The sequence below is a fragment of the Haemorhous mexicanus genome, chromosome 15 (assembly GCF_027477595.1).
Source record: "Haemorhous mexicanus isolate bHaeMex1 chromosome 15, bHaeMex1.pri, whole genome shotgun sequence".
In the NCBI taxonomy this organism is placed as follows: domain Eukaryota; kingdom Metazoa; phylum Chordata; class Aves; order Passeriformes; family Fringillidae; genus Haemorhous; species Haemorhous mexicanus.
The window spans coordinates 1,576,464-1,633,638 of NC_082355.1; the positions used below are offsets into that span (position 1 = coordinate 1,576,464).

A 57,175-nucleotide genomic window follows, 5' to 3' on the forward strand; every position below is an offset into this window, starting at 1 on the left:
GTTCTTCCTGCATGACTTAAACTGGGAGAAGCCACACTTAAAATAGCAACAATATTCCCAGGCAGGAGCTGCATCCCTGGCAGCTGGCAGGCTCTGCCACCCCCTTGGCCCTGGCACAGCCCCACTGCCAGCCAGGCAGAGCAGAACACCTCACCCCGAGCAGACTTGCACTAAAAACTCAAGTACAGCAGCACAAACTGGTTCCTTTTTTTGTTCTTTCCACTTTATAGTATATATGTTATCGTTTATTTATAGGCAGATCACTTCACTATTTACAGTACATGAGCGTAGAGATTCTACAGTCTTTTTGATGTAAACAAGAAACTCCACGGCAGGGGAGTCTGGAAAAAGAAGCCAGTTCTGAAGTATTTACACAATTTAAAATAGAACTTTTATACCCACTGGATAGATATAGAGAATACATTGAGCGATTTGGTTAAATTATCTATGAAACTATAGAATCTGACAATGTAAAAATACAAGAAAACGTTCTCTCATTTTAGAAGGTAGACAGTTAAATCACACTAGAAATAAATCTCTTTTCTTTTTTAAAAATAATAACAATAATAATAAAGGAAAGGCATAAGAATCCATGCCATCTCTTAAGGTTAAAGTATATTACATAAATAAGGACACAACAGAACGGAACTGGGGGGAAAATTAAGTGAAATATAAAAAAAACCACTACCAATTAAAAAAAATACTAAAAACTTGATTCTTAATCATAGAGGGATCAATTCTGCTGCTTTTACTTACTCTGCAAGTAGAAAATTGCAGAGTTAAGTAGTGCTTACTCAGCATGAGCAACAGAGGCAGAATTGGCCCCTAATAATTATGAGCAGTGTCCTTTTACATTAAAAAAAGAAAAAAAAGAAGAAAACCACAGAATTTAGCTTTTTTTTATATAAATAACAAAGCAGATGTGCCCCTTTTTAGGTGAAATTCTTACACCTTTCTGAAGAAATGCATCAATTGAGCCGTTCTCTCTCTTTTTCACATGCACTCACACACTCCCTCCCCAGCTCCTGCTGCTGCCCCTGGCCCCGGGGAGGGCGAGGGAAGAGGAATGAAACCCCAAAATGAAACCCCAAGGCTGCATTTGGCTCTGTATTGCTTGAGATTGTCAGGGATGGACTTGGAACAGAACAGGCGTCGGGTTCAGCTCCAACAACGGCACCTCAGGACTCAGCAGACCTCCAGAAAGAAAAAAAAAAATCCCCCAAAAAAGGAGAAAACTGTGTAGATCTGCGATTGCAAAACTCATTCGCACGGTGCAGAGCTGAGACCAGACCCAGGACTGCAACCAGGTGACTGAGCTGCTGCTTCCTGAAAGATGTGCAGCCCTCAGCCGTGCTGAGGAAATGAGAGAAACCTTTGCTTTGGGGCAGCATCCAACCTAAAACCTGGGATTGTCCTCTGCATTCAGCCCACACACTCAGAAACGTTTGCTCCTCCCTGCGGAGCCTCAGGGACACGCTGGATTCCAGCCAGAAACCTGCTGTCCCCCCCCTGAACCACGAGTTTTTCTGGGGCAAACCTGTGCAAAACAAGCAAAGGGGCATTTTATCAGAAACTCTTCACACATTCAGCATTTGCCCACAGCACCTGCAGGAAACGGCTGGGGGGGCACGTTCTATACTCACACAGTTTTAAAAAAATAAATCTCCTCCTGACTTATTGCCTACCAGAATAAACCCTTTTGCTCCCAGTTTCTCCTGCCCATCCCCTTGCAGGGGGCTGGGGTGTGAGAGGTCCCACGGGCTGGGTGGGATGGAAAGGCAATCCTTGGGAAAGGGGGGATCCCCAGTCCCTGGCAGCTCCTGCAAAGCTCTGGGCACCTCTGGCTTCCCTGGCAGCAGGGCCTGGGCATTGCTTTGCTCCTGCCCCCTTTCCCTGTCAGCATCCAAACCTCAGGCAGATCAGGAGGGAGCTCTCACCTGCCCCTGTGCCCGACCCACCTTCCTGCAGACTCGAGCACTGTGAGCTAAAGACACCTTTAGAGTGAAAAAAAACCCCCACAAAATAAAAAAAAAAAAAAAAAAATCAAGTGGAAATTTATTTTTCACCCAGTGCTAAAAGGTGGGGGAAGCCCCAGGGCAGGCAGCACACAGCCCAAGGGGCTCTAATCATAGTGCATAATTCTGGAACAGAAACATTTTTTTTGGGGAGGAGGGAAAACAAACCATCCCAAGTGAATGGGAAAAAAGTAAAAACCCAAATAAAATAAAAAAAAAAGAAAACCCAACCCCACTTATAGGCTTCAGGCACCACAAAGACCACTTATTGCATCTCCTCCTACCCTAGGGCTGCAGTACTGATGAGCTCTGTGCAGAACCAGCCCTCCCCTTCCCCAGCACCGGCCTCGGGACCCAGCAGCTGGGCTGGGGCCGACCCAGGGCACCCAGCCACAGGAAAACACTGGGAAATTCTGGATCTGGGTCCGCCAAAACCAGTGCTTGGGAAGTGACTGAGTGATCCCCTGGCGTGGGCTGGAGCCCCCCCAGCTCTGCACTAACCCTTCCCCTCCACCACCCTTGATGCATCCCCAGCAGGGCCCAGCCATGGGTGCCCCCAGCTGAGTGGGAGATGGAAGAATTCCACTTATTTGCTTTTCTTTTTTTTTTTTTTTCCTTTTCTTTTCTTTTTCTTTTTTTTTTTTTTCTGTTGGTTTTTTTTTTCATTTGGATTGATCGTTTTCTGAAAAACATCAGCACAGCACAGGACAGTACTACCCACCCTAAATGTGTCGCTATATACATTCTACATAAGCTCTATAGCAATCACATGTAAACATCATCATCGTGAGGAAATACTAGGACAGAAAAAGGCAAAGCTACAATGAGGCAATTGCCAATAGCAGATGCTCAGTCTCGGCCAGAGCTGCTCGTGGTCGCTAAGGTGGGATGAGAACCGGGGGATTTGGGGCCGGGAGAGGTGCCAGATTTCACTGCTGAGGCTGGAATGGCACAAGGACTGTTCCCTGGCAGCGATGGTCACCGGCGGCGGGGCGGGGACCCCGCGGTGGCCTCCGGGCCCCGGCGCTGCCGGGCTGGGTGTTGTCAGAACCACGGCTCTCCCGAGGGAACAGCCAGGGAACTGTGCTGGTGTCGGCGCTGCCGGCGTTCCTGCTCCTGCCAGAGCCCAGCTGCACTCCAGGGGCCACCCTGGCGGGGCTCCGGCTCCTGGCCTCACGTCTTGTGCCATTTCCGAGGCTTTGGTCACTCTCCCTGCGGGACGGAACATACCCAGGGAACCGGGGATAAAGCCCCCAGGTCGTGGGGAGGGGAGACCCCAGGAGACTCTAATCTATCTATTGGCAGAGTTAAGGCTATAATATTCTATCTACAGAGGATGGCTGAATCCCTAGTGGTCTCTGGGGCTCAAAAATAAAAGGAGAAGGTGGCGATGGCTTGAGGAGCACAAGGTTCCCACTCCCTTGGGAAAACAGTGCCTCTGGCCGGCTGGTGGTGGGCTTTGCTCTGGCTGGTGGGGGGCTGTGTCCCCTTCCCACCACACCCACACATGGAGGGCAAGTCCACAAGTTCCTTTTAACTTAAATCCAGCGCCGAGGGCCCTTGGCCAGAGGCGGAGCTGCGTCCTGGGGCGCTGGACGGATCCGGGGTGCGGGTGGGTGCTGGGACGTGTATGGCTTATCAGCTACGGGGCAGGGTGCTGGGTGGGTGCTCAGTGGGAGTGCCGTGCCTGCCCCGCCTCTCTGCACTTGGGGCTGGACTTACTTTGGGCTGGGCTTTGGGCTGGATTTGGGGCTGGCTTTGGGCTGGATTTGGGGCTGGCTGCCCAGTGGGAAGCACAGACAGGTCTTCTCACCCCGCTTGCTTTGCAGGGTGTGGAAGCAAGTGTGGATCAAGCCACAAGGCCTGGCCAGTCTCCCAGCCATCCAAGGAGCTGGAGAGGAGCCAGCTCTGGGAGACATCCATCCCCCAGGCTGTGCCAGCAGGACCCACGTGCCCAGCTGGCTGCAGCCCCCCAGCCCCTCTCTCCTGGCTCCAAAGGTAGTGGAGGCTGGAGCAGCGCTGGCTGCAGGCAGTGCATCCCTCTCCCACCCTCTGCAGCCTGCAGAGCTGCATCCATCACCCACCAGGACCCAGCTCAGCATGGGGGTGATGCTGGGGGCTCGGGCCACGCCAGCACGAAGAATGGCTTTGACAGCAAAGTGGGTGACCCCGGGGCAAGCACCGAGCACCCCGGTTTGCCAGCAGGGGAGGCAGGGGAATGTCAGCTCTGTGACTGCTCTGACCCCCCATTTGCTGAGTGGCAAGTGCCTCATTACAGTGCATAGTTAAAAATCAAGGAAGCGGTACAATAAATCTGAATTACAGTACATCTGAGCCATAAATACATTTTTTTTTTAAGTATATACTTTTTTTTTTCTTCTCTTCTTCTATTAAAAATTAGTTTATAATCCTGATTCTATTCACAATGAACAATTTCATCATCACACACTACGGACAAAAAAATGTTACGGTGAACACAGCTGCAACTCCACGGCGGGAGCATGGGGAGGGCTGGGAGGGGGAAGAGGGGCCGGGGGGCTCCTAGGCTCACCCTAAAACAACCAGTCAGAAGCAGAGGGGGGACTAACGTGTGGCAGTGAGACATCAACACCATGGGGACTCACAGACAGAAGCAGCTTTGTTCAATGTAAACATCGATCAGGGGACAGCAGTCTCTCTCTCGCGGGCGTGCTCTCGCTCTCTCTCGCTCTCTCGCTTGCCATAGACTGAATAATTTCTTTGAAAACGTAAACATATTGGAAGTGCCTTGACTGAGGTATTGAGGTATTCCTCCAAGGTTAAGGCTGTTACCGATGCAGGCTGAGCTGGGCCTCCTGCAGCAAGCTGTCGAAATCCATGGTCTCGTACTTGCTTTTCACCGGAGCTGGGGAGGACTCGTCCGTGCCGCAATCTGGGGATGGCAGGGACAGAAGGGTCAGGGAGGGGGATCAGCGTCCTGTCTGCCTCGTGGGGAGGGAAACTGAGGCACAGCAGGGCACTGCTCACTGCCCCGCTGCTGCACAGGCAGGCTGGACACAGCGGTGATGGTGACACTGAAAAGAGCTGGGGCAGAGCAGCTGCAGCCAGGCTCAGCTGGGCAGAGCACACACCACTGGCATTCACTGCCAGGGGTGAAAAAATCTGCTGGGTGCAGCTGAGTTTGGAGGGGCTGACACAGGGCCATCCCACGGGAGCTGTGCTGGTGGCAGAGCCAGCCTGCTCCACTGCCAGCCCTGGGCCAGGAGCTGAACACAGAGTGCCCCTGGAAAGCCCAGGGAATTCAGCACGTGGCAGAACTAAGGCTGCCTGATTTCACAGCAGCTTAACATTTTGGGTGTACATTTTTGAATGGTGTGGTTGCATTTCCCCTCTGCCTGGGACTCCTCTTCTCATCCTGTATCAGGATGAGCAGGATTTTAGAAATGAGCTGGGCTGTGCAGGAAGGGAGTGACTGGTGGCTCTGCAGAAATCAGGTGAGGAGCACTCAGGGGGCTTCTCTTAGGCAGGGGGGCAGGACAGCACAGTCACCATCTTCCTCACAGGGTGCTATCTGGTTCCTAATTTCTCTGTGCCCAAAATGGGAGGCTCTGGGATTTATTTAGATGAACAATGGATATTTGTGCCCACAATCAAAGTCAAGGGATGGCTGCTCTAAGCAGAGCAGATACTACAAGGTGATAAAAAAATCAGGGAGTACTTGTGTCAGATGGGGCATCTGGAGGTAAGTCAAGACTTGGGGCTTTATTTTCTGGACCTCAGTCTTTCACTCATCAAGTACTATCCTCTGCAGAGGGTACAGAAATAAACATGCACTGTTGGTGAAACACCTGAAGCAAGGAGGGCTGGGCAAAGCCTGGGACACATTTCTCTTGCAGGACTAGCACAGGGTTTGGCTCCTGGCCCTCAGCTCAGGCTGCAGCCCTGGTGACACTGTCACTGAGACCTTGCTGAAGCACTGAAAGGATTAATGCCACCACAGCACATTTCAGTGCTGTCACTTTGGCTCCAGAGTGCATGTGCAGCCTGGTGAATCTGTCCTGCAGAGCAGCAAACCACCCACATCACCTCTTGGGCTAATGAAATGTTGCTGACTGCCTTCTCTAATGCCTGGGAAGGGAGTTTTCTGCTGGAAAGCCTCCAGCACTGTGCAGAAACTCAGCAGACACAGGATGGGCTGCGCTCAGCCGAGACCCAGCACCCCGGGCTGTGATGCTACATTTTGCAGCCAGCACACCCCAAGGCCTCACACCAGTTTCTTTCCTTCTCCCCAGTTGCCCAATCCACCTGTCTGAGCCACCAGCAGTCCCATGAGCCATAGGAAGGCAGTGGGCTTCTCCTGCAGGCTCTGCAGGCGTTGGGGATCCCTGCGTGACCAGGGCTCGGCGGTGCAGTGTGCTGTAACAGCTCTGTGCTGATAAAAGAGACAAAGCAGCTGCTGCTCCCTCACCCAGGTCAGCGTATCTGGTCCAGAAGAAGCGCCCCAGGCCACCAGAGCTGAGCTGGAAGGAGGGCTCGTTCCTCTTCCTCAGCGAGGGGCCGTTCTTCAGCGATAAGGCGGCGTGCTCGGAGTACCGGTACGTGATGAAGCCGTACTTCTCCCCCCTGAGCAACCAGAGAGAGAATTCAAGATGTGATGAGCCCCACAGCCCTTGTGAAGCAGCACCACACCCCTGGCCCATCATTCTTTCACTCCTCCATCCCACAGATGCCCTTGGAGCCCTGGATATGCTGAATCTCCTTGACAAAAGCACCAAGACCGAGGGCTCAGCTGACCCAGGGGATTGATGTGGCACTGCCTGGCAGTGCTAAGGGGTTTGAGGAGAGGACCTGCCTGTAGCTTCTGGAGCCCTGGGCCACAGCTCACTGCCCACCCACCTGTTAGTCCTGGTCAGGACCTGACACTCCACAATTTCACCAAACACCTCGAAGCGTTTCTTCAGCTCGCTGGAGCTCATGCTGCTGGAGAGGTTTCTGATGTACACCACCCGGCCTTCCCCCTGCCAAAGCAACCAAAAGCTTTCAGGCTTGGACCCTGCACCTCTGTGCTGCTGATGGGCTGTGGAGGAGCCCCTGCAGCCAGCACTGGGAAACACTGCCATGGACACAGCCTGACATCTCCAGGATCTGGAGCCAGGTCACAGTGTCACGCCCAGGACAGCCATAAGCAGGCTGGAGCAGCCACTGCCCCCTTTTCTCTTTCAAAATTCTTCTGCATTCTTGCAGCTACTCCTGGCAAATGTGGGAGATATTCCCAAGAACTGCCAGGGGCAAAATCCAATTGCATTGCAGAAGAAGTGCCAAAGCAGCCTGTGTGAGCATGTGTGTGTGTGCACAGCAGTAGGGAGCACCAATTTACTCTCCCACGTGCCCACTCCTCTCCCAGCTCCCACCATGTGCCCACAGGCTCCTGGTGCTCGAGGATGCAGCAGGGCCATATCTGTGACATCAGGGATTCCCCAGTTCACCCCACAAAGTGCCAGTGCCAAGTGCACCGAGGCACCAGCGTAGGAGGCTCTGGGCATCCCTGTGCCAAGGACTCCGTGTGTTGCCAATCGCTGGCGGCTTCCGCTGCACGTTGGGTTTTCCTCCCCCCACCACCCCCTGTCCTTGTTTAACACTGGCCTCGCACCAAGGGATGCTGAAGCCAGGGCTAATGGGCTCCACTGCTGCTTTTGGGAGCAGGGGATGAGCCAAGGGCTGGGCTTGCTGTGTCCCCGTGGGGTCCCCCCTCACTTACGATGGCCTTTTCCCGTCTCTTCTTCAGCTGGCCCCGCTGCCCGCTCCCGCCCTGACACTGCTCGCCGTTCTCACACCTGCAAGGAGGGACAGGAGGTCAGCCCGGGGCAGGGGGAGCTGCTGGGAAAGCTTCAACCATCAGTGAGAAGCTGAGACACCCACAGGAGTGGGTGGGCACTCGGGGGCACTGGGAGCCAAGGAGAGACTGGAGTCTGGAAAGGACACTGCAAAGCTTTTTCTCACAGATGCCAGGGTGTCCCCAGCCAGCACTTGCCCCTTCCCAGGCCTGGGTCCTGCCCATGCCCTGCCACCCATGGAACCCACGGGCTGCTTCACTCTGCCACTGCTTCCTCAGGCCACGACTGACACTTGCAGCAGTGGCTGATGCAGTACCAATTATTTTCATCATTTTTCTTTCATTAATTAGCATCTTTACCACTTGCAACACCAATTATTTTCACAGTTTTTCTTTCATTAATTAGCATATTTACTACTTGTGCCAGCAGAGCAGAGAGCCCTGGGGGTGCCCTGCACCACGCTGAAAATTCAGGGGACAAAACCAGTGCCAACGTCCCCGTGTCCCCGTACCTGAAGGTGCGTCTGCTGGCAGGTGACCGCGACCGGCAGCACGAGGAGCCCGAGCTGGACCTGCTCCGGGAGCAGTAGTGCAAACTGCTCCTGGGAAGGGCGCTTCTCCTCAGGCACAGCTTGGTGTCGCCGTGCTCCTCCTCTTCCTCCTCCTCTTCCTCCTCATCCTCCTCCACGGGGGAGCCGCTCTCACTGCAGCTGTCCTCAAAGACGGTGTCGTACTCGGGGGTCTTGCAGAAGACCATGTCCTCGTCGTCGAGGGCACTGTCCAGAAAGCCAAAGTGCTTTGTTAAGCTGGCTCTGATCTCCTGGTCTCTCAGCTGCTTGACGCTGTCCTTCCAGAGCATCTCAGTGCCCGTGTCCTTGCCGAGCTCCAGCCCCTGGTAGTGGGCGGCCGGGACCCTCCTCTTGTGCTCCGTCTCCACCTGGCTCGGGGGCTCCCAGGACTTGAGCACCTTCCTCTGCAGGGCAGGCTCGGGTTTCAGCACCTGGCAGTAGTCGTGGTCCCCGAAGGAGCGGGAGAAGGGCCGCTTGAGCAAGCCCTGCTGCTCGGGGAGCGGGCGCGCCCGGCTCAGGTGGGCGAACAGCTCCGTCCTCTCCGGGTGCTTCCTGGGGGCTTTCCGCGAGGCTGCCACGTCCCCGGGGCTGGGGGCCATCCCCTCCTCCTTCCCTGCCTCCTGGGGGATGTCTGGCTTGTACAGGTCCTCCTCGGCGGGTTTATATGGCGGAGTGGTGGGCGGTGTGAGACCTGGACCCCCAAACAAAGGGCAGGAGTCAGCTCTGCCCCCTCGGGCCTGCCCTGCCCCACCCCAGTCCTGGGCTGCCCCCACAGCCTCATCCGGTGGCACCTGGGGGAACAAGAAGGATGCCTTGATCCCAGTAGGGACCAGAGGACTCTCCCTTCCCTCCTGGCTCATGCAGGGCCCCCCTGAACATCTCCTCCCTGCCCAAACACATTCCCCTGAGCTGCTCCTGCTGCTCGGATGTGGCGGTGCACAGCAGGCTCCTGTGTGTGTTTGTGTGAAGGGGATGAAGGTGCCCCCTTGGCTGGGTAGGCTGGAACTGATGCCTCCAGGCTGAATTTAGGGTGAATGAGCCCCGTCCTAGAGTACATTTTTGCAAAACTAAAGAATTCAAAGCACGTCCTACCTGCTGTCCCACACAGCTCCACGGTCAGCATTGGCTCAAAGTTTCTCTTCCCAAAGGTTGGGTCACTGGAGAAGAGGAGAAAACCAGGAAAATGTTTAGGTGAACCACAGCCCCAAAACCCAAAAGCCAGCTGAGAAAAGACTTCCCACAAGTGAACCCTCCCACTTTGGCTGGTGCCTGACAGAGTAACCCCACAAGGGCAGTGGGGTGAGCAGTTGCAGGGCACGCACAAAATGCCCTGCCCTGGGCATGGGACTCTCCCAGCTCCTCGCACCCTGTGGCTCCCCACAGCAGCCAGTGCAGCTCCCTGTGCTCTGCAAACACAGCTCCCTGTGCTGGCTGCAGGGGCCCTGCCCAGCCACACAGCCCCAGGCAGTTTCCAGCCCCAGAATGGTTCATTCAGCCCCACCTGCACTTACGTTTGTGCCAAGGACAGCGTGAGACACCTGGGTGTTTCTGAAAGGCAGGAGAGAAGCAGGTTACCAGGGGAGCTGTACCCCTGCACTGCCCACTGAGGGCTTTGCCCACCCGAGAGGAACGGGTCACGCTGCCAGGGCTGAGTCACTCCTGCACTTGCAACTTGCAGCTGGGGTTTTGGGGCACCACTGCAGCTGAACTCCAGAGCCCAGACCCAGGGAGAACCCACATGGAAAAACATGGAGGGATGGGGCAACCTGGTCCTTGCTGGGTTGTGGCCACACCAACTCCTCCACCTCATTATAAGGATGGGCAAACTGAGGCAGAAGATGCCCATGGATTGAAAAAGCACCTCAAAAGAGAACAGACCCCCAGCTGCCCATGCATGGGACCCCACGGCCAGGCAGCACGGGGGGCTGCTCACAGCACTCCTGCCAGCTGAGTGCCCAGCACCCAGCCAGCATCACTCAGCCACAGCACGGGCACGCTGGGCATGGCGAGCAGAGTGACAGTGGCCAGGCCCCTCACCTGTTTGCTCCAGGAGGGCACAACGCCGGCCCTCCGTGGCCACCTCTCCATCCCCCAGGGAGCCCAGGCAGAGGGGCTGGGGCTCCGCCGACGGGGCTGTGCCCCCCACCTCCACTTCGGCCGCTGGCTCTTCGGCAGAGAAGCCCTCCAGCACCGGGCAGGGCGCGGCCTCCCTGCAGCCCAGGGGCACGGAGGGCTCGGGGTGGGGCTCCTCAAGGAAGGAGAGCCAGTGCCCGAGCTCGGGGTTGAGTCTCTTGGAGCGGCGCACGGCGTAAACAGCGCTGTCCTGCTTGCGGGCCACCTTCCCCTCCTGCCTCCCGGCATCGTCCTCAAGGGCCCCCGGCTCCCGCGGCGCCTCCGCCTCGGGGCTCTGCTGGGGCTCACCCCTCTCTGCTGCCGCTTCTCTCGCTCTGGACGTGCAAGTCCCGCTGGCATCCTCCCCGTCGGGCGGCACGGGGGAGCAGGAGCCGGGCGGCCGCGCCAGGGCGGCGTACACGGGCTTGCCCAGGCGGTATGGCTTGCTCACGTCGCACAGCAGGTCCCGCGCCAGCAGCTCCTTCAGGATGGAGAAGGATGCTCCAGGCTTCTTGCAGCTGCCGGCTGCCTGCCAGGCGCAGCCCGGCCGGCTCTGTCCGGGGGCACAGTCCGGTTTGGCTCTCTTGAAGGGGCTGCCGCAGGGCTGGGGCCTGCCCTCGGCGGGGTCGCGGGCGGGCAGCTTGCGAGGGGGCAGGCAGTAGGTGTGCATGTAGCGGATCAGCTCCAGCACCGAGTGCAGCTCCCCATCGCAGGAGAACTGGCCGCCCGGGCCATCCTCCGCCGAGGACAGGGCGGCCGCCGAGTCGCCGGAGCTCAGCGAGTCCTCGCTGGAGTCGCTGTCGTCCTCGTGGTGGGCGCAGTCGCCCGGGGACGGGTGGTGGCCGCTGCCGGGGCACTCCTCGGGTGCCTGGGGGGCTTTGGTCTGGGAGCAGGAGGTGCTGGAGGTGAGGTGCCGGTGCAGCTCCGTGCAGCTGCGGCTCTGTGCCTGCGGGACGCTTGCCCTCCTGTCCCGGGGACCCTCCACCTTCCGACAGGAGAGAGGAGAAAGGAGAATGTCAGCCCCGAGCCCCACGGCCCTCTGGGGAGGCTGACAGAGCCACCCCACACCCTCACACCTCCCAGCTGTGTCTCACCAGCACCCCGAGCTCCCTGGGGTCAGCCCCGTGCCCCGAGTGCTGCCCCTCCTGCAGGCAGGGATGCTCCTTCTCCCCAGGAGGGATCTGCTGCTCTTCCCACACAATCTAATTGGCCAGGCCTAATGCACTGCACAATTACCATTAGCAAAGCAGGAAAATCTCTGGTGGCACCTTCTGCCGGGTTTCAGATCAACTCAGGTGTTGGGGTGGGCTCTGCACTACGACAGGCAGTGATTCCTGGCCAAAGGCCTTGGCTTGGGCTGAGAGTCAGCAGGGAGGGGGGCAAGGGGGTGACCAGAGATGGAGCACATGGGACTTTAACAAATGGATGCTCAGGGAAGTTGGGAGAGGCCAAACCCCCCTGGGTTCAAGTGAGATCGAGGTGCTTAGCACAGCACAAAGTCTAAAGTTTTGCAGAGCCCAGACTGCATCAGACAGGGATGGGAGCACTGCGGGTGACAGTCCCTGCCTGTTCCCAACGCCTTGCCCAGCCCAGAGCCCGCTCACACTCCCCAACACCATCCTTTGGGCCAGCTCCCAGGAGCTGGGTGCTGCAGGAGCTCGACAGAGTACCTTAGTGCAGGGCCGTGGGGGCCGGGACTTTGGGGTCCCCGGGCGCCGGGCGCTCCCGTCCCGCTGGGCCTCGCAGCTCGGAGGTGATGGAGACAGGAGCAGCTTCTTCAGCTGCAAAGAGAAGGGGCAGAAAAGGAGTCGGCATCGCAGCAAGGGCAGGAGAAAACGGCCCTTGGCTCATGTGTGAGCTCATCCATCCCTGAGCATCCCACCCAAAAATGGGGCAAAAAAGTATCAGGCAGGGAGGGTCTGGGTTAGCAGTTCCCACCCCACGTGGCTGTGGGGCAGGTGTCTGGCTGTGTGCAGCCCTGTGGGGGTCAGGGTGTCCCCACAGCATTCAGCCCACGGACCCCCAGGCAGGCTGGGGCAGTGTGCAGGAGGGAATTTACTTCCCAGGGACGCCCCCACTCGGGTCAGACACACAGGAGCTGCCGTGGCATCCCAGCTTCTCACTCCATCAGTTCTGCCCTGAGGTGACAGAGGCTTTACACTGGTGTGAGTGATGGGTTTGGACAGCTCGCCGAGTCCCCGTGTGAGGCTCATTTAGCCAAAACATCCAGAGAGGGCCTCGACTCATTAACGAGCTTTCAAGGCTCTTTGGAGATGCAAATCCCTGTGGGATCTGGCAGGATCTCCCCCAGCACCGTGTCACACCTACGGGTGCTGGAGCGGGCTTTTCCCCAGCTCACCCGCAGTGCCACCCCTTCTGATGGCAGGGTCAGCACGTTATCCTTCTACTCAACCCCAGTTTTGGTCAGGGGGAGGGAAAAAAAAACCCCAGACCCCACACCCAGCAACGACATTTGAGATTGTGCCCATGTGGCGCTAACAACCGGAGGCGACAACAGCTCGACAGCAAGACGACTGCGTAGGCACCGGGGACTGCAGGAGAGACAGATCTGGGGGGTTAGGGACTGATAGAAAAGGGGTGCCCGGGTCAGGGTCAGCCAGGAAATGCCAGCCGGGGCACCCGCAGCTTTAGGAGAGAGGCTCCTGCGGGTGGAAGCGCCCAGCTCCCGTTCCCCCCCGCCCCTGCAACGTATACATCCTATATATACACATACAGGTCATGTGTGATATATACCCCTGCGCGGGGCGTGGGCGGTGGAAATGCACGCTGTCACCACTGGATGTCACTCCTCCCCTTTGCTGGGATTTTGGGGACACCCCGGGACCGGGCTGGGGGCTCTGGGGGGGACTGTGAGCGGCAGGAGGGAGCAGGCTGGGTGTCCTGTGCCAGGGAACCTCCCGGGCATGGCAGGAAACGCTCCCGGTTCATCCTGGCCGGGAAGGGGAGCGGGGCTGGAGCCCCGGTATTGCAGGGAACCAAGAGGGACGCTCCAGCCACCAAATCTGGAGGGACTGGAGGGCACACAGCCCCTGTGGGGCTTTGGTGGAAGGCACAGGGAGGGTCAAACCCTCCCACAAAAGCCGAGGGCAGGGGCTGACACTGAGGCAAGCCCCTCTTGTGACAGTAGGGAGCTCAGCCCAGGGCAGAGCCGGGGGGAAAAAGCCACCACTGCCCATGGGCACGGGGCTGGGATGGGCCAGGGAGAGCCCCGGGCAGCCCCACACCTGCAGGTGGGGTTAAAAGCAGGTGTGGGTGTGCCAAAGCAGCCCCCAGCCCTCTGCCACCCGCCCCCACCCCGTCCAGAGGTAGGTTTGTATACACACAGCTGGTTCCCGTGAGGATGGTGATGGAGGTGACAGCAATGATGCAGAACATGTATACGTATACAATACAAGTATATGCTTTGGTATTGACGGTTAAAGAGAGTTTTAAGCCTAGAATGAAAAAATTCAGACCTTGGCTTCCTATCATACCCATGCAGCCGGCTTATCTGGGGCTCATCCAAATCCACCTTAAACAGTAGGAAGTGGGTTCTTACTAGAGACAGCTCATCACCCTCGGGGGCCGGGGGCGGCCCCCCCGTGACCGGGGCGGTGGGTTTGGGGGAGGGGGCAGGTGAGGTGGTGGCAGGGTTGAGCGTGTCCCCCTCTTCCATAGTTCGGAAGGCAGCCAGGCCCATGTCATCTCCCTGTATATCATCCAAAGTCTCGGTGAGGGCTGCCAGCAGCGCTTCGTTCTCGCTGTCTATTATCTGAAAGGAGCAGGCAGAGAAGAAAGGGGGGGTTAGGCTGGGCAGAGGGTCCCCGGGATGCTGGAGAGGGGACAAGGACCAGCAGAGCCACACCAGCTCCCACACTTCCCAGTGACCCCACTGTGAAACCTGGGAGAGGAGTGTCAGTCTGTCCACCTGCACCCCAGCAAGAAAAGAATGAACCAGAGCATCTTCTCTCCCCACAGTCCCTCCACCCCACCACGAGGCAAACAGCAGCAGATAAAGGATCTGTCAGTAAAAGCTCCTGGCCCAAATCCTCCTGACTCTGCAAGTGCAAGAGCTGTGAGCTCAGCCAGGGCTGCCCAGTGGACAAGAGGGCACAGCCTCCCAGGAGGGCACAGGGGAAGCTCTGCCCGGGCTGCACCACTGGCCAGATGCCAGAGCTTGTGACAACAACCACTCTGAGTTTTGTGTTCACTGAGAGCCCCCAAACACAGGCACCTCCAGCTGCTCAGGGGCTCTCAGCTCTCCCACACTGGTGCACCCAGTGCTCTGTGAGAGATCCCGTCCAGAGCACAGCCCCAGTCACTCCCAGATCTCCCATCAGCACCCCCAGATCATGCTGTTCACCCACAAACTTGGTCAGGGGAGTTGTAGTGCAAGGCCCATCTCACCCTGGGCCAGGCAGGGCCAGGGGCTGCTCCTGCCTCCTCCCTGCCCACTGCTCCAGCTTGGCTTGGGTCCCTCCTTTCACCCGGGCTTTGGCTTTGCTGATGCACCTCCAGCCTTCCCAGTGCCCTCCCAGTCCCACCCAGCCCCACGAGTTCCCTTCCAGTCTGGCAAGACAGGGCTGAAGGCCAGAAGAGGATGCAGAAGCTGAGGAATGGCTGGAGTGAGCCAAGAGCTCCTTCTTTTTGGTCCTCCTCCATCACAATCTGAATGTAAACCATGTCCAAGGAAAGGCAGGCTACCATCAGTGATAAAATTAGCACGGGGGTAAAGTCAGGCTCACAGGCAGGACAGCTCCCTGCACACAGCCTCCTGTGTTTCTCTCCTCTTGTTTGAAAATTAAACATCTTTTGTTCCATGCCCTAACCTTGCTCGCAGTTACTAGAGCAGGCTCCAGGGAAAGGCAGCAGGATGCTCCATTTTTGGCTCCGTTTCTTTTCCTCCTGTTATTGGCACGAGATTGCTGTGCATACAAGTTCAGTGGGATACATTTCATCATACTCCACTGCTCCTCATCGGCCTGGCTTTTGCATTTCTTTTCTGTTTATCTTTTCCCCAGGAAGTTCACGGAAAATATGCATCTCGTGATGAAGGTCCCTCAGCTGGACTGGACCCTTTTCAAGCACAGCATCAGCCCAGCATAAAAGCCAGAGGGTTGTTATTATGGGCAGGTTAGAAAATATTGAGGCTTTTTTTTCATCTCCTTGTTTAAATAGAAATCTTCCTCCTCCCAAAATGTACACCAGGGTTGGTGATTAGCTGGTACCAGCGGGTCACAACCTCTTTGTGCAAGGGGGTAAAGGCCTGGGAGCTGCTCAGGAGGGCACAGAGATCCCAGCCCCAAGGACAGGGACATCCAGGGCATGGCACGAGCTTTGGGCAGGGCTGCCCAGCCTGCTCTGTGCCCAGTCCCCTCTGCATCATCTCCCTGCTTCCAACATGTCTGTGCTGTGCCCACAGCCCTGCCCTGTCCTCACAGCTCCAGGAGATGAGACAGGAGCAGAGGGACACGGAGCAGTCCTGCCTGTACCCAGGAGCATCCCCTGCCCCAGCTTTGCACCCAGAGCTAAGGAGAGGAACCAGCCCCTCTGCCCCAGGGACCCCAGGGACAGAGGGGCTGCCAGAGCTGGGAAAACAGAGGAAGGGGCTGCTTCCTGTGAAGGATCAGGGTGAAAGGGCTGCTTCCTGTGAAGGATCAGGGTAAGGGGCTGCTTCCAGCTCCTGGGAAGGGAACTTTCCAGTGCTGAGACCCCCGCACTGCCGCCCTGGCATTCCAGGAATGGAACAGGACACGCTGCACCCCGGCTGCAATTCCAGTGAATAATCCAGCACAGGAGGGCTGCCTCAGCAGCCTCCTCCTTCTCCTCCTCCTCATTAGCCCTACTCTGCTTGCCCCATTTAGAGCTGGTGCACAAATTAATGGAGCACTAATCAGCTGGGGAGGAGATATTAATAGTCGTGTGTGTTCCCTCCTGCCAGCCTCCCTCTCCCCCTGCCTGCACCCGGGGGGGATGGGGTACCTGGAAGAGCTCCGTGTTCCCTCCTGCCAGCCTCCCTCTCCCCCTGCCTGCACCCGGGGGGGATGGGGATGGGGTACCTGGAAGAGCTCCGTGTTCCCTCCTGCCAGCCTCCCTCTCCCCCTGCCTGCACCCAGGGGGGATGGGGATGGGGTACCTGGAAGAGCTCCGTGTTCCCTCCTGCCAGCCTCCCTCTCCCCCTGCCTGCACCCGGGGGGGATGGGGTACCTGGAAGAGCTCCGTGTTCCCTCCTGCCAGCCTCCCTCTCCCCCTGCCTGCACCCGGGGGGGGATGGGGTACCTGGAAGAGCTCCGTGTTCCCTCCTGCCAGCCTCCCTCTCCCCCTGCCTGCACCCAGGGGGGATGGGGATGGGGTACCTGGAAGAGCTCCGTGTTCCCTCCTGCCAGCCTCCCTCTCCCCCTGCCTGCACCCGGGGGGGATGGGGATGGGGTACCTGGAAGAGCTCCGTGTTCCCTCCTGCCAGCCTCCCTCTCCCCCTGCCTGCACCCGGGGGGGATGGGGTACCTGGAAGAGCTCGGAGTCGTCGGTGCTGTACTGGCTGGAGTCGGTCTCCGAGTGCTCCCCGCCCCACTGCAGCTCGCTGAAGCAGCCGGCAGAGTCCAGGTCGCCGGCGTCCAGCTGGGACAGATCGATCTCGGGGAAGTCAGAGTAGAGGTGCTCCTCGCCAGACACCTCATACTGCACACAGGAGAGGAGAGAAATGCTTGAGCCCAGAGGAGCAGGCACGGAGGACAGCAGCACCCCCCTGTCAGCCAGTGATCCACCCCTGGTGCTCCAGCCTCTCTTCCCACGCAGCCCCAGGCACTGGCAGGGTGTGGCGGGCACCTTTTCACCCACCTGGCCTGCACAGCCTGGCACTGGTCACTGGAGCATCCACCACACCCCCGCTGGTGTCCCAGCTGTGGCACAGCTGGGAACAGCAGGAGCTGCTTGGGAAGAGCCTCGTGTCCCTCTGAGTGAGCAGATGGTCAGGGCACAGCACAGCCATCATAGGGGCAATTCCTGCCCTTTGTGCCCTAAAAGTGACATCCAGTGGTGGCCTGGGGATCAGCACAGGAGACCTGGGACAGCAGCACACCGGGCCAGCCTCACACCTGCTGCTCACCCTGTCCCACCACATGGCCCTGGAGCACTCAGGACACCCCTCTGGGGAAGCTGCAGATCCCAAAGCCCCACCAAGGCAGCCCAGAGCCTGCTCCCTGCTCCCTGCAGGGTGAGGGCACAGCGTGGAAATGAATGGATGTCTGAGAGCACTCAGGGTGATGTGAGCTAAAACATCTCCATCTAACCACAGAAAGGAGCTGGCACCTGCCCCACTTGGGCCTGGCTTCCAGCCATGAAACCCCAGAGCTGCACCCAGAGCCCGAGGGAGCCGGGGCTGGCACCAGCACCCGCTGCCTGCCCTGGCATCTGGACCGTGCCTGGCTCTGCCTCGGTGTCCAGGGGAAAACACAGGGGAAAGGAGTGGTGAGACTCCTCCCAGCACTGCCTGCCCAAGGGGAGTCTTCTGGCAGTGAGGGAAGCAAGTTTATTTACAGAGCAAATGGATTTTTGGAGCAGGCAAACATCTGAGCATGTGAGAGAGGCTGCAGGGGAGCGTGGGGGCCCCTCCTCCTGAAGCACCCTGGAAGGGTCTCCTCCATCACTCAGTGGGAAGGAAAAGGGATTGCAAACCCAGCTGCAGGAATGGAAAAGACAGCTTTTCTCTCTCTCTCTTCTCATTTTTTGTTTTTCAAATTGGGATAATCTGGGATTACTGGCTGTGTTCCCCCAGGCTGAGGAGCCTGTCTGCCACGCTCCCCACCGCATTCAGGACACTCCAAAGGACACTCCCGTGCATGCACTCACTCCCTTTTTGCATTTCTCACCTGCTGCCCACCCTGCCCAATCCCAGGGGAGGTGGAAAACAGGGAGAGCACCTTGGAGGGCACAGCAAGGGCAGGGAGAGTGATTTGATGGCCTGATGGTGAGCCAGTGCCATGCCCCAGCCATGCCCAAGGGCTGGAGTGGGGGCTGGGGGTGCAGGGAGCTGCTGGTGCTGCCCCAGACAAAGCTCTGGGAGCTGCCCCCGCTCTGGGGGATGCTCTCCCAGCACCCTCCCTTCACCTTTTTGCTGGAGGGATGTGTATCAGGTAGATCCCACAGGTGTGGTGCCACAAAGGGTATCAGGCAGCCCTGAGTGGCTCTGGGAGCTGAGACTCCTCACTGGGCCCCCAGGGCTGGGGATTTTCTAGCCTGCCCTGCAAAAACCTTAGTTCCCAGGTGTCAGAGCACATGCAGCAGGTCAGGAGTCCCCACTGCCAGCTCTGGGGGACACAGATGTTGCCTTTCCCCTTGTTCTGTCCCCTCTGCCCAGACTGCTCTGGGATCAGATGTCCTTTGGCCTTTCAGATGTGTCCCTTACCTGCTGTGGCTTGTCCCTGCCTTCCTGTCCCTGCTCTAGTGCCTGCTCCAGAAAAAGTCTTGTGACAACTTTGTCTCCCCCTTCTCCCCAAATCTTCCCATGGGAACACAGGCACAGGTTTTTATTTTTAGCCAAGCCATACATACACAGCTATACGTGTGTCTGTGTGTGCGTGTGTGCGTGCAATTAAAAATAGCAGAGCAGCCAAATTCTCCTGCTCCTTTTGATATGCCACAAGGGAAAAGATCCTGGTGCTGAGATCACAAGGAGCAGCTGACACCAGAGCTCGGGATGTCTTTTGATCAACTCCACAGATGTGACATGTCCCCATTGGCAACAGGGCTGGGTAAAAATAAACCCCTGCAATCCAAGGCTGCTGAGCTGCCCTCTCTGGGCACTCGGGGCAGGACTGCCCTGCCACTGCCACTGCCACGCTGGGGATGCTCCCAGCTTCCTGCCTCCCACGGGTCAGGAATGCCCACACCTCAGCCCTGTCTGTGTGGAGCCTCCTCCTCTCCTCACTGACAGGCATGGGGACAGCCTTTGCTCGGTGGGGTCACCCATACTGCCACACGGATGGGCACCCCAGCCCACCCCTCTGCTGGGCAGTGTCACTTACCCAGCCCAGCCACCATGGACCTGGGCTCCAGAGGGAACCCACCACTCCCAGCCCATGGCCCTGAGCCCCTCTGGGCTGGCCCCAGGGCTGGGGAAGGGGCAGCCCCTGCCCAGCTCGGGGGTGGCAGCAGCGCTGAGGACACTGCCTGTGGGCATGGGACCTCATCTGCTCTGACTGTCCCTTTTCCCACCCTCTGCACTTCCTGCTGCCTTGGGAGAGGAGTGAACTTTTGTTCTAATTTTACTCAGGACTTTGTAGGAAGATCAGCCATGGGTTCTTGGTGTGCAGCCAGCAAACACCCATGGAGACATGCTCAGAGACTGGGAGGCATCCTCCAGCCCAGACACCTGGGCCGGCTGTGCTGCAGCAGGGCTGCCACCAGAGAGCTGCTGCCAGCGCCTGAGCAGTCCCTGCTCCAGGGAGGAGAGCTCCTGCTGACTCCTTGGTCAGCATCCCTCTGGCTCCTGGGTGCCCTGGGGCTGCCATGTGCTCCCACTGCCTGTCCCTTTGCCATGTCCCCAGTCTGTCCTTCCCAGAGCAGTGGCAGCACAGGAGGAGGAGCTGGCACAGGGTTAGATCCATCTCCCTGCCCGACTGGGAGGGTGTTCAATGCAGGCCACTGTCTCTGGTGGCCCCAGAAGCTCTGGGGACATGTCCTGGGCTGCACCTGCGGCCACTGGCTGGAGTCACATCCAAGATGTCCCAGCTCAGTGCTGGCTCTGGCACCCTGGGGACAGCAGGTGGGACATGTCCCTTTCAGTTCTTCTGTTTTGGAGCAGTGTGAACTCTGGCACGTGAGGTCTTATCTCTGAGGAGACACCAGACTCCTCCCCAAGCCCAACTCTAATTCAAACACTGGATTAACGAGACAGGAAATGTTTTCCTCTTTTTCAGTGTCAACCTGGGCTCCCCAAACAAAACCCCTGCAGTCAGCAGGACTGGAGAGGCTGCCTGGGGTCAGCTGCACCATAAGCCCAGGGAGAGCAGGAGCAGCCCTGCTGCCAGGGGAACAGCAACCTGAGCAGGGCAAGCAGGGACTCAGCTCATTGTCTGCTCTGCTGAGCTGCCTCAGGAGCTGGGGACAGCGCAGTGACCGTGACACAGAGACCTGCAGGTGCTCTCCCTGTCTCACTGCAGCACTGCCAGAAATTACCCTTATCTGCAGAACCCCTGGGTCCAACCCCTTGAAGTCATGGCCAAGAATTCTGGCGTGGGCTGTGGGCACAGGGGGGATGGCACACGGGGCTGGTGCTCACTCAGCCTGCACAGGGGCAGCCTCTGAAGTGCCGCTGGCCACGGGCAGCACCTTCCAGGAGCCTCATCCTGCCCTGCCTGCATGGCAGCCCCGGGGTGCCCTGCGGTGGCCCTGTCACTCACGTGCCATGGAAAAAGGGAAGGAAAGAGGCAGCACCTCGGAGGGGGGTCAAGGGAAGCAGCAGGGACAGCAGCCCACCCCTCACTGGGGAGCAAACGGTGACTCAGCTCCTCCCTGCACAGCCAGGAGCCTGCCCAAGGCATTAAGGGATAAATATCCATCCCCACGTGCTGCAGGCACTGCCCCAGAGCAGCCAGCAGAGTCAGGCTGGCACCCACAGCAGCAGCAGGTGAGAGCTGCTGAGAACACCAAGTGCTGCTCCCACCAGCCCTGCCTCAACCCCAGGGCAGCTTCTCCCTCCTCACCCTCACCAGGACTTGAAAAAGGAAAGAAAATCCTTGGGCAGGGGTTTTGCAGAGTTGTCTGGGCTTATCAGGGAAATCCGTAATCACAGACTGCTTCAAACGGGGATTACAGCCCTGCAGGGACACTGCAGGGTGTTCCTGGGATGGGCTCTCACCAGGGTGCTGGCACTGGGCTGGCTGCTGTGACACTGGCTGGTGTGACACTGGGCTGGTGTGACACTGGGCTGGCTGCGGTGGCACTGGGCTGGTGTGACACTGGTTGCTGTGGCACTGGGCTGGTTGGTGCTGCACTGGGCTGGCTGGTGTGGCACTGGGCTGGCTGCTGTGGCACTGGGTTGGTGTGATACTGGGCTGGCTGGTGTGGCACTGGCTGGTGTGGCCCTGGGCTGGCTGCTGTGGCACTGGGCACAGCCATTCCCCCCTTTCAGGCCCCCAGCACCCTCCTGAGCTGCCCCAGAAGCAGAGTGAGGAGGCTTTGGGGGCATGACCCACACTGGGACCAAACCCAGGGGTGTACCCTGCTGTCCCCACAGCCCCCAACCAGGGGACACGGTCCCCATGGGGTCACCCATCAGCACCTGGGCCAGGTGCTGCCAGCCCCTCATCATGCCCAAGGATGTGCCAGCTCCATGCCAGCCCAGAGGGATGAGGGATGGGCAGGGGGGGAGCAGCCTGGCTCCAGCACCAGGGAGGAGGGCAGAGGTGGGAATGGAGGAGACAGCTATAAATAAGTGTAAATACAGCAAGGAGGCACCTGGCCAGAGCTGTGAAGGTCACCAGAGTGAGTGCCAGCAGATAAGCAACCCCCCTCCCCAGTGGCATTTGACAAAATGTCACCGTGAATGAGGGAGAGGTGGTGTCGGGTTGTGCCTTGGCCCTGTCACCCCTTGACACCCCTGATATTTATAGCCTGAGAGCCCCACAGTGAAGGGCGAGGGGTCCCTGGAGGTGAGGGGACCCTGCCTGCACCCACAGTGAGCACAGGCACAGGCAGGTCCCTCGTCCCCTCCCCAGGTTTGGGGGGAAGGCCCACAGGAATCTCCCAGGCTGCACAGAGCAGGAGACACCTCTCTGTCCTGCCAGGCATTTTGCCCTCTGCCCCCTGTTAATTTTTAATTACTTTTTTTAACTTTCTACTGATCCGTTTTAACGATTCGGCCCAGCCAGCAAAAGGCAAAACCTCATTTAAAACCTGGACTGAGCAAACAGCAGCTCCTTCTTCCTCCTGAGCCACTCCAAACCAAGTCCTGCTGGTCCCTCTGGGTGCAGCACGTGGGAGCTGCCCACGCTGGGCATGCTCTGCCAACACAGCCTGGACTCAGAGCTTGGACTCAAAGGTTGGACCTGATGACCACAGAAGTCTTTTCCAACTGAAATAATTCTGGGATTCAGTGGCACACGTGGAGCAGCTGCCCTCCCAACACAGCCTGAGGTGTGCTGGGTGGGAAAAGGGGGTGCTGGGTGGGAAGAAGAGGGTGCTGAGCAGGAAAAGGGGTGCCCAGTGCCAGGCTCCGAGCCCCAGCCCCAGGCTGAGCACAGTCTCACTCCCTGACTTTTGTCTTACATTAGAAGGTGTAATTAAGATCAACCAGGAGATGCCAGGAATGGGAAATATTAAACATTAACCGCAAACAATAAACATGAACTTGCCAGAATAACTTTGATATGCAGGAAAGATGGAAGAAATTGCACTAAACTGTCCTTGAGTCACAGGACAGAAAAAAGGAGCCTGAGATACTGGTAATAATGCCCTGGATAAACAACATTCTGCTAGAATACTTCAAACAAAGGTGTGTCGGGTTTAGGAAGAAGGGCACAGCAAAGTGTATCACAGGTTACAGAGCTGTGTGTTCACACCACACTCAGCTCATTTCTTCAGGCTCCAGATTACAGAGTCCACTTTGGTTCTGCCTGAGCTCCAGGACCAGCCCAGGGCTGCAGCACCCACCAGGGAGCCGCTGCAGCCCCCACAGACCCTAAAGCAGCCCCCACAGATCCTAAAGCAGCTCCCACAGACCCTAAAGCACCCCCCAGTGCTGCCAGGCACAAAGCAAGGGCAGGTGGTGGCTGTGCCCCGTGCAAGGAGCAGACAGAGCAGGAACAGGCTGTTCCCAAGGAACACCTCCTCTCTCAACACCACCTAATGGAAACAGCCCTGTCTGTGTCCCTGTGGGCTGCCAGGGCTGGCCAGGCAGTGCCAGCACACCTGGGCACCCTCAGCGTGCTCAGAACTGTGCCTGCCCAAGTGTGACAGCTTCACCCTGCACCCCCAGGGCCAAGCTGCAGCACCCCGTGGCAACCCAGCCTGCCAGCAGCCAGCCTGGCAAACACCATCCACCACCCAAACACACCTGTGCCAGTGGCTGCTGCCAGCCCTGTCCCTGTCACCAGCTCCCTGCCACCACTCGACGGCATGAGGAGGCAGGGCACAGACCCCGGGCTGAACACTGCTGGGGTTTTCTAGGAAATTCCTTTTTATCTCCCCAAAGCAAAGGCAGGACCAACGGACAGCAGTTGGCACGAGCTGGGCTGGGCACAGAGCACAGTGGGGACTGAAATGTGCCATCAGCTCTCCAGCCCTGCCATGGGACCCCCTGGCCGTGGGACAGGCAGGGAAGGAGCAGGGCAGGAGCAGGGAAGGAGCAGGGGCAGGGACAGGAAAGGAGCAGGAGCAGGAGCAGGGAAGGAGCAGGGCAGGAGCAGGGAAGGAGCAGGGGCAGGGACAGGAAAGGAGCAGGCAGGGCTCCCCCAGCACCCCTCACCTCCTTCTGTGAGGTGTCCTCCAGCCTGTGTGGGACAAGACAGGGCAAGAGGTGGCACAAGCCCTGCAGCCCTGAGGGGATGCCCAGTGGGACTGGGAGCAGTGGGGACTGTGGCTGAGGCCAGCAGAGCACTGAGACACTGAAATTCTTGGGATGGCTCCCACTCACACACCACTGCAGGGGCAGGAAAGGCTGTGGAGCCCTGGGAGCCAGGCTGGCAGCACAGGGGACACGGCTGTGCCATGACAGGGGACAGTCCTGACTCACTGAGGAGCTGACTGTTAGCCAGCTCTGCTGGTCACAAGAATTTCCCACGATGGCAACTCCCTCCTTTTGCAAGGAAAACATGAGGGGGTGATTATTTTCAGAGCTTCCTCTTCTGATGCCCCTGCAGCCAGCAGCCACATGACTGATGTGGGCACAGGGACCCCAGTGAGGAGGAGCAGCCCTGCCCCTGCCCTGGGGAGCTTTGGTGCCCAGCTCAGAGGCTGACAGGGCTCCACAAGGCCCTTTCTGCCCAGAGGACATTGCAAACATCCTGCCATGGCACAGCCTGGCACACCTAACCCCAGCTCAGCTCCACGGGCACTGCCCACCCTGGCACTGACAGCTCTTCACCCCTTCCAGCCAGCTCCAAGAGCAAATCCCAGATGGAAGCACCAACTGTCCCTCCACTGCCACACCATGAAGTCACAGCTATGGTGGCACTCAGGGGCAGGCAGAGCCCTTGCCCACGGGGACATCACTGCCTCGTGCCACCGAGGCCAGCCACAGCCATGCTCCCTACCCACAGCCCCAGCCTTGGCATCTTCCAGGCTCCCAGAGCTGCCCTGGGCTTTCCAGGAGCCACAGCCTGGGAATCCCTGCACTGCCTCAGCCTGCCCTGCCCAGCTGGGCAAGGGCTGGGATTCCCAGCACATTCTGGTGTCACCCCGTGTGACAGAGCTGAGGTCACACTGGGCCCAGTCCTGCCCCTTCCACACCTGACAAGCAGGTGGAGAGAACCTGCTGCCTGCCAGCTGCCCCAGCCCGCTGCCACCCCCTGCCAGCTCTGTCCCCATCACCTGCAGCACATCCTTCACCTCCCCAGGGCACAGCAGCCCTTTCACAGCTCACTGATGCTCTGCTGAGGAGCAGGGACTGCCTGGACCAGGTGTGCCCAGCTGGGAGCCCTCCTGGCACGGAGGTGGCAGCAGGGCAGGGGGAAAGCCCAGCTCCTGCCCACCCTGCTGCTTCTGAGGGGGTTCAGGTGTCCCCTGCCATGGAAGGCACTGTGGGCTGGCACTGCTGGTGCCACCAGCAGCCTCTTAGTGCTAATCAGGCCGAGGCAGGAGACGGGGAAGGTTCAAGCTGGGGTTAAGAAGGCACAAGGAGGATCTTCCTGCATTAGCCTGACCTCGCAGCCAGCCCAGCCCCAGCACTCTGCAGGAACAGCCCTGCCCTGCTGGGGCTCAGGCCACCAGCACCAACCCTCAGTGGGACCCTCCAGGAGCCCTTCTGCTGCTGGACACGGGCTGAGCTGGCCCTCCTGCCAGGGGGGGCTGTGGGAGCCCCCCCCGTGCCCAGATCCCACGTGAAAATGAAGTTTTCAGCTGGATGAATGAGGATGCAAACCTCTGTGCAAAGGGAAAAACCACTCACATCTGTCCTTACCCTCCAAACCACTCACATCTGTCCTTACCCCCCTGCCCAGCCTACCCAGGTGTGCCCAGTGCAGCTGGAAGCCCCAGCTGTGCCAGGTGGGTGGGTGGGCACTGCTGGCCACCCCTCACTGCTGCACTGCCCATGCCAGCTCCTGCTTCTGCCCTGCACAAACCTGGCACCCTGCAAGAGGTGAGTCCCCCCTCTTCTCCTCCTGAATCAGGGGCTCCCTTTCCTCCCCCATCCCACTACACCTAAATAAATTATTGCCCATTTTCTGCAGGTGTCCCGGCCAGAGGGGACTGTCACCACCCAGTGTGGTCACCTCGTGGTCACCTCGTGCCTCTGCTCTGACACCTCTGTGCCCACTAAGCTGCTGGGGAGGGGCAGTGCTGCCAGCTGGGTATTTTCCAGGTGGGCATCGGGAGTCCCTGGGATAAAGTGATTATCAGTATTGACACCAGTCCAGTTCTGTGGGAAAGGTGGGAGGAGAGCAGGTCCCAGCAGGTCTGGGGATGCAGGAACACGCTCCCAGGTGGATGCTGGAGGTGAGAACCCTGAGCAGCAGCTCTGGGCAGGCTGGGCACACAGCAGCACAACCTGTTTGCTCTGGGGATTTCCTGGGGCTGCACAAGGCTTTGCTGTGTCCGGGTCTGCACCCAGGCACTGTCAGCTGTCCCAGCCAGGCCACCTGCCCCAGGGCTGGGCTCTGCCCCTGCTTTTTGGCTCTGCAGGAAGCATTTCTGTGAGCCACAGACTGGAGCTGGTGCTGCCAACCTGCTTTCCTCGGGCTTCCTACTCTGCAAACAACTGACTCACCCTGGAAAGAAACAGCTCCAAGATCTCCAGATAGAAAAACCCTATGAGGGCAAGAAGCTCCTTCAGGAGCACATGCAAACCCACATCCACAAAGCTTTGTTCTATTCCAAATTCTCTCCTGTAAGGGACCACACCTTTCCCCTCCCCAAAACCCCAGGCAGGCTCCAACAGGGCACGAGAGGAGGGGTCTGGCCACTCCCTGTGGCAGCAGCTGGGGCCCTCTGCTCTTCTCAAACCAGTTGGGGGCCCCTCTCCTCCTCCCAAACCAGTAAGAGGCTCCTCTCCTCTTCCCAAACCAGTTAGGGGCTCCTCTGCTCTTCCCAAACCAGTTGGAGTGAAGCCCACAAGCTCGAGTTCTTACACTAAATCAGATCCTTTAACTGCTCCACGTGCTGTGCCACCCTGCCCTGAGCTTGCCTGCCCCCAGGCCTTGTTCCCCCCTATTTCTGACCCCAGCTAATCCAGGGATCAACAGAAAGCCAGAGACCCCAGGGCAGGCTGGCCTGAAAGCCAGCCCTGAGCTCTGGGTCTGACAGGAACTGCTCTGACCCAGCAGCCACCCCTGGGTTGGGACCATCAGAGTCAGGGGTCCCCTCTGGGGTGGGGCAAGCCACCTCTAGCCTGGCAGTGCCACGTGCCAGGTGGTCTGAAGCCTGTGCAGGGCTGGCAGGGGTTAAGGGTGCTCAGGCCTGCCTTGCTGTGCCACCTCCATGCACTTTGCATGGCCCCAGAGCCTGGCAGCAGCTCCCCAGTCATGTGAGATGTGAGCAGCTCCAGCTCCCAGCCCTGCCTCGCTCTTATCCACCCGCTCTTATCCATCCCTCTGCCTCTGCTGCCCCCGTGGCAGGGGCTGCCATGTGGGAGCCTGGCCAGGAGCCCTTGTCAGAGCCTGCAGTGTCACCTTGGAGGGTCCTGCAGGGAGGCAGGGCAGTGGGACAGGGCTGTGCTCGGTGTGGCACTGAGGGGACATTGCTGGGCCACAGCCCCACAGCTGGGGCTGCACCGGATGAGAACAGTCAGCTCTGCCCCTCCCAGCCTGACAGCAGGGCACAGAGGGCATGGTGGGCACCAGAGAGGCAGCCCCTCAGCCTGCCCACCCAGCCCCACTGCCAGCCTGGTGGCCAGTTGACACCATGTGTACCCAGAGCTGGCCGAGCCAGGCTGGGTTATGCAAACCACAACGGGAGCTGTTTCAACTAGTTGGACTCCTGCCTGGCAGTCAGGTGCCTTCCTCCTCCTCCTCCTCCTCCCAAACGGCTGCCAGTGCCCTGGGCAGCTGCCCAAGCTCTGTGGGTGCCTCTGTCCCCACGCTGAACACGCCACGACTGCTCTGGCCGAGGGGTGCCCTGGGATGTGGGGGGCAGGCAGGGGCTCACTGACCCCCAGCACCATGTGCTGCTCTCCCCCAGCTCAGCTGTGAGCCAGCTCTGCCCGTGGGGTGTCCTTGGGGTGTCCTCAAGTGTCCCTGTACTGCCAAGGCACAGCTGGCACCACGGGCGGGCACAGGGAAGGTTGTGCACCTTCACAGAATCATGGAAAAGTTTGCACTGGGAGGGAACCTTCAAGGTTTTGTTCCACCTTCCATATCCCAGGGTGCTCCAAGCCCCATCCAGCCTGGCCTTGGGCACTGCCAGGGATGCAGGGGCAGCCACAGCTTCCACGGTGCCCAGGGGGGAGCAGAGATGTGGGGCTGTGCAGGCAGTGGGAAGGGGCTGTTGGCCCCATTGCTGGAGAGTTTTACCCAGCACTGTGCTCACCTTGGCATTTCCCATCCCTGGGAGGTGCAGGAACCCTGTGGAAGGAAGGGTGCAGGGAAAAAGTCCTGGTGCTGTGAGCCACAAAGGAAGGCCTGGGCAGAGCTGGTCACACTCCTGTCACCAGCTGTCCCTGCCACACTCACACCTCCTGGCAAGGGCTGTGTTTGGCTTTGCCTGGAGAAACCCTCCCTAGGCCAGGAGGAGCCAGCAGTGGACAGTATCTGTTCCCAACACCCTCTGACATTGCAACACACGGGGAAAATCCCAGAGGCAGCACCAGGAATCTTCATGCAAATCCCCAATTCCCAAGCCAGTAGCAGCCTGGCACTCTGGGCTGCCAGGAAAGCACTGCCTGGCTCTGCACAGGGCTCTTTGCACAACACTCCAGCCTCTCCTGGAATTTCAACACGGATTCCCTGTCAGCTGGGACAGGAGCTGCCACGGGGCTGGGGTGGCACAAGGGATGGCTCCATCCCTGTTTTCTTTACTACGAAATTCTGTGCAACAAAATAAAGCCTTTGCCAAAGGAAACGGGCCCCAGGCCAGCTCCTTCCAAGGCTCCCTGGAATGCTCTGCTCTGTCATCCCTCGGTGGGCACAGAGATTTTGTGCAGGTATCAGATTTTCTGTTCAGGATGCTTTTCCAGCTGGATGTCTTTGATGAGCTTTTCTGCAGAGGTGGCATGGAGCTGGAGGAGCAGGGAAACCTGCCTGTGGTGAATGGTAAAACCCTCTGGCAACGCCGTGACGCTGCTCCAGACACAGGGTCTAAATTTAGACTCCTCATTTATTATCCTGCAGCTGCTGCCTTTGGTGTGAGAGGAGCCAGGGGCTGCACTGATGCTCCCCTCACCCATGGCTGGGGCTGCCTGGACACATCCACAGCCTCACACTGGCCCAAACTGGGTGCAAAGCATAAAACAATCCACAAACCTTTTCCCTGGGTGTCTCCTGAGAGATGAGACTGAGTCTAAAATCCCCCACCCTGCATCCCACAAGGGTTTACTGTGGGATGTGCTGGCATGAGCAGGTCCTACCTGGGTGGGAATGGGGTCCCCCTTTTCCTGGTGAGGGCCCCCAGGTTTCTGGCAAAGGATAGGTGGCTTTCCCTTGGCTTCCCTCCTGCCAAAATCAGGGATCTTCCTCAACCAAAGCAGCCAAAGCTGGAGCAGAGAGGCAGGAGGGGCAGGGAGCCATGGGTGCCTCCATCTCCTCTCCTCTGGGATGTGAAGCAGAGAGATAAATCCTGGTGTGACCCCGGTGCTTGGCAGACAATCCCCTGCCTGTAGTGCCAGGGAGACAGCAAGTGCAGCCAGGCTGAGCACTGGCACCGTGGCTGCCTTGGGTGAGGAGCCATCCCCGGGCTCTGGCAGCAGGGAAGCCACAGGAAAGCCACCCATCCTTTGGCAGGAGGCCTGCGTGATTCCAGCAGCACATTTGGGACAAAGGGGTGAAAAGGAGGGATGGCCAGGCAGCCAGGCTGGGCTGTGGCCCTGCTGGGACTCACAGCAGCCATCCCCCACTGCTGGCACCAGCCTGGGACTCACAGCAGCCATCCCCCACTGCTGGCACTGAGTGCCATTGACGTGGGGCCAAGCAGGACAGAACTCCAGGCATCTCATCCTGCTGCCATCCCTCCTGCTGCATCCCTCCTGCTGCCATCCCATCCTGCTCCATCCCATCCTGCTCCATCCCATCCTGCTCCATCCCTCCTGCTGCATTCCTCCTGCTCCATCCCATCCTGCTGCATCCCATCCTGCTGCCATCCCTCCTGCTGCATCCCTCCTGCTGCCATCCCATCCTGCTGCCATCCCATCCTGCTCCATCCCATCCTGCTGCCATCCCATCCTGCTGCCATCCCATCCTGCTCCATCCCATCCTGCTGCCATCCCATCCTGCTCCATCCCATCCTGCTGCCATCCCATCCTGCTGCATCCATCCTGCTGCCATCCCATCCTGCTCCATCCCATCCTGCTGCCATCCCATCCTGCTGCATCCCTCCTGCTCCATCCCATCCTGCTGCCATCCCATCCTGCTCCATCCCATCCTGCTGCCATCCCATCCTGCTCCATCCCATCCTGCTGCCATCCCATCCTGCTGCATCCCTCCTGCTGCATCCCTCCTGCTGCATTCCTCCTGCTGCCATCCCATCCTGCTGCCCTCCCATCCTGCTGCCATCCCATCCTGCTGCATCCCTCCTGCTGCCATCCCATCCTGCTCCATCCCATCCTGCTGCCATCCCATCCTGCTGCCATCCCATCCTGCTCCATCCCATCCTGCTGCCATCCCATCCTGCTCCATCCCATCCTGCTGCCATCCCATCCTGCTGCCATCCCATCCTGCTGCATCCACCCAAGCAGGAGGCTGGCAGTGCCAGGAGAGGGTTAAGCCATTCATCATCCCTGCTGGAGAGCAGCTGGACCCACAGCAGCACCAGTCCTGCCCCCCACACTGCTACTGGGACCTCTCAAGGGCCTCCCAAGCTGGGGCTGAGGTCTGCTGGGGCTGCCTCCTCCTCCTTGGGGACAATGGGGTGGAGTGGTGGCAGCAGCAAAGGCAGCCTGGTGCCCACTGCGCCACCTGCTCGGGAGGGGACTGGGAACCTGCCTGGCACTCCTGCTGCACATCCACCCTGTCACACCTGGGCACTGGGAGGGTGGGACACAGCCCCAGGAGCATCCCCCAGCAGGTACAGAGGTGACAGTCCCCGCCCTGAACCTGGTGGCTGCAGGGACACCAGGGACACGAGGGATCTCACACCCCAGGCTGCTGTCCCCATACAGGGACAGGCAGGACAGGCACGGGGCTCATGAAAAAGCCACTTGGAATGACAGGTCCTTGGCCCCCCAGAGTGTCCCCACTGTTCCTGACCCACGGGGACCAAAGACCTCCCTGTGCCTTTTGGGGCCGCTCCCCCTTCTCCCCTCATTCCCTTTTCAGGCACCATCCTATGCATGGATTTTCAGCAACCCAATAAATGCCCCGATGTGATCGCTGGGTGACCTCCTCCTGCTCCCTGTGCTGACATCTGCTGAAGCAGCACAGAGGGGACACAGGGACACCCTGTTTCTGCCTCCCCCTCGGCCCCAGAGGCCTTTCCCCTGCTTTCCCCCGGGTCAGGAGGGGCACAAACCCTTGGGCAGTGGCTGGTATTTGGGTAAGAGGCCACACTGGGGTACAGAGGCAGGAGCACGTGCTGCTGCTGTCCTGACACACAGAGGGCTGGGGCTGTGCCTGGCCATCAGCACAGGCTCAGCAACTCTCCCACGGCCGCCAGCAACACCCCCGGGACCCCCAGGGACCCCCCGAGCCAGCTGTGAGGGGTGACAGGCAGGGCAGGAGCTCAGTGGGGAGCAGAGCCTGCCTGCCTGAGGCTCTGCCCTCCCTGCTCCCTGCACTGCAGGGCTCCCACTGCCTTTCCCACTGCAGGACTGCTGCTACCCATGCCCATCGTGGATGGGATACTCTGCCCCAAAGCTCCTTGCCCCCTCTGCCACGCTCCTCACCCTCCTCTGGCTGCCAGCTCGGACCTTCTCCCACCTTTCCCACGGGAGGATTTCCCAGTGCCTGCCAAGGGATGTGCAGGTATAAAGTGCCCACTCAGTGCCCGGGAGCCTCTGGCATCCACCTTGGCAGAAACCCAGCACTGTCCTGGAGAAACGTGGGCAAAAATCTCACCCTGGCACTGCTGAGCCCAGCCATGGCAGCCCCTGGCCCCAGCCATCGCCCCTTGCCAGGGGCACGGGTCCCATGGGGGGAGGCACTGCCCAGGCAGCCGGAGCAGGGCACATCCAAAGAAGGAAAAGAGTTGGATGGATGGAGGAGCCGGCCAGGCTCCCTGGCCAGCCAGCCCATACTGTAAAAGGAGTGGGAGCAGGGAGTGCACAGCCCTGGCTCCAGCAGTTTTAAGATGGCTGTGAAGCTGAGAGAAGGAGGAGGAGGAGGAGAAGAAGGAGGAGGAGGACATTAACCCTCTCAGCACTGCGCTGCAGCCACCAGCACTGCAGGGAGATGAATGGCAGCTTTCCAAAGGCTCCACTTAACAGTAGATGGATTGGGGACCACTCAACTCCCACCCAATAAAATCCAGCTGGTGATGCTTTCAGGCCTGGCAGGGCCGAGCTGGGAGATGCTGACCTCAGACAGATTGTGGGAAGGAGGAGGAGAAAGAGAAGGAGGAGAAGGAGGCACATGACAAATCAAGGACCCACTATGGGACAGGACATTCAGCAGGACCTTAAAGACCCCTGGAATATGGACTCCCTGAAACAATGCCCTTCCACTCATGCTGTCCGTGGGAGCTTAGCACAGCAGAGGGGCAGGAAAGGGGCACCCCTGGTGCCACCCTCTGGGTGCCTGCATTGCCATCCCTTGCTGGCTGCTCAGCAGGGAGCAGCAGAGCCAAGTGACTGCTCAGCTTCCCTGCTCTTGTCCCTGTGGACACTCACGTGAATATTCACGTTTTTCCTGCTTAATGTTTTCCTTTAAAAACATCGGGCTTGGCCCTCCCGGTGCTTTTCTGCAGGATTCATCAGAGCTGCAGCGACTGGAGGAGCAAAGGTACTGGGCACTTAACAACAACTTCCCTTCTCCCAAGTTTTAATTGGTCATTGACGTCAAGTGATTATTGAGAATTATTAATTAAGAAAGCATTTAAGAGCCTGGCTTTTGTTGAGGTTTCACCGTTACAATTAGTTTATGGGCCAACAGGAGAAACATCAGCCTTTGCAGTCACTTGGAGTGCAGCAAAGTGCCCATAATTAATTTCCCTTTCCGCAGCAAGTGCTTTGCTCTGACCTGCCTTGGGGACTCGCCTTTCTCCAGGTGTGCCAACCACAACAGCCCTGGAAACACGCAGCCACAGGGACATCAGGATGGGAACACCATGTCCCCTCCAGCCCCTCACTACGCAGGGATTGCGGCTCTTTTCGGGAAAGCATCCTGGCCACACGCCCTGATCCTGGGGAGGAGGCCACCCTGCCTTTGAAAGAGATTTTCGTTTTATCTCCTTCCTGCCCTGGGGAAGCAGCTGCCTCGCAGGTGCTTGGCTCTGAGAGGATGTGTTTTGGCAGCCCAGCGCTTTCCAGGAGTTCCCTGAAGCCCCTCACACAGCGGCAGCACCCACCACAGACAGCAGCAGGATGCTGGCGGGGTGAGCTGAGGCTGGAGAGGCAGGAGAACCCATGGGATGGCTCCAGGAACAGGACTGGAGCACTGCCTGCTCCTGCCTCAGTCTGTGCACAACCTCAGGCTGCTCCCTGCAGCAGCAATTGCTGCCTCTCCACCTCTGCTGGGGCACCACAGCTCCTCCTTCCCTGGGGGATCTGGGGTGCTGGTGGCTGGCGGAGGCTGGGAGGGGTGCTGAGGGGCTGGCAGGGTGGGTGCCAGCACAGTCCAGCCCTTCCAGAGCAGACTCAGGGTGCAGGGATGCAGGAATGCAGGGATGCAGCCCAGCCCTTCGCTCCCAGCCGGATGCTGCTGCTGCACTCCCTCACAGCACCCCAAGTGCAGCTCCAGGAGGGACCAGCAGCCCCCGCTCAGCAACTGGGTCAGCTAAATATAAATGGAGCAGCCCCAGAACCAGGCACCTTCCCGCCTTGCATCATTGACACCCTAAAAACCACGGCCTGGGCACAGGGGCTGTGGCAGCTGCTGCTTCACCAGAGGCTCTGCTGAAGCTGCTCCTTTGGAGCCACTGCTCCAAGGGCTCCCAGCCTTCCTGCTGGCCCAGGGCAGCCATCACGGAGCTGGGGGAGAGGTGGGACAGATGCCTGCAGAATGGATGTTCCTAGGAGGCCACGGCTGCAAGCTGTGTGTGCACTCCTCCACACAGAGCAGGCCCCCAGGAGGGAGATTTCCACTTCCATTTATCCAAACCAGCCAGATCAGCTCCCAGGCACCAAGGCAAGCAGCTCAAACTCCCTCATTAGGGCTAGGCATATGCCTCCCAGCCCAAGGGGTGCAGGCATGCACCCACAGGTTTGGCTCCTAGGGTGATGTCCAACCCCTGTGCTGCACACCCCTGGGTAAGAACACTTTGTAGGAAGACTCTGCAGCAGGATGGGTTAGTCCCAGGATCCCCTGTTTGCTGTACCCCAAGGGCAGACGCCACCCTCAGTACAGCCTGCCCTGTGGTTTGTGGGTGCAGTAGGTCTGGTGCTGGAGTCCAGGAGAGGCAGATTTGGGGTGCTTTGAGCTGCCCCCTTCACAGCCTTTTTGGCACCGTGTGGGAGAAGAGGGATGGTGCTCATCCTGCACCCCACACGCTGCCTGAACAGCCCTTTGCAGCCTGCAGGTCTCCAGTTGTCTGCAGCTGAACATCACCCAGCCCGGAGGGTTGGTTATTAGGGAAAAACACTTTAATGAGGCAGCTCATTAAAGGCAGGAACAGATTAACCCAGGAACCTGAGGAACTCAGTGACTGCCGAGTTCAAGAATAGGAGCAACAGGCCTTTCCCTGGCAACAGTGGGAGACGCTGCCTCAAAGCAGTGGGATGAGCCCTTGAATCCTCAAAGCCCTTTCAAAGCCCTGCACCCTCCCAGGAGCTGTGTGAGCTCTGGAGATGAAAGATGCTAGGAAGGGTGGACCACAGCTTGAAACCTATGAAAACACCCACTGAAATACAAGGGGAAAATACTCCATCCCCAATAGTCGACTTCATGCACTGCCTCCTCCACTGATCAAGCAAAATCCCAGCACCAGTGTGGACTTCCAGCAGGGATGCTCCAGGGAGATTGCCTTTGGCAAGACACAACCCTGCTGCACAGGAGCAACGTGGGAGGAGAGGCAAAGCCAAGCAGAGTTCAGAGTTACGGTCACCACAGAAAAATGAACTCTGGAAAAGAAATCCAGCTCCATTTCCCACTACGGGGAAAGGTTTGCAGCACAACCCTCTCCACAGGCAGAGGAAAGGCTGCTGAGTGGTGGAAGCCCAAGCGAGTGGGGCACCTGGGGATGCCGGAGTTACCTCAAAGCCACTCCAGCAGCAGGGGGAAGAGTCAGGCCCGTGCCACGGCTGTTATGAATGAAGGTGGGAGCACTGCAGCTAAAGATAACTTTGTGAGCAGGTACTATTAATAGCAATACTCTCGGGCTTTTGCTTTGTGCTTCCTGCAGGGCTCTGCGGGATGGAGGAGCTCTAATGGATCGGGCCCTGCCATGGCTCCGGGAAAGGGCCCCGTGTGCATCCCCGAGCCCAGGGGCAGGACTGACACCCTGGAGGAACGGGGACCAGCAGCGGCGGCCGAGGCTGCCACCGGTCAGCCGGCACCGGCGCGGCACCGGCCGGGCGCTGGAAGTAAGGATGCTGGCGAGGCTGCTGCCATGCCAGTTTCCATGGCGACTTCAGCACTTGGCGCGAGATGGAGATGACGGGATCAGCCAGCAGAGTCACTGAGCGGAGCTGGCGTCCTCCGTCTGCCGTGGCCGGCGGCACAGCCCTGCCAGCCCTGCAAGAGCGAGCGGCTGGCACAGGCCGCACGCTCGGCAGCCTCGGGGCATCTGGGTCCCCCTCCTTACAGGGCACATGTGGCTGCCGGTTGTCCTGGTGATGCAGAGCCCGCACATCCCATCAGCCCCTCCCTGGCACCTCCAGGAAAGCTCTGTCCAGGTCCTGACCCCAGCCCTGAGCTGGCCACCCAGCACACCCGGCACTGGAGCACGCCCCATTCAGGTCTCTCCCCCAGCAGTGCATTTCCATTCCCAGTGGGGCTGTCTCCCCGGCACGGGACGCACATCCCTTCACATCCCAGTTTGTGGCATCAGGGCCCACTGGCACAGCCTGGCAGGATGGTACCCAGCTCCTCTCTGCAGCTGAAGGAGATGCTGCAGGCTGGGGCTGAGCTGGCACCGGGACAGCCCTGATCCTCACTGGCCCTTGGCCCCGCAGAGGCTTTCCCTGGCTTACAGGTAATCTAAGATCAAGCGCTCCAGCCAGCCGTGCCTGGGCAGACACACACGGACACCATGGAGCAACAGGGAACCGAACACCTGCAGCATGTGACTCCCCAGCTGGCTCGGCCTCCCGGGCCTCAAAAGAGACCTCCCTGGGGACCCCAGCCCTCGCCAAGCTGCCACACCTGGCCGTGGCATTCCCAGACTGCTGGCAGAGAGCAGAGGGCTGGGGCAGCGGGCGGGGGGCTGGGACCCCCGGCACCCGCTCCCGCCCGCGGGCAGGATCCTCACCACGCACCCTTTTATTCCAGCAGTGCAATTAGCCTTGCTGACCCCTGAAATCCTCAGCCTCTCTAAGCAGCCATGCATTAAATCCCGGATCCAAGAGTGGAAATAGACTTTGTAAAAGGCTTATGGCCCTATTTATTACATTTTACGCATGACGGAGCCGGACAGCGCGGCTGCGGCCGCACCGGCGCTGCCTCCACGCCGAGGCAGCCGGACACACGGACGGGCAGGGGCTGCAGCAGAGCCTGGGTGGGTGTCTGCTCCTGGGCAGGCTTGTGCTGCCAGCTGAGCGCTCCCGCAGACGCAGGCCGGCAGGGATATCGATCCAGATGAAAGCCAACACCGCTGCCGGGCCCGGTAACCGTATCTGCCGCACATTTGTATTCCTCGGAGCAGGGCGGGAGGGCTGCAGCCATCTGCCAGGAGCTCGGGGATCCTGGGGACACTGCGAGCCCTCCATGCAGAGCCCACCATGCCACCTCCTCCCCTTCTGCTTCCTCTGCCTTGTCCATTTCACCTGAACCCTGCTAGGGCTGAACAACACCTGAGCAGGGCAGCACCCAAACAGGACCTGCCTGGTCCCTGCGGTGCACTGGGAGCTGAGGGGACACAGCACCAGGGCTCGCAAGGTTGTCCAAGGGCACTGTGTGGAGCCAGCGTGCAGGTGTTCACTGACACATCCCCAGGGTCCCACGGTTTAGCCAGGTGGCTGCTGCCCCAGGGGGATGGCAGAGGAGCCTGCACACCACAGGCTGCACAGCTCTGAGCTGCGCACAGGGCACAGGGAAGGGCAAGGATGGGCAGCGGGGGGACAAGGTGTGCAGGGAGGCAGAGCCAAAAGCACACCAAAAGCACAGAGGCAGTGCTCAAACAGCTGAGGGACCCTCTGCTTGCTTTTCTGCAGAAAACAAGGCAGCTCCTGTGTGTCTCCCAATCCCAAGGAGCCCCTGCAGCAGCCCCAGGCCAGGGAGCTGCTCTTGTGTCAGCACTGCAAAGCAGGCAGGAGCAGAGGGAAACACAAGGGTGTCCTCTCCACACTTTTAAAACGAGCCAGCTGCAGAGACTTCTGCAGCATGTGTCACCAAGTCCCTGGAACATCAGCACACAACACACAGACAGCCACTCCCCACTTCCTTGGAAGTGACACCCTCACTTGCAGGGCAGTTGGAAATGTTACAAGACAAAAGCAAAGATCACCCTGTGCGCCTCTGAGAAACTCAGCTCCCATCAATGCTTGGTGCAAGGTGCAAGGCTGGCTGATGCCAGGGGGTGCATGAGAGTCCCCCCACACCACGTGGTCAGACCCATCTCTTGTGCTCATCCAAAGGCAAAGAGCTCTGGTGTGTGTGAAGAAGCAGAAGTGGTTTGTGCACATGGTTTGCGCACAGTGCCCAGATTCTGCCAACACCTGCATCTCAGAGAAGTGTGCAGGCCCTGGTGCCCAGGAGGGTGGGTGTCCCTGAATGCCCATGAACATCACTGGCAAAGGGAAATGGAACCTGTGGGGTGTCCCTCAACTTGGCATTTCAAAGGCTTGGTCCCACACCTTTCCCTAAAGGTGCACCTTACCTGGGGTGCACCCATGGGCAAAAGAACCCTCGCACTTCCCTGCCTTTCCACCCAGCCATGTTGTGGGGGTGATTCATCTCCAACAGCCCTCACTGAACACCCCGAGGTGCTGCAGCCCCACGGGGCCCTTTGGCAGGGCTGGATGTGGAGGTTTCACCCTGTAGCTCAGCTCTGCTTCAGTGCTTTGGAGCAGAGCAAGGGGAGGTGGTGGCACAATAACAAACAGCATGTTTGGGAATAGAAGGGCCCTGGCCTCAAAAGGCATCGAGACATTTAGAAAAAACCCTGCAGTCCACATCTCCACAGGTTTGTGCTTCCCAACTCGGTCACTGCCGTGAGCTCCCCGCTGACCCAGAACACTGCAAGCCCACCCTGATAATAGCAAGGGGAATAATCCCCCCAGGCCCCACTGAATGAGGTTCAAACTCCCCATAACACCCGTGCACAAAGGTCCCATACCACCAGGGCACTCGCAGGCTAATCCTCCCTCTGGAGAGGCTGCTATATTTAGGTATCTAAATGAGACAGAGTGGCTCTTTCCAAAAAAGAGTTCGTTTGGGTTACATAAATACAGAGAGAAACTTGAAAGCTGTATTTCCAGGTCCTTGCACTGCCCTAAGTGAGCGGCAGAGATGAGGACAGTCTCCCCCTGATAATCTGCCTTTCATGTATTTTTGACTCAGCTGGATGTGCAGCCTCCAGCTCTTGGGTTTGCAGCTCCTCTGGGCAGATGGGCAGCAGGCACTGGTGGACACTGAGGTGGACACTGAGAGGAGGCAGCCAGGGCAAGCAGACCCTCAGTTCTCCCCAGGGAAACCACTCTGCATCGCAGATGCCCTGGCAGAGGAAGGGAGAAGGCAGCAGTGCGGGCAGGCCAGGCAGCACCACTCAAAGCATGGACAGGAGGAGTCAACAGGAGTAAAGGAAGTGAGCAGCTCCAGCCCTTCCCATCCAAGCTGTCCCAACATTCCCCCCATGACATCGTTCTCCTCTCAGCCATCAACTTCCTTCCTGCTGCATCCACTTCCACATCCCAAAGCCTCTGGTCACATGGAGAATCCCCAGGGGAATGTCCTGCACCTACCACAGCTCATCCCCAGCTCCAGGGGCTGCCCCCCAGTTCTGCTGCTGGGGTGGGCTGGGGGTGGTCACCAGCAAAGCAGTGTCCCCCCCCAGAGCTGGGTGGCAACATGTACCGTGAGGGTTTCTGGGGACACGGGCCACGTGCTTTCATTTTCAAAATACATATAAATAGACATACTTATTCCTTCTTAAAAGGACACAGCAACAAGGGGAAAAAAAAGGCAGCTCAAATACCATCCAACCTTTCAGCCTGAGAAAACCACACAGTTCTCACAGGCTGGAGTTCTGTTACCTGGGAAATGGGTTCTAGCACTGGAAACCCGCATGCGCCAGCCTCCCTGTGGGGCCCACACAGAAACAGAAACTTCCTTTTTAAGAAAAAAAATTGCCTTTTTTTTTTTTCCTTTTCATTATCAGCACGGTTTGGTCGTGACTGTGTGCAAGCCTGCTCAAAAAGAGAAACGATGCTGGTGGTTTAAATCTCCAGCTGTGCAGAGCTCTGGGGCTGATGCTGTTGGAGAGGAGGTTTGAAAATCCTCCTGCCACGAAGGTGCAGGAAGGTGGCCCTGAGCCACACACACCTGGCACAGGCAGAGCCCCGGGTCCCCCAGCCCGGGGCAAAGGGAAGCAGCCTGGGTTTGCAGGGAGCCAACAGGAATGCAAAGTTTAATTAGCTGGAAGCCAAGGGCTGTGGAAGTTGCAAACATTTGCAGCGAGGCAGGGAAGGTGCCAAGAAATCAGGACTGAAGCTGGACAAAGTTCAGCCCCGCCGTGCTGGTGCCCGGTGAGCAGCCTGTGCGTGGCAGGAGCAGGTGCTGGCAGCTCACCGGGCAGCAGCCAAGATGAGCCCCTGGCCAGCTCTGCCACACGCAGGCACTGGGATCTGGCCCTGCTCCCAGCCCAGGAGTGTGGGCTCTGCCTGGGCAGCACACATGGAGCGAAGGACCACAGCCACCAGCTCTGTGCCCACCGGTGTCACCACGCTGGCAGAGGGACTGGCCTCTGCAGGGGAAAGAGCCAGAGCCTTGCCCTGCTTCATCCTTCCAGGAGAGCTGTTAGTGCCATGCTTGTCACTTCCAGCTCCTCGCTGCCACCCTGGCACGTGCACAGCCATGGCCTCGGGGTGACCAGTGCTGGTCTCAGCTCCAAGCCAGCCCGGCTGCAGCCCAGTGTGCCAGTCCTGCGTGCATGCAAGGGGTCATGGCAGTCCCCAACACCCTGCAGCTACAGATGCACTTTCTTCATGAAAAAATAATAACATGACTCCCTCCTACCTAGGAACTTGGCTAAAAAACGCAAGAAAAACTCTCAGCAAAAATGCTGCACCCCCAGGGACAGCTGGGGCTGCTCCAGCCATGGGTCACCTCGTGGCAGGACAGCCAAGTCCCCAGCTGTCACTTGTGAAAGCCACATCCCCCCTTGCAGGGCGCAGGAGGGAGGAGAACAAACATGAAGAGAGGCAGCTGGGCTTCCTTCCATCCCCAGCTGCCCCAGCTCGGGCCCGCAGCCCCGGCCAGGACGCTCGGCCCTCGCCACAGGATTTCCTTGCTCTTGACGTCCGTGAAAATTAGGAAATGAGGGTTCCTCGGGGAATAGGTGGGGAAGGCAGCTTTTGGCAGCGGGGGCGAAAGGATGACACTTCCCACACCGTCCCCCCACATGCTGGGGACAAAGCATGTCCTGCAGCCTCCCCAGACAAAGGGGGGAGCAGAAGCGACAGCAGGGCTGAGCTGCTGCTCTCTGAGCCCAACTGGCAGCAAAATGAAACAGGAACCGAGGGGCTGGGCCGGCAGAGGGGCTGCGATGCTGCCCTGGCCGCAGGGCGCACAGGAAGAATTCAGAAAATGCATCTCAGTAAAGATATGCTGCTGCCCTGCAACTGGAGTCCCTGCAAGAGCTGGAGGCGCCACCTCAGCGCAAAAACATCCATATAAAGCATGTACTGCTCATCCCAGGGGAGGGGAGAAGTGTCACATCAGCCCTCCATGGGCTCTCCAGCCTTTGTTCCCATCTGGGTGGGCAGGGGGCCATGGGGACAGAGGGGACACAGATGTAAAAAGCTCCTGGCACCCTTCAGCATCATCATGCTCCCTCCAGGGAAGCTCCTGGTGCTGGGGTGCCCACCCAGCTCCCAGTGCCTGCAGGCTTTGCCTCAGGACACTGGGATGTGAGATAAGGGAAGTATTTTCCCTAAACTCCACATTGCTGCCCGGAGCCAGCAGAGATCAAAGGTGACTCTGGCTACTGCATGGGGCCGTGTCCCCAGGGCTGCCACAGCCCCTCCACATCCCCCACCAGCAGATACTACACTTGCCACACAAAGAACCCCTCCCCCGGCGGGTTTCCAGATCTCCCAGGGCCAAAAGGAGATTTCCAGCTTTTACTTTTCCCTGTGTTAATTCAGAAGTGAATTGGTTTAATGCAGCAGCTCGGCCTTGGCTGTTGCCTCCACGTGGGGAAGTGCAGTGAGACGGGGCTGGATGAGGACAGGGCTGACAAGGCCCTGAACGCAGCCAGATCTGTGCAAAGTCCTTTGGCGTTTCTTGGAAGCTCCCGTTATTGAAAGAAAAAGGAAAAAGAAAAAAAAAAAACCCGACCGCCGTAAATAAATAAATAATAATTTGTAAGCCAGAGTTCAGGAAAAGTGCTGAAAAGCAGATTGGACGAGCGATAAGGGAAGGGAAACACATTGGCTGGACCATCACCCAGTGCCTCCGGTGCCCGTGCCCCTGGAAGTAGGTCACTACCTCACCTGACCACCCGCCCCATTAACTTCAACCTTTAGTCCCTGGCTCCTCACTACAAGCACAGACACCTTAAAACACCCTTGTACAGGCGAGAAGGTGGCTCTGCAGGCAGCAGGAGGCGGGATCCTGCCCACTCCCGGGCTGAGGGCAGGGCTCTGGAGCCCCACACGGCCGGGAGCCCCACACGGCCCGGAGCCCCACACGGCCCGGAGCCCCACACGGCCCGGAGCCCCCCACGGCCGGGGGCCCCACACGGCCGGGAGCCCCACACGGCCGGGAGCCCCACACGGCCCGGAGCCCCCCACACGGCCCGGAGCCCCACACGGCCCGGAGCCCCACACGGCCCGGAGCCCCACACGGCCCGGAGCCCCACACGGCCCGGAGCGTGGCGGTCACCGCGGCACGGCCGCGCTGGCGGCGGCTCCGGCGCGCACAGAGTTCCCCCCTGCTAAATCACTCCAGGCTGCCAAGCAGTCACGAGAAATATAAGCCCGCGCCGGGTTGCCATGGAGCAGGGCTCAGCTGCGGGAGCCTGAAGCCGATTCCTCCGGCAAACGTGTCTGCAGCCGAGGCCCTGCCAGCACCTCGCGTCCCCGGCTCCGCGCTGGCGGCCAAGCGGTGCCACACGCGTGGTCCCGGTGGAGCCGCGTCTCTGGGGACAGCACTTCCCTTCCCCGACAGAGCCAGTGCTGCAGAGCCCCACAGGGATGGTGCCCCTTGCCCCGGTGACAGCATCTCCCCAGGGCCATGGGCATGCAGATGTGGTGGCTTCGGTGGTGGCATTTGGCAGCAGCAGCAGCACAGACTGGCCCTGCACAATGACATGTCTCTGCCCGAGCCCGGGGATGTCCCCAAGCCTCCATGGTGCTGGCACATGCTGGCCGGGGGGAATCGTGTCCTTCATGGGATCATACAATTGTTTGGGTTGGAAGAGACTTTAAAGCTCATCTATTCCACCCCCTGCCATGGGCAGGGACGCCTTCCAGCCTGGCCTTGGGCACTTCCAGGGATCCAGGGGCAGCCACAGCTTCTCTGGGCACCTGTGCCAAGGCCTCCCCACCTTCACAGGGAAGAATTTTTTCCTAGTGTCTTCTGTAACCCTACTCTCTGTCAGTTTGAATGCATTCTCCCTGTCCCATCACTATGGCACTGCAGCTCCCACATCCTGCCACAGCCCCCAGCCCCACCAAAGGGGACCTCAGAGCCTGGTGGGCTCCTGCCCTTGGCACCACAACAAACCATCTGCCTGGAGCCAGCCTGTGGCATCCCTGTCCCCAGCCCCACACCAGAAACATGGGACCCATTCCCAAAAACAGGAGTTTGGGGTTGGAAGGGGCATTCCCGGAGCATTTTTAATGAAACAACCAACCGTGCCAAAGAGCTCATGTAAGTGGAGTTCCTCCCTACAAAAAGGCTTTTGACATTGGAAAGGTTAATGTGAGAGAGATCCCTCTCCCTCACAAAGCTCCCTTTGCTGGAGGCCCTCGTTGAGCCCTTAATTATTCACCTGTTGGAGAGGTGCCTTTCCATTACAGCATGAGAGCGGGGAAGGCATGTGCAGGCAGGCATGTGGGGGGAACCCCCGGCGTGGGGCACCCCTGGGGTGGGGAACACGGGTCAGAATCCCAGGGGGAAGTCAGGCAGGTGTGGGGGCAGGCTCTGAGGGGCAGGTTCCAGCCCAGACCTCCTCTCCCTCCACCTGCTCTCTCTCTGCTAGCTCAGCTCAGACTCTGCTGTGGTGGGGACAGCCACCAGCACCCCCAGCTCCAGCACCATGACAGCCACCAGGACACAGCCACCCTCCTTTCCAGAAAACTTCAGCCTCCTCCATCCCTGCCACTGCAGCAGCCCTTCGACCCACGCTGCAGCAATGCAGCTGAGGATGCATTTTGCACAGGCCCTCGGGCTGTCCATCATCCAAATCCACCCCAAATCTTTGAGAGAAAAGCCACAGAAAAAGCAGGATATCGGTCAGCTCAGTGAGGACTATCAGAAATCAGAGATGCATCCCACTTCAGCACTAGAAATGCCAACCCAGCGCGGGCTCGCTGTGCCTCCTGCGCTCATCGATGGATTAAGCTGTTAGCAGGAGGCTGGGAAGTTAAAGAGGGAATATTGTATTTCAGTTCATGTGATCTTTAAACATCCCTCTGAGAAGCAGCCTGGGTTTTTTTTATTATTATTTTTTCCCCCTCCTGCTGCACTTTGTTTGGGGTTTTTAAACAAATTGAAGCCGTTAGAGCCACAGTGCTCCAGCTTCTCACAAGGATGCTGAGAGCTGCTCCGTGGTGCTCTCAGCAGAGCTGCCTGGCTGGCACTTCCCAGTGCCTGGTGCCAGCAGATGAACCAGCTACAACCAGCTTCATACCTCTGAGCAGCAGAGTTGCACAAAATGGATTAAGCAGGCCCAGAAATGACACATTTTGAGGCGCAGAAGAACAAAATCACTTTTTTTTTGTTGGAAAAAAAAAAAGGAAAAAAAAGAAAAAAAAGAAAAAAAGGAGTTGGCAGGAGAAAGGCAGATATCAAGTGAAAACCCCTGATTTTCTTTCTGTAGCAATGCAGGTACCACGTGAATCATCGCTGTCCTCGATATGTAAATAGAGGTTAGCTGGCACCCTCCGCACAAACCCTTATGAATAAGGGACTGATGCAGACACCCCTGTCAAACCTTCCCTGTGCCTCTCCCCGAGAGCCTTGCTCAGGATTCCTCCCCTGGAGGGGAAGGCATCACCTGGCACCTGCACCAACTGTGCCTTTCTCACAACCCAGTGCAAAAGCAGGACGGGGAGAAGCACGGGCAAGAGAGCAGGAGAGTCCCAGTTCCTCAAAATTTCCACGAAGGAAACGGCTGCTATTCATCATCCCGTGGCCTCCTGACAGCGCAGCCTCTCAGGAGAACCTGCTCCGAGCTGGGGCACTGGGGTCCTTGGGGCAGCAGCTTTGGGGCTCCCCGGAGGAGTCAGTAACCCAGTTGTAAGCAGAGGCTCGTACAGTAGTAATGGGGAGAGACGTCAGCGCCAGCCCGGCCCGCCTCCCGCTCCCAGTTAGAAGGCAGCATGTGACAGAGCCAGGGCTGGAGCCTTCCCCCAGTTTCATCAGAGGTTAAGGTACAAGCACAACACATGCTTACAACTTCAGGCGGTTCTTAAGCAAACGCATGCAAATCATAGCTGGGGGGGGCCGTTTTTTCTTCCTTTTTCTGTCTTCTCTTTTCTTCCCATCGCAGCCCTGAGCCCCTCAGTGCACGTGGGGACAGAAGAGGAAATGGAATTATCGAAAGCAGGCGCCGGACGGGAGAGCACAGAGGGGCTGCACGGGAGCTGCAGCGAACTGCAACGCTGCCCTCGCTGCTCCTCTCCTCCCACACCTGCAGATTTCAGAGCAGCGCTACCTGCGCTGCTCCGTCCAGCAGACAGCACACCGGGGGACAGGGAGAGAAAACAGGGGACACAGCCAACTACGTTTCATCAACATTGTCTCATTTCAGCACAGGCCATTTCACAGTTCCAGATTTTCCAGGCAATATTCACAACATGGTGGGCTAGCACCAGAGAAGGATGACAATTCGTAGGATTTTTTTTTCCCCCTCCCTTAGCAGTCGCTTTTTGGAATAAGATTCTTAGATTGGCACATGCTGACCAAAAAGAAAAGAAAAAGAGAAACAAGGCTCCAGGCACATGCTGTAACCATAAGAGCCTTTCATGTCATGGTTAACACACTGAGAACAGGAGGGTTATTATAGGGAAGTGGAGCCAGGAACTTTCACCTGTTCAGGGAGCAATGGGGCTGGTGGGAGCTGCAGCCTTTGTGCCACACTTCCAGGGGATGGCATCCCACACACGCAGCCCGCTCGGGGGACAGTGTCCCACACAGCCAGCCTCCTCTCCTGCAAGCCGTTGGCTCCCTCAGCAATAACAAAATGGAAAAAACCCACAAAGTGCTTACAAAATCTCGGCCCACTTCTCACCTTTCCTGACCCTTCTGCTGTAATCAACCTGTCAGCAGCTCTTGGTTAAGAAGCCAGGCTGCCTCCCCCCTGCTCTGCCCCCAGAAGCCGCCCGGTCCCGTGCCAAGCCGGAGCACTCTGGCGCTGGTGCAGGCGGGCAGAGGTGCCGGGACTACATCAATCTGGCTGGTGGCAAGCTCTGCCTGGTTCTGTCTGGCACACGCACCGCGGGCAAATCTGATTTACCAGGTCTCGAGCCCGTGTTTGTTTTGAAACCAAACGGCGGCAGGATTAGCCCTGGTCCTGTTCCCCAAAAAACACACGGTGCTGGCTGTTTGCAATCGCGGGGCTGAACTGGTGAGAGAGCAAGGGTTGGGATGAATGCGCTCGCTTCACAATCAGAGCTCTTTTGTAATCCGTGGTTATGAAAGTGAAGGGTCGGGGGGGATGATAACTACAGAAAACTCTTCCCACTTGCAGCAGCCTCATCGAGCCGACTGCGAAATGCGCGGCCGTGCTCGGGCTCAGCCCCGGCTCCGGCTCCTGCCCGGTTTATTGTATAGCGCCTCTCTTGCAGCCCCCAAAATGGAAAAGCATGCGAGCCCTATAGCCAGCACGGCTCGCTCTCGTGATCCCGCCGGAGCTGCCAAGGAGCCTTAATCTGATTTTAATACCCAGCTCCGTCCAAAACACAGCCCATCCACATTTTGGAGCCGGCGACTCGCAGCACCGAGACCCCTGTCGCTGTCGCACCCCCCCTCCCCAAACCTCCATCCCCCAAGATCCCAGCCCGTATGCGTGGAATTGACGCTCGGCATGACTCATCCCCCAGCCCGGCTCTATCAGCCCCCACCGCGCAGCCCCCTGCGGAGCCCCCCCCCCCACCACTGCGCCGCCCCCTCCCCACCTTCGGGGAGCCCTAACAACCGGAGGGGTGCTTCTGTACCGAAACCCATCGACCCATCAACTTGTCCCCCGTCCCCCCCAAAGTGCCGGCCGATGGGGGAACGGGGAGGGGGCGCGGGAGTCCACGTGCGAGTGGTGCTGAAAGCGCCGGCGGGGCTGCGGCCGCCCGGGAGCCCCGGGAGGGGCGCGCACAGCCCCGCGGGCGGCCGGCTCCGCAGCCGCGGAGAGAACGGGACCGCCGCGCACCCCCGCGGCACCCGGCGGACGAGCAGCCCCGCAGCCCCGCTCCGGCAGCGCCAGCTCTTCCCCGGGGTGCCCCGGCAAGCAGCGGGGGGGTCCGTCCGCTCCCCCCCTCCGGTGCAGCGCGCCGGGGAGCCGCGCAGCAGAGCCCCCCCCGCGCTGCCTACCTGGCTGTCAGCTAGGTAACTGAAGACGAAGGAGGAGAGATCCTCGTCGAGCAGAGAGCTGCAATCCGGCCCCGGCTCCGCCATCTTCCACCTCCGGCTGGGGCTGAGCACCGAGCATGCAGCAGGCGCGGCGGCGGGTGCCGGGCGGCCGGCGGGGCGGGGAGCGCGGAGCGCCGGGGCGGAGCCGCCCGCAGCCCCCGCCCGCAGCCCCCGCCCGCAGCCCCCGCCCGCAGCCCCCGCCCGCAGCCCCCGCCCGCAGCCCCCGCCCGCAGCGGCTGCGGGAGCCGGCCACGGGGGGATCGCTGCGAGGAAGCGCCCCGGGGGCTTTGCAGACACGCGTGGGACACCACTTTGCGTGTGTCCCTTGGAAGTGCCACCCCGTCAAAAGGGGGGTGCCACCGGCCCCTGGGTCGCTCCGAGTTTGGGTGTGTAAGCGGTGGGTACAGCGGGTCAGACCAGGGGGCAGATCCAGGCTCTCTCTGGGGCTTTTAAAGTGCTCCGTAGTTTCTGCTGGAGCGCCTTCCGCAGGGACATGCACACGCAGAGGGAACCCACTTTGAGCAATGCTACTGTGCGCACCTTCAAATTGCCAGCGTTTAGAAGCGGGAGCACCCAACAGCGCCAGGCACCTCTCAACAGTCCCCAGATTACCCCATTTGAGGTGATATTTGGAGATACAAAAACCCTTAGAGCCACGGCTGGGCCAGGGGACACTTCCAGGCTCGGTGGGTCTGCATGAAGTGGGACCAGGGGACTGCAGTAAAGATTAAAAAGGAGCAAAGAATCTTCTGATTTTCCTTGTTTTCATTTCAGCTGCGGCTGTGAGCATCTTGATGTCACGCACGTCATCTTTCTGTCTGGGGTTTTGAGGCGTATCCTAAAAGCCCTTTCAGAAATAATTAATGATGGGACCAAAAATCTCATGAATGTTCTATTTACTTACCCGTAGCAATTACATGGGAAAGAGCAAGGCTTGGCACTGCAGCCTGAATTAGCTGATATACAACCAACCAAGTGGCAACACCTGCAGCCTAATGGCTCCAAATCCTTGATTCCCCTCAGAGTGCCTAGACAGGCCTGCAGGGTCACTGTAAAGAGCTGATGGAGCAAAGTGATGTGGAGCTATCGGGGTGGGGAGCTCTGTGCCAGGCTCTGAGGGGTGAACACAAAGTGCTTCTCCCTCTGGCAGGAAAGGCCCACTGCCTGCCCGTGTTCTCCTCGCTGTTGTTTCAAAGACAGAGCTGTTTCCAGCCACTCTTTTAATTCCCTCTGGCCTCCCTTTGGCTCAGGACATGTTGTGAACACCACGCAATGGAGCAACACTGGGTTTTCCCTGATGATCCCAAGCCTTGCACCAAATGGAGATGTCAGGGACAGCGTTTGTTGAGTCACACTGATGGGAGCTGCAGGCTGGCCTGGCTGCTGGGATGGGACAAAGCAACTCTTCCTCGTTGCTGTGCACTCTAGTACTAATTACTGAGTGCCAAAACACTTACCCAAGGTGCTTTTCCGGCTGCCCTGCCAGCAGTGAAATTTCTCTTCCCATGGGTGGGAGGCCTGGGCCCTGGAATGCCCTGCCAGGATTCCCAGCTGTAGCACAGCGGGCACAGCACAGTCAGAAGGACCAAGGAAGAAATTGCCTTGCTCTGGGGAATGTGCAATTCCTTGAAGACTGAGACTCAAATTCCCAGCTGACCCCACTGATCAGTGGGGTGATCAGCAGTGATCTGACGTGCATTCCTTTCCTTGCAGAAGATACAAGTGATGAAGGCTATGGTGTGATGAAGATGAGCTCAGAAGAGAAAGGAGGTTTGCCCCATCAGGGCTGGAAGGCCCCACCACACCAGTCCTTTGGGAGGAATTCATTGCACAAAAGGTGAGGTTTGCACTTGAGTATCTCGTGATTTCCTTTGCACCATCTGCCCTCAAGTGGGAAGTAACATTGGTGGGAATTACTCGCCAATTGTCATTTGAAAATCAAGTTGTGCATAGCTGGATTTTTCAGAAACACCTTTTACCATCTGGTCATTGTGCAAGCACATTTCCTCCTCCTTTTCTTTCTAACCAAGGAGATGAGCCCTTCCCAGACTCCAGCCTGCAGGACACCTCCCTGGCAGCAGCCAACCCCAGGCATGGAGGAGCATGAGGAAAGCAAAGACCAGCCTGCACTGCCCCATTTCTCCTCTGAACAGACAGGCGAGGGCTTCTTCCAGCCCTGCAGCAAAACTGGATGTGGCAATGGGGTCAGGCCACAGGACAGCAGAGCACAATGGGGGCATCCTGGCCAAGTGGACTTTCTGCTGCTTCTAGGTTTCTGTGGGATCCTGCAGGATGAAGTACAGCTGCTGATGTGGCTGCAAGTTGTTGTTAACCTGCCCAACGGCAGCTCCTGACTGCTCTGGACTTCTGCACAGTCCAAGCATTTTTCTGTGCCTTTTGGTTCTTTTCACCTATGAAATGGAGATCACACCACTTCCCGGTGCCCTGCAGTTTCTGGAGGAATTGGTTGAATAATACTCATAAAAAGGGCTTTGGAAGCACCGGGAGAGAGGCGAAGGAGGACAAGATGTTATAAGTGGTGTTGTCTCCACCTTCTTAGAAGTCAGTCATGTGGCAGCCTCAGAAACACCTGCGGTGGGTAGGGATGGTGTCTGGGATGCCGTGGTGTGAATGGGACATCACACTGCCCGTGTCACACACCCTGCCCTGTGCACAGGAGCCGGCCAGCTCTGCCATGTGCTCACAGCTTTCCTCCTCAACCAGACCCTGAGCTTCGAAAGCAGGGCAGCTGCCAGAGCTCCAGTTCCTGCTGCTCTCTGTATCTATGGTCTCCAAGAGGTGTCAGCAGCTCTCAAGCAAAGTTAAGCCCCCTGTGCCCACCCTGGCCTGGCAGCCCCTGGCTGTGCTGGATGCCCCGTGGCACCGCGCCGCCGCTGCAGCCGCAACTCGATGCTCAGCCCGGAGGGGCTGGGGATAACATTACCGAGGTAAAATATAACAGGAAATCTTGCAAACGTCCTTTCAAAACAACAGCGAGAGAGTAATGTCATTGGGCCAGCGGTCAGGAGGGGACAGGGTTTGAAGGTACCCTGAGCCTGCCAAAGGCCAGGCGTGGGACAGGGGCAGGAGCCAATGAGCGCCGGCTGGGCAGGAGCCACCCCGGCCCGGCGACCGCCCGCCCTCGCTCTCACGTTGCAGCTGCCTCTGTTTGTGGATGGCAAAATGTTGTAAGGAGCGAGCAGTGAGAGGCAGCGGCAAATGGGGCTCCTCCGAGGAGTTACAACATCCGCAGCCCCCCGCTGGTGACACTCTCTGCTTGGCACTCCCGTGACATGGGGGACTGGCGCGGTGGCCGCTCTGGCTGGGGACGGGGAAAGGCTTTGTGGGTCGGCAGGAGCTCTGTGAGCCGGTGCTGGGTGAGCTGGGGGCACCTGAAGGAGAAGGTGTCCCCAGGCTGCCCGGAGCCCTGCCCTGGAGCACTCTCCATCCACGCAGGCTGCTCAGGCACGCACGGCGGCTGGCAGTGCCATGCCCAGGTTTTCTCTGAGTTTCTCTGCCTGGCTCCTTTCCACGAGCTCTGCTTTCCCTTCCCCACAGCCCTGCTCAGCACTCGGCTCAGCCTTATCCTTCACCTGAGATCAAGAGCACAGGGACAGAGTGTTGCTTTCCCTCCACGCTCGCCGTGCCTCATTAGCTGTGTGCACCTGGGAGCTCCTGTCTCCTCCTCCTCCTCCTCAGTTGGTGACAGGAGGGCTCTGTTATGCTTGGTGGCCAGCAAGGAGTGAAAGTCTGATGTCGTCTCTGCCACAGGGCTGAGGGACTGGCCCCTGGGGCTGGAGGGGACCTAGGAAACGAAAGTGGATTTTGAGGGCAAGTGGGTGGGGGGTGGGCTCCTGGCTCTGAGATCCAGCTTGTCCAGGGGGCAGGACTGAGCCTCTGGTAGTTCAGAGGTTGCCATTCCTGCTCCAAACTCCCTCAGCATCACTGGGGAGTGATGTCCCACTTTGCCACAAAGCCCTCAGGCAGGCACACCAGGACACCATGGATACTCTGTGTGTGCTGTGCCACAGCCCCCCAGGCCCCTCTCTTCATACCTGGCAGAGGGTCCCTCCCCCCTGTGCCACCTGCCAGGCTCTCTGCAGCTCTTTCCCTGGAGCAGGGGCTGCTGCAGCTCTGTCAGAGGAGCCTGTGGCCAGCACTGAGGGCTGAGGGATGCACCCGTGCAGGGGGATGCTGTACAGGCTGCAGCCTGCCCCACCCTGCGGCCTGCTCCTCTCCCAAACTGCAGCCTGGAGCGTGCTGGGGAGGCAAATCCACACAGTTATAGCAGAGAAAACCTGTCAGGAGACAAGTGTGATGGCAAAGGAGCAGGAAGGGAGTTTTGTGGATGCATTGTTGAAACAGATGGGAATTTCCTGGAGCAAGAGGCAGCAGAGGGTAGGGATGGCTCCTGCACGATGGCTCACGCTGCCCACCAGCTGTGTGGGCCGAGCAGGGGACCAGGATGCCCATTGACTCCTTATGGCACTTCCAGTGACTCATTTGTCCATGGAAGCAGCACACCCACAGCAGCTGAAGCAGCCTGTCCTCCTCCCCAGGCTGCTCTGGCACAGCAGGGCCAGCCGGCCCCTTCTGCCTGGGGATGAGAGGCTGGCAGCAGCCCAGGGCGCTCGGCTCATGCTGTGCCTCACTTCATCTGGGGGAAGGAACACGCTGTCAGAGACCTTGCACTGCTCCTTCTGCACTGCCTGACATCCCAGCCTGACATCCCTGCCTGACATCCCAGCCTGCAGCCCTCGCTGTTCCAGGGCCAGTGTCCCCCGTGTTGCCCAGAGCAGCCTGGCACAGGACACCATCCAGCTGTGGGACTGCCAGGATGGCACCATCCGCTTCGTGTCCCTTGTGTCCCTTTCACTCTGGCTGAGCTCGGCTCTCCCACAGCCCTGGCAGCTCTCATACTGTGCTGCCAGTGTCTGTCACAGCCCATCCATGTCACCCCACTGGCCTCTCGCTGCCTCCCCTGCTCATCCCTTCCTGCAGAGCTGCCTCTGCTCCTGGTGCTGCTGCCTGGGCTCCCTTCACTGCCTGTGCTGCCTGGCAGGAGAGCACCTGGGCTATCTCCTGCATCCCCACCATCCTGCTGCCAGCTGCTCCCAGGAGTGAGGGACGTTGGGTTGGCTGGCTGTGACCCACGCTGGCCTCATCCTCCTCTGCTGATGGCTCTGAGCAGGGCAGCTCCTCCTGCCTCTCCCTGGAGACTGCTCAGAGTTGGGGCGCCTCTCTTTTACCTGCCTCATCCCAGAGATGTTCCATGATCACCAGAGCAGGTCCTGATCCTCCTGCACCAGCAGAGCTGGCCAAGGCAGTGAGCAGTGGAGGGAGACGCTGTGGATCTGCAGCACTGCTGAGCAAGGACTTGCTGTTCCCCAAGCAGCTGTTGCTGGCAGGAATGTCCATGGGCATCTCCTGGCTCGTGACTCCCAGCCTGCCAGGCTGGCTCTGTCTGTCCCTGGGCCTCCATCTCGCAGCACCTCCTCCTCCTTTGTCACCAGCTCTCCTCTGAGCATCCCCCACAGTGACTGGCCACTGCTGTCCCCAGCTCCTGCAGCCCTGCCTGGGCACGAGAGGTGGGAAGGGGCTGGTGCTCAGCTCCTGGCACCCCCTGAACACAGACACTGCTGTCAGAGCAGAATCCTCTCTGCAGGTGTTCCCCTCTTGCCAGGCTGGTGAGCAAAGCCACCCTTAGCACTTTGGAGAGTTGGGGGCCGGTGACTCAGTGGGGCTGGCTGCTGGGGGGTGGGCAGCAGGCACTGGTGCATCTCCCAGCCCTGTGCAGACACTGCTGTGCTGCTCCTCAGCACCGTCTCCCTGAGCAGGAGACACTTCAGCTCTAGCCAGTGCTATAAATAAAACCACGTTCTTTTATCCCGCCAAATAGGTTCTCATTGATTTTACCTATTCCTCCTCCTCCCCCCGAATCCCTTTGGAATGTGAAGTCAGCTGTGGAGGAGCTTGGGGAGCCGCCAGCCCTGCTGGGGAAATGCCACCCCCTCCAGCCCCTCTTCCTGGGAATAGCTGCTCTCTCTCTGGGCAGGCAGCACCACTGGAGGAGAGCAAACGAAGCTCCCTGGTGGAAGTTTGCCGGCTAATTATTTATTAATGTCCTGGCAGTGCAATCACCGGCAGCCCGGCAGCCCCTGAGCCCCAGGAGAAGGAGGAGGAGGAGGAGGAGGATGGAGAGCTCTGCTGGAGGGGCTTTCTTGCCGAGGAGCTCGGGGTGAGCTGACACTGCTTCGGTGTCCGGCTGCTTTGGCTTCCCACGGCTGAGGTAAAGGGGCCCATCCCAGAGACCCTGGGAAGTGCTGAAGGCTGGTCCCAGGGTGGCTGCAGTCCCTTGTGGGTGATGGCAGCTCTGGGGCTCAAACCCCCCCCCCCCAGAACAGGCAGCGTTTGGATGCTGACTTGCTGCAAGCAGCTCTTCTGCACACAGGAGCTCCCCGTGCAGGGATAGCAACAGAAATAATGCAGCAAATCACAGCTCGCACAGCCTCCCTGGCACTTGAAAGCATCTCGAGAGCTTAAAAAGCTGCAAGATGCTCTCATTCCCATCCTTTCCCTGCTCCTGTGCTTAGAGGACGGGGGGAGCATCAATTTCCCCGGCAACGGGGCCCCGGTTGGGCTCGGCGGGCGCTGCCCGCACGGTGCGGGAGGCAGGGCAGCCTCGTGCTGCCCGAGCGGGGCTCCGGCTGACTCATCGCCATGCAGTATGCAATTACCACGGCAAGTGCGGGCCCCTGCTGTTCCGCACAGGTATCTGTGTCAGCCAGGGCTATTTCCAGCTCTCCCCGCACTCCCGGCTCCGGCGAGAGGTAAGAACACAGCCGCCTCGCTCCTCCGCCCGCCACAGGCACGGGCACGAGTTTCCCAGGAGCGGCGAGCCAGGGGGCTGGAGATGGCATCCCAAGAGCCCGAATTGCACAACTGGGGGAGGAGAGATCCGTGCCACTCACTGCCCACGCGTTCCGTGCTGCTGCGGGCGCAGCTCCGGCTGGGAGCGGCCGGGGGCTCGCAGCGCTGGCACCGGGCAGGCAGCGCTTAGGGCCGTCATTATCAGCGCTGGTGGCGCTGGAAAAGGAGCAGCAGGGATGGGATAAAGCACAGACTGAGAAATGCTCCGGCCTGGAAAGGCAGGGGAGGGGAGGGAGCGGGATAACGGGAGCGCAGCAGTGAGAGGCAGCGCTTTCCCTGACGGAGCAGATAACGGAGCTCCGCGGGTCAGCGGCTCTGCCTCCCCACCTGACATCGAGTGCCTGCCGCTCCCCAGCAAGCTGTCGAGCCGAACTGCACTCAGAGAGTGAGATTTTTGGATTCCCAAAATGTTTGCCTAAGATTTCACTCTCTGCTTTTCCCGCTGGTTGCCGTGAGATGGAATTGGGGAAAGCCTCAGGTGTTGGGAACATCTTGGACAAGGATGGAGCCCTCCAGCCACAAGCCTCGATCGTGGCAGGGGTTTTACAGCTGGGGCTGTCCCAACAGGGCAGGAGCTGCAGCCCTGTCCCCGTGGCCATGAGCAGAGACAGCTGTGCCATCACACCAGTGCTCAGACTGGGAAGGACTGGTGTCCCTTCCTGGGAAGCCTGGGTGGGATGAGTCTGCCCCGGGGGAGCAAGCCCAGCCTTGCACAGCCTTTGGGGGTTTTCCCGAGGTGCTGGAGGTTTGCTCACCTTCCCCGGGAGGGTGTGATATGGGAGAAGCCTCCACATGTGATGGAGATGTGCCTGGCATGGCTCTGCCCAGGGTGGTGACACGATGGGTGTGTGACATCCCCGAGCCCCAGGGTGCAGGCTGTGTGGCAGGGAACATTCTAAATCCATTTTCCCTGCCCTGACCGTGAGCTGTGTTCACCACCCAGCTGGGCTCGGATGGCTGGGCCGGCTGGGGGCAGGTGTGGGGGATAATGGAAAAAGAAGGGATGGATACATGCAAGGGGCTGGCAGGGCTGTGTTCCTCAGCATCCCTTTGGCCTTTGTCTGACCTGTGCCCACCAAAGCCAGGCCTGGGAGGGGGTGAGGAACAGCCAGACCTGTGTCCCTGCTCCAAGTGCCGGGCTGAGAACAGCACCCAGCGCCTTTGTCCTTCCCACAGCCCTCAGCACGGGAGAACTGCTACAGTATTTCACTGGAAAAACCACATTAATCATCCTCAGCACCGCCTCCCTGGCCTTTGTCACAGTTTGGTGCCCCAGCAGCGGCTTTAAAAGCATTATTTATTTTTAATAAAAGCTGATCTAAAGAGCGGCGTTGGCGGGATGATAAAAATAAAAATGCAGTGGTTGTCACAACTGTCAGCATCCCTGGGAATGGGGTCTGGCAGTGCCCGGCTGCCTTCCCCCCCAGCCTGAGTGGCTGCACAGGAAGGGAGGAAGCACCAGCAGCACGTGCCTTGGGCAGCCTCTGTGCCAGGAAAGCAGCTCCTGCTCCTTATTTTAATACACAGGTGCATTTCTCTGGTGTATTTGTAATTTTCTAAATGTTTTGTAACTTTAATTTCATTTACTGCATGAATAAATGAGCAAATAGGACATATACAAATGTTGGGAAGTAAATTAGCTTAAGTCTCTTCATTAAAAGAACTATGTGTTATTAAAACATCTGTGTTGCAATGTGCTGATATCACATTAGCAACAGGAATAAGAAATCCTGTTTATCCCTAGGAAACTAGATTTTCAGGGCATGGTTCTGGCAGCGTGCACGGGGCTGAGGCTGTAAACCACAGTGCCTGGCAGCATCTCCGTTTCCCCAGGGAGCCCTGAAGAGTCACGGGGCAGCATTCCATGTCCCAGGCTCCAGGGCAAGCTGAGATCTTCATCCCCAGGCTGTCCCTGGAAAACCCTGCCTGCACTGCCCAGCCCCATGCAGTGTGCATCAGGCAGGGGGAGAGGGAAGCATGCGGGAATTGTGCAGGTATTGAGCAGGAATTGTGCAGGAAGGATGCAGGAAGCACACCTCACTCACTTCCTGACCATCTTTTCTCTTTCCATCACTTTTCCTTCTGGCAGACAGGAACAAAGCTGGACTGGAGGCCCTGGGCAGAGCCCAGCTCTGCACATCCCTGCTGCTGAGGCTGTGCCTGCTCGGGCCAACCCGGCAGGTTTCTCTGCAGGGCAGGGTCAGGGAGCTGCACCAGGGCTCCTCTCAGGCTCAGGTTTCTCCCTGGCTCTTCCCGAGGAGCTCCATTTGCAGAGCCCCGTGAGCAGCAGGGTTTGAATGCTGTCTGGCCGAGGCAGAGCACAGCCGTGGCTGGGACAAAACAAAACCAGCATTCACGGGCGGTCATTGAAATTCCCAGCAGCTGTTCCCTCCCGGCACACTCAGGTCTGCCCTCCTTTGCTGTCCTCAGGCACTTCCAGGGACATTTTCCTGGGTGGCAGGGGAACAAGTTCACCCATGACCAGGATCCCTCCTCCTCCTGCTCCTCCTGCCTGATGAAAACCAGCCCTGCTGGGGTGGCACTGCCTGGTTCAGGGGGTCTTTCAGTGCCAGCTGGGTGCTGCTCTGTGGCAGATACCCCCAGTCACCGGCACCCCCAGCCCCTGTCCCGCCTGCCCCCGGCTCCAGCTCATCCCCATCCCCTCGTGGTGCTGCCTGAGGCTGAGCCCGGCTGTGGGGGTGGCAGCCCAGGCTGTCTCCATCCCCTCCCGGGACACCGGGAGAGCCCTCGGGGATGGATGGGGCTGCGGGCCAGGCACAGCCACAGCCACAGCAGCCCGAGCTGAGCGGCGCCCCCAGCACGGCTCACATGAGGCAGAAATTGCTCGGGCACATGTTTTGGTCAGGCTGGGCTTAACCCCAGCCGTGCCTGGCCGTGGGGCAGGCAGGGGCACGCCGGGCACGGCAGCAGGAGCCAGCCCACTGCGGGGCCCTGCTGGAGCCTGGCTCACTGGGGGAGCCGGGGCTGAACGCTGCCTGCAGCCCCAGCACGGCTGCGAGCACAAATGAGTTTAGTGGCCTCAATTTAATTCCCTTTTGGACATGGTGGGAAACAGATCTAAAAGGAGAGAGAAGGGCAGCAGAATCCTGGATTGATTGGTGCTGGGATGGGATGGTGAGCTGCAGATATGTGGGAGGCATGAGGTGCCAGGGG

At 58.9% G+C, this 57,175-nt stretch overlaps 1 protein-coding gene across 1 annotated transcript; it reads right to left on the minus strand.

Moving 5' to 3' along the window:
• Positions 1-201: 201 nt before the first annotated feature.
• Positions 202-47,174, minus strand: PPARGC1B (PPARG coactivator 1 beta). Its single transcript, XM_059860079.1, has 12 exons — positions 47,033-47,174; positions 17,013-17,186; positions 14,068-14,280; positions 12,179-12,289; positions 10,434-11,493; positions 9,908-9,944; positions 9,489-9,553; positions 8,340-9,087; positions 7,753-7,828; positions 6,891-7,012; positions 6,463-6,617; positions 202-4,926 (listed from the first exon to the last, which is right to left on the minus strand). The coding sequence occupies exons 1-12, from the start codon at positions 47,114-47,116 to the stop codon at positions 4,823-4,825; spliced, it is 2,949 nt and encodes a 982-aa protein (XP_059716062.1). The 5' UTR covers positions 47,117-47,174; the 3' UTR covers positions 202-4,822.
• Positions 47,175-57,175: the final 10,001 nt, after the last annotated feature.

Excerpts from the sequence above, each read along its gene's own strand:
- PPARGC1B (XM_059860079.1), bottom strand. The coding sequence starts at position 47,116 with ATGGCGGAGCCGGGGCCGGATTGCAGCTCTCTGCTCGACGAGGATCTC. Across the intron at positions 9,945-10,433 it reads TGCCCTCCTGGAGCAAACAG|AAACACCCAGGTGTCTCACG; the intron begins GTGAGGGGCCTG and ends CCTGCCTTTCAG. Across the intron at positions 7,013-7,752 it reads AGAGACGGGAAAAGGCCATC|GGGGAAGGCCGGGTGGTGTA; the intron begins GTAAGTGAGGGG and ends TTGCTTTGGCAG.